The sequence below is a fragment of the Eriocheir sinensis genome, unplaced genomic scaffold (genome assembly GCF_024679095.1).
Source record: "Eriocheir sinensis breed Jianghai 21 unplaced genomic scaffold, ASM2467909v1 Scaffold254, whole genome shotgun sequence".
NCBI lineage: Eukaryota > Metazoa > Arthropoda > Malacostraca > Decapoda > Varunidae > Eriocheir > Eriocheir sinensis.
Genome location: NW_026111559.1, coordinates 10,378 through 82,466, shown reverse-complemented (window position 1 = coordinate 82,466; position 72,089 = coordinate 10,378). Strand labels below are relative to the sequence as shown.

The following is a 72,089-nucleotide window of genomic DNA, read 5'->3' as shown; positions in this document are numbered from 1 at the left end:
AGGCCCGTATGTAGGCGGGGCCTGGCGGGGCGCCGCCCAGCTAAATGTTTGTTTACACCGTGGTGCCGTTGAAGATGCAGACGGAACAAAAATACGTGCACATATTTCTTTTAATGAAGACACTATCGCTGTATTTGAACTAAATATCAATTGTTTATATTTATAATTCCATAATTATACATAAGAAGTGTAATTTAGGTTAATTGAAGACATATTAGAGGTCAAAGCGACGCGGAAGATTGGCAATGCTGGTTTCTCCCAAGACCGCCCCCAATGCTACCTGGAAGTGGCTTGTGGCGCGGTGATGAAACACGCTCAAGGAATTCTCCTTACTGCGCGTGACGTCACCACGCCTGGGAGAGCACTATGATGAAACCCACCCCAGGTCGGCCACGTGGCCCAACAGGGTGTAGAAGAAGTCGCTCAGGAAGTGGCGCTGCACCGTCTGGATGAGGCGGCCCAGCGCGTACACGTCGGCGGCGGAGATGACAGTGCCGCCGCGGGCCGCCTGGGGACACATCCAGTTTTAGCTGTCCAAATCCACGTCCCTGAAGCCGCTGTCCCGCCCGGGCAGCGAGGCGAAGCCGAAGTCGATGACGTGGATCTCCAGACCTCCCTGCGGAGTGTGGCTCACCAGCACCTTGTCGCCCTTCAGGTCCAGGTGCACTAGGCCAGGGTTGTGCACCTGCTGCAGCTTGACGCTCAGGTTCAGCAGGACGTGCAGCAGCAGGTCCAGGGGGGGGGGAACCTAGATAGACGTCCAGAGTGAGGCTGGAGCCACAGAATGAGGTGAACAGGGTGAGGGGCTGTGGGTTCACTCCCAGCAGCGCATGGGCGCCGCCTGCCCCTTGCAGGAGGCACAGAGCGTAAGCCTCAGCATAACTGTCTTGGTAATGAATACTTTCCTCACCACCACCTCACCGCCAGTCAACCAAGTCCACTGTGCCGTAGGCCCCTTCGCCCAGCCTGTTAATCACAGTCATTAGAGGTGGACACCCTTAGGCCATTCGGCGGTGACTGAAAAATCGCAGGTGGTTGCGGCCGATTCGAACTCGCATCACCCAGGACGCGACGAATGCGGGACCGCCACACTAACCAATCAGCCACCGTCTCCCATGTTTTGAGATAGCAGCGCATGCGTACAGTACAAGATAATCCTTTTCCTCCTGAAGGTTCCTTTCATCCTGCTACACCTCCTGTTTACTCAAATTTTGAGTTGCGTTGGTTGGGCAACACTGGTCGAACCAACTTAGACACTAATAACGTCTTCCATTAGACACAAAACCTGGAGCCAGGTTCGGGCTTAAACCCAGACCCAGGTCCGGGTTTTCGCGCCATAAATGGAACGCATTTAGGCGGATATGTAAACAGACATTCTTCTTTTTCTTCATTTGACCTATATCGCTCCAGTACATGCACGATGGCCGAGCGAGTTGTTGCTGGGACGTCCCCTGCTATAAACGCAGCCTTCCTTGCTCTAGAGGAGGACGATGATGATGACAGCTTGGATTTGGTCGAGGACAACGTTTTCCTTGCCTGTATAGCAGATGAGATGAGGTAAACAGCGGGAAATTTCATACAAGAACGTAAAATTAAGCTTAGGTTTCAGCTCGTATTGTCGTGTTGTCATACAATAACTTATATGTTGAGGGTGGGTAGTTGACCTAGATTGGGTTGTTGTTGCTTTTTTAAGGAAATCCAAAGTAGCAGCACGTATCATAGGGAGCAGTTCCAAATTGGGTGTACTTCTAAATATTTGTAGTGTATTATTCGTTGCTTGATTTGGCAATTGTCCACTGGGGTTTTGTTCACTGAGAATTTCTCATGGTACCCGTGGAGTAGCTAGGTGATTGAGTTTAAATATTTGGGGACAGTTCTATGGAAGTATGGAAGGTGAGGTGACAGAAAGAGCAGTGTAGGGCAAACAGATATTAGGTGTGTTGGAGCGAGTTATGAGAGGAAGAAGTGTGAGCATGGAGGTAAGGAAACATGGAAACATGGAAACGCAGGCAACAGAAAGCCTATTGGCTCATTACGAGGTTGCCCGCTTTGGTGATTTAATCTGCTCGACAGCCTGGGGCCTGGGGAGCAGATGAAAGCACCTCGACATTGAGGAGCAGATGAAAGCACCTCGATATTGAGGAGCAGATGAAAGCAACTCAATATTCAGTTTACTCCCGACGCAGCGAAGTGACGGTCGATTCTATATTTGAAGGAGTTGATAGTATTCGCATTTACTACTTCTGAAGGAAGATTGTTCCAGTGACGGATGACTCGGTTTGAAAAGAAACTCCTTCCGATGTCTGTGTTACATCGACTAGACTGAATGGGTAAACCGTTATTTCTAGTTCTTAGGTTGGTTTGCAATTCAAGGAAATTGGAGTAATCGACGTTATTGAATTTTTTCAGATACTTGAAGACTTGAATCATATCTCCTCGTAGGCGTCTTTTCTCTAATGTAAAGAGATTGAGTCGCTCGAGTCGTTCGTCGTACGGTTGAGCCCTTAAGGTTGGTATCATTTTCGTGGCGCGTCGTTGAATCCTTTCCAGTAAATCAATGTCCTTTCTGTAATTAGGAGACCAGAACTGTACTGCATACTCGAGGTGCGGTCTTACCATGGAATTATACAAGGATAGCATCACGTTTGGCGTTTTACACTCGAAGTTCCTCGCTATGAACCCGAGCATAGTGTTGGCTTTATTGTATGCTTTTTTACAGTGATTCGCGTGTTTCAGGTCACTGCTGATAGTGACTCCAAGATCCTTTTCCTCCTGCATCGCTTGCAGAGGTCTCCCATTCATAATGTATGTGTGGTTACTATTTCTGGACCCAATGTGCATGACTTTGCATTTGTCAACAATAAAGGACATTTGCCATTTTTCCGACCATTCGATAATGTGATTGAGGTCTTTCTGAATGATTTCGCAGTCGGTCTTTGTGAGGGCCTTTCCCCCCACCTTAGTGTCATCAGCAAATTTCGATATTGTGGATTTCAGTCCTGATTCGAGGTCGTTGATATATATGATGAAGAGGATGGGTCCCAGCACTGACCCTTGAGGCACTCCACTAGTGACTGGAAGCCAATCGGAAGGCTGTCCGTTGAGTAGTACTCGTTGTTTTCTGTCGGTGAGCCAATCTCTTATCCACGCGATCAGATTGGCTCCAATGCCCGCCGAGTGCAGTTTCTTAAGGAGTCGCTCGTGCGGTACCTTGTCGAAGGCTTTCTGAAAGTCCAGGTATATAACATCACTGGGGATGTGGGCATCCCAGTTCTTATATATACCTTGGAAGAAGTCTAATAAATTCGTTAGGCAGGAGCGGGGAATAAGGAACCGTATTATCCTGCCAACTCTGGCATATGCATCAGAGGCGTGGACATGGAATGCAGCACAACAATCGAGGAAAGGTGCAGTAGGAATGAGTTATTTAAGAGGTGCATGTGGTGTGTCAGGATGGCATGGAGAAAGTAATGAAAGCGTGTGTGGGAGGTTTGGTATGGGTGTGGCAACGAAAGGAGTGGAGTGTGGAGTGGGTGAAGCGTGCTGCGTTGAGAAGGTTTGGACATGTGATGAGAATGGGGGAGAATTAATTCGTGAGGAGTGTATGAGGGAGGGGCGTCAGAGGAAGACCACCTGTGAAGTGGATCAGTAGGGTGAGCAAAAATTTGGAGGAGAGATTTAGAAGTAGCAGGATTGAGTGTGCTGAGAGGGAGTGCCAGAACAGAGAGAGGTGGAGACACTTCTACCACGGCCCCCCCTGGAGGGAAGGTCCTGTGAGTGAACATGGCCTTGGAGATATAGATAGATAGACCCTCATTTATAGATGATCCGGTGTGACATCCAAATTCGTCTGGCTACCCAAATACGGTACATCTGGGTCTGATCTGTGCGTGCACAAAACCCAGTTATTACAAACAAAATTTGTTGGTAAACAGAGAATTGCCAAAAATGTATGTTGAGATGCATCAGCAGAAATTTAGCTGTCATCTCGCTAAACAATTTTTTTGCCAACCCTTTGTTTCTCAACAAGATTAGTTAGCAAACATTGGGTTCTGCACCTGTGCATATCAGACCCGGATGTATCTGAACAGCTAGACAGACTGATTTGGACGGGGTGTCATATGGTACGTCTGAGTATTAGTCTTATTTAATGTTTGTAATACTTTGCTTTTATTAGCTAATTTAAGAGGTGGCTGTAGGGACATTTGTAGGCAACATTGAACAGCAGTTAATAGTAGGTTGTAGTAGCATAGTGTTGTATGAGTGTAGGAGAAAATAATTTTATCGTATCCGTCTTTTGCTGCAGTGAAGCACAGAATACTTTCCTTACCTTTATAAGAAACTATTTTTTCACATATGATTTACAGAAATAAGAATGAAAAATGTGTAATATAACTGGGTGATAATTACTACTGTAACACGTGAGCTGTAGGTCGTTAAGGGAGGTCGCCGTCCTCAGCGACAGGACACATACTGGTCCTTGCCAGTCTGTCACCGGTCGGCGTATGGGGGGCGTCTTGGCCTGACTTCAGGTGTGAGGTCAAGGGGTGAATCTTACCATGGGCGTCGTCCGCCACCCACTGGACGGATACTAAACGGCCACCGGTAGCCGTTCGGTTGCACGTCTACTTTGCCACCAATGTGGTCGGGGAGCGGTGGGTGTGAATCGCAGCATTTTGCGGTCGCGGGTGGTCGTTAGCAGGTCGTAAAGTCAATGTGACTGTAGCTTTAGTCACAAAAAAAATCACGTCAGTGTGATTATCCCAGTCTACTTAATTTAATATGGGAAATCTATCGAGTCCATGAGGAACATGATGCCTCCTTCAGTTCAATGCTTGGGACCCTGGATGACCTTTCCTTCTTCCAGCACCTTAAATTATCCAAAGCTGCATTCAACTACCTCCATCAACTCCTGGAGCATGAGGAAGTTCCCGATCAGACATATGCAAGAGGAAAACAAAATTCCTCTTAGAGAGTGCCTCCACATCACCTTGTGGTACCTAGTAAACAAAACAACCTTTCATGACATTTCCATTCATTTCAATATTTAAATTAGTTCTGCATCAAGGGTTTTTTATGAGACTTTGTTGAAAATATGTGCTATTTCCAGGAACATTATAAAGTGGCCCTCAAATTTGCATCAAACTCAGACTGAATTTTAAAACATTGCTGGTTTCCCAGGTGTAATTGGGGCCATTGATGGAACGCACATTAAAATTCGTCCTCCTGCTAATCACAATGAATATTTAGATAGGACAATGTCACATAGCATCACTCTCCTAGCAGTGTGTGATGCAAATAAAAAGTTTACTTATATTTCAACTGGATTTCCAGGCAGTATTCATGATCAGCGGTGCTTGTCTCTCGGTGCCTTAGGTGGAGATGTGAGATCCTTCCAAATAGATTTTTCCCAGGACAGGATGTCCATCTTATTGGTGATTCAGCTTTTACTCTACAAACAGGAATGATGGTGCCATTCAAAGACCATGGCAGGTTATCAGAATCACAAAAAATATTACAATCATGCACTCTCTCCGACACGTGTTATCATAGAAAATGCTTTTGGTTTCCTAAAAAAACAGATTTAGATGTCTCTTTAATTAAAATTAGAGGTTGATTTGGAACATATGTCAAACATAGTAGTTGGATGCTGTACACTACACAACTTGGCTTTAATGTTTCCTGATGGCTTGCTTGTACCAAGGGAACCAGATGTTAAACCTGTTGTGCCTGCTGAGGATGATGAAGCTTACCTAGCAAACGCTACTGCTGCAGCAAAAAGGCAAGCTATTTGCTACACACTGGCAGGTAACCTGCAGCAATAGTGTTTCTTGAAGTAGTTTGTATTTTGGGAAGTTATAATCACATTGTACATTGTTCCATATGATGTGGCCGTTATCATATGAAGTATTTCATTGTTTATTGTAAACTATCATGGTGCTTCAGTTCTATCATTCAATCAGCACAAACAGGGCTCTGGGAATTAAACTAGTCCTGTCCCAAAGCATGAGGAAACTAAGTTAAAAAAATGTTTGTAACATATACGATAAACTTTGCAAGCAACCCTAAAAACTTAGATATTGATTTTTTTTTTATTGATGACAGAACATTTTTACAATGGGTCGTATTACAAGTCGAATCCATGAAGTTTCGGGTCCCATCATAGTTTAGTCTAAGCGGCGTATTACAAGTCCAATCCGAGAAGTTTGGGTTCCTACAGAATTATTCATCTCGAACTCTGTATGGACACGAAACTTCTCGGATTGAACTTGAAATGCGGCCCCTAAACCAACCTTTGTATGGACCTGAAACTTCTTGAATTTAACTTGTAATACGGCACCTAAACCAACCTTTGTCTGGACCTGAAACTTCTTGGATTTAACTTGTAATACGGCACCTAAACCAACCTTTGTATGGACCTGAAACTTATCGGATTTAACTTGTAATACGGCACCTAAACCAACCTTTGTATGGACCTGAAACATCTTGGATTTAACTTGTAATACGGCACCTAAACCAACCTTTGTATGGACCTGAAACTTCTTGGATTTGACTTGTAACACGCCCCAATGTGTCTTCAGGAACTGCCATGCCATGATGATGGTGAATAATAACAACAGGAAAAAAAGGTATAAAAATCAGTTTTTGTAATTTTAATGCAAAAATATCTAAAGGTGAAAACATCAGTGATATGGAGACCTTAGGAGTCTTAGTGAGCGTCCGAGGCTCAATGCATTCAGGCTAAAAATTGTGCAAACAGGGTACAGGTAACTCGATTTACGTGAGCTTGGTTTACACGTTTTTTTAAATAACGCGGGGTCCAAAATCCAAATAAATGTTTAATTTACACGTTTTTTCACTTATACGCGATATTTTATGGAGTGGCCACCAGATGTCTGACGCAACTGGACTCAAACGGCGCCGCGGCCACACAGCTGAGCTCAGTTCTTCCCGCGCGCCACTTGAACATCAATACAGTACCCACGCTGCCACGCTACTTGACAACAACACCCTCGCTGCTGTGCTACCACGTGGGGAAGGGCAGCCAGAGGAGGAACCACGAGAGGGAGAGGAGTCAGAGTGATACAGTAGGTAATAAAAGTACAAACCTACTTCTTGTGTGTTTTACATTGTTTTTTATTTACGCGACCTCTTCAAGGACACAATACTCGCGTAAATCGAGTTACCTGTACTGGGTTTCATCTCATAAATCAAGGAATTACTCTTTGCTGCTTTACACACATGTGCCTCCTCAATCTGTGACCTATGTAGCAGAGCTGCCCAGACTACAAAAATATATTCTTCCTTATCAAAATACACATGACAAACTTTCAGTGAGCAAATAAATATAATGTATACAGTGGTACCTCGTGATTCTAACGCCTTGTATCTTGATCCCACCCATCTGTGTGTGAGAGAGAGAGAGAGAGGGAGAGAGAGAGAGAGAGAGTCAAATAAGACCGGATCATATCCGACCTACATCATAAAAACAATCGTACAGTATCCGGGAAGAAATAACTCGTATGTTGGAGAGAGCGAGCCAGGGCGCAGTATGCGCGTCCTCTGATATGGTATGGGGCACCCAAGGACGCAGTATATGCGTCCTCATGTTGAAGGAGTTAAACGACAATGATGAACTATGTCTCTCTTAACCCCTTCAACACGAGGACGCGTATACAGCGTCCTTGCGTGCCCCGTAGCATATCAGAGAACGTATATACAGTGTCCTGGCTCGCTTTAGCCAGCACAGGAGTTATTTCATCCAAAATATTGTACGATTGTTTTTAGGATATAGGTTCGATATGATACAGTGGCTTATTTGACTTTCACTGCTGTTATTGTATAATAACGTAAGTGTGTCTTGCGCGCATTTGTACTCGACAGTAACAATTCCAACTGAAAATAACAAAAATAATGAGAATGGAATGATACATGTGTATGTGAGTGGAGTTCCGCTTCCCTCGAGTTCTTCTTCTTCTTCTTCTTAAGTTTTATCCCCCGCAGGGGGAAACAGGCCTTGGTCTCGAGAGACGGCCTGTAGCTGCAAGCGGTGAACATAAGGTTCTCTATCGGGGCGGGGCACACTTCTCCACGAGCCGCAGCAGCTGGGCGTCACTGAGGTACCCGAGAAGGCTAGGGGCCGGCAGCCCCTCCGGGTTGGTAATTAATTGCTGAGTGCCCTCACACTCGAGGAGGTAGTGGAGGAGTGGTTGGAGAACTGCCTCCCCACAGTGCGAGCATTCGACAGGGACTGGATCATCGGGATTCAGCGTAGAAGCACACTTATAGCCAAGACGCAGGCGGCGGAGGCTGGTTTCCGCCCTTCGTGGGAGGGGGAGCGGTATTTCGCGTTGACCGAAGTCAGTGGTTGTGGAATACCAATGCGCTGATGGCGAGCCCGCCGCCACTGCCTCCTCGAGCTCCCTCCTGCTCTCGGCTGAGGCGTGCTTAGCTGCGCCCCGTTTTACTTGTGAGACGCTGGGTGGTAGCCTGTGCTTAACCACAGGGAGCAGTGTGGCCTCCGCAGCAGCCCGGTCCGCAGCCTCGTTCCCTGGAACGCCGGCATGGCTGGGCACCCAGTTGAAATGAATTACCCGCCCCTCCCTCTGCATTCCTTGCATCCGGGCGTGGATGCTGGTAAGGAGGGAGATGTCGGTAGCGGGTTCGGCGAGGAGGGACTGAATGGCCGGCACCGAATCGCAGTGGAGGACGACAGCCCCCACGCCCTCCTCCTCAGCGTGTTTCAGGGCCCAGCTGATGGCAACAAGCTCCGCCTGCGTCGATGATGAGCCATCCGACAGTCAAATGAGCTCTATGTGCCCCGCCGTGACAAACGCTGCACCGACGGCCCCTGCGTGGTGGTCGACAGAGCCGTCGGTGTAGTAAGTAGCTGCCCGAAGGTGCGAGACTTCCTCCACCCTCGCTGCGGCCTCCCTTGCCAGCCTCTCCTCAGACAGAATGGCCTTTTTTGATGGCAGGGGCTTAATGGTGGCGGTGAAGGACCGTAGAGCCCAAGGCGGTGGAGACACATAGGCCGGGTGGGGCGCGTCAGGCGTCACGATGGAGGCACACGCCAGGGCATGTGGCCTTAGCAGCAGCTACTACCGCCGCCCACAACCTTCGTCGGAAAAGGTCTGGGTCTTGTAGGAGGGCCCCACGGAGTCACGGAGTGACTCCGACCCCCTGAGGCGGAGCAGCTTAACTAGGTGGCTGATGGAGAGCTGGTTGACCCTGGTGGAGATGGAGGGCAATCGGGCCTCCGCTCTTAGGCACACGCATTTTGTCCATCTCGGGTCCCCGAGAATGTGGCGGAGTGCCGCGTTCTGGGCCACCTCAAGCGGCTCGAGTGCAGCGGGGCTAACGGTGGGGAGGCATGGCGGCCCATAGTCCACACAGGAGCGCACCGCCTGGACATAAAATCGCCTCGGCACCCTGCCGCTCGCACCGCCCTCCGTCCGTGCCAGGGCGCGCATGATGTTGGTGCGGCTCTTCACCCTCGCACTGAGAGAGGCGATGTATGGCACAAATGAAAGCCGTGAGTCGATGGTCATGCCCAGGTACTTGTACGAGGGCACCCACGGTATCGGCTCGCCGCCAAGCAGGTCCCTCGAGTTGCCAAGTGCCTGGCTATATAGTGCATTGTCTCACCACCACCTCGGCTCAAGGACGCGGGAGCTCCGGTCTCCCCCTCCCTGCCTCTACCTTATATTCATCTCGCTGTCTCTGTTCTCGTTCTTTCTTCCTTCCTTATACATCCTTCCTTAAGTGTGTGTGTGTGTGTGTGTGTGAGAGAGAGAGAGAGAGAGAGAGAGAGAGAGAGAGAGAAAATGCTTCTCTCCCTCTCTCTTCCTTCGTATCACTGAGGTGTCAATCTTTTGACCCCCCCCCCCCCTCTCTCTCTCTCTCTCTCTCTCTCTCTCTCTCTCTCACACACACGGCGTTTCGGCCATTTACTCCGTAATATCTGTGCGTATTGCCGGTGAATCGGTGGGATATTTTCCATGATCTTACTTACGTCTGTGTCTTTCCCTTCTCTCTCCTCCACTTTTCTACACAAATCTATTTCTTTATCACAACTAATATAAGGAAATAAAATTCAGCAGACACGCGTCATGTACGAATAATACAAATTTCTCAGTATATTTATGCGTACATCTCAAAATTATCAAATAATTTGTCTCTTTATGTGCAGCATTTAATTTTGCATGTTTTTATATTTAATACATGATGATTATATTGATATTATGGCTGAAAACTTCTTGTAATCAGAAGCGACATTTGACATTGTAAGGGAGAGGCAGGGAGGGGAGGCCGCGTCCTTGAGCCAAGGGGGTGGTGAGTAATGCACTCACTAGCCAGCCACTTGGCAACTCAAAGGAAGAGGAACTTCACACACATACGCTGTATCATTTCTTTCTCATTATTTTTGTTATTTTCTGTTGGATTTGATTGTTACTGTCAAGTACAAATGCGCACGAGACACTTACATTATTACACTATAATAATATTGAAAGTCAAATAAGACACCATAGCATACACGAAGTCTCTAGGTAGAGCCAGAAAAAAATATGGGATCACTCGGCAACAACTAAAACAAAATATAATTATGACGCCAACGTCGGCGTCTCCGTATATGCCACGGGCGCTTCATGATGCCGACATCGGCGTCAGCTATGGAAAGGGTTAATCACTGTCATCAATACTTGTGTCAAATTTCTTTTTCTTTGATTTTTTTTTCATGATTTTTTAAACTCCGCTCAATCGCACGATGATGGCGAATAAGTTCCTTTAATAAAAGCTCTCTAAATTGTTCCTTTTTCTCTCCATCTACTTTCATTTTCTGTAGTTTTCTCTTGATATCTCAATACTAGCCTTCAGGAGAGACTGCATTTGGGCATGGTGGGATGATGGGGTCAGTCTCCTGGCATCTCTGCGTCCTCTGCGGCTAGTATTACTTGGTTCCCCTATGGCTCCAGGTCCTCTAACAGGGTCATCTGGTCCATCTGATGGCTCATTGAGAGAACTATCATCAGGGTGGCTAGCAGACTCCTGTGGTGGCTGGTCTTGGGAGGTGCTAGCAACACCCGGATGAAATGCCCTGGCGTCTTGAATTTCTTTTTCTTGGGAAATCTGCAAAAGATATGTATCACTGTCTTTAATAATCATTTTATCTAAACTTTTGAAGGTCTGCCAAATTTAACTGCAGAACTTAGGTCAATATTTGTTGGTCATCACCCACCTTATGTTTTAATGGCCTCCTGCAGGAAGATGTCATGAAGGGATTGAACAATGCCTTGGGACCCAAAGGCAAGCACTAATAAATCATGGTTGCACATAGACATCCATTAATTAAGTAAAGTGATGGTTTGTGAGCTTAGGTGGAAATTGAATGTGAAAAAGAATTCAAAATAATTTTGAGTAGCGAAGAAATGGAGGTTAATGAGTTTAAGTACCTTGGATCAGTTATGTGTAAGCATGGTGGTACGAAGGGAGATACAAGAGAAAGGGCATTGCAATGAAGAAGGGTGGTAGGGTCTTTGGGATGAATCATGAATGGCAGAAGTGTGAGCATGGAGGTAAAGAGGGATTTGAGAAATACAATAATAGTACTAACCCTCGCATATGCAAGCGATACATAGGCCTGAAATGAAAGTCAGGGGCTGGTTTCATTAAAGGTCCCAAGTCCTTGGAAGTGTGCTCAAGGAGTTCCAAGCATGCAGTTTCATCAAAGGTCCCAAGTCCTTGGAAGTGTGCTCAAGGAGTCTCAAGCATGCTTAGGACTCCTTGAGCACACTTCCAAGGACTTGGGACCTTTGATGAAACCGGCCCCAGAGGTCTAGAGTGCAGGCAGTGGAAATGAGTTATTTGAGGAGTGCTTGTGGTGTGAGTAGAATGGATGGAATGAGTAATGAAAGTGTGTATGCGCGCTTTGGAATGTGTCACGGTGGTGAAGGGAAGAAGTGTGGAGTGGTGGAAGAAGTGAAGCGACTGACTTTTAAGTAGTTTGGTCACATGGAGCGAATGGAGGAGAGTAAGCTGACCAGGAGGAGTGAGATAGAGGAAGGGAATGTTAGAGGACGACCTCCAGTGAAATGAAGAGATAGAGTACAGGAGTACGTTAGGGAGAAGGGGGGAAAGATCCGCGAGAAACTTTGAACAGGCAAGGAGGGGTGGGAGCTCGTAGGAGCAGGTGTCGATGAGATGATGATGAATAAACATTGGCATGTGGCCATATAATTTGAAGTATTTATTATCGATTACATAACGATAATAACTCACTACTATGTCTTTTGTACTTATATTTAATTAAGAGGACTAAATGATGTACATCTCTTATTAAAAGTTGGTTTAACAGAAAACTTCGTTGTTACTTACGCTAGGACGTCCAGAATCAAAGGGACATCTTATATTCATGGCTAGGTTCCCTTGCACAACTTCTTGAATTTCATCAAAATAGGCTGGTTTCCGGATTGCTGCAGCTCCTGATGTTTTTGCATTGTCTGTGAACTTCTTGTATGAACGCAGGAGATTCTTCCACTTGTTGCAACACTGATCCATGGTGAAGTTTTTTTCTGAAATTGAATTTGGATTTGTAATGGCATGTCTAATAGGTTGCTAAACTATTTTCACTGAGGTTTTTAACATTTATTTTTCTTTAAAGTAGAGTGAACAAAAAAACGTAGGCGTTGCTCCTATAAATGAACCAGAACAATGTAGCCAAAAAAAGAGTCAACTGTGGATGGAGAGGTGTGATACTCCCCTCTTGAAAGAGTTTGTGGTAGGTAGGAGGAAATACAGAGGAAGGGAAGGCTGTTCCAGAATTTACCAGTCATGGTACTACTACTACTACTACTACTACTACTACTACTACTAAGCAGTTAAAACCAGGTTCATTTCCCTGTTTCTCGATCATTTGCTTCACTTTTTTTTACAGCAGAGGAGTCAGTTCAAGGGCATTAAAAAAAAAGTTAACATGTTAAAAAAAGCCTGATACTCACTGCTCCTAAAGAGTTAGAGGAGTGGCCGAAAGATAGGTCAATTTCGGGAGGAGAGATGTCCTGATACTCTCGTCTTGAAAGAGTTCAAGTCGTAGGCAGGAGGAAATACAGATGAAGGAAGATTGTCCCAGAGTTTACCAGCGTGAGGGATGAAAGAGTGAAGATGCTGGTTAACTCTTGCGTAAGGGATTTGGACAGTAAAGGGATGTGCTTGAGTAGAAAGTCGTGTGTGGCGAGGCTGCGGGAGGGGGGGGAGGGGGGGAGGCATGCAGTTAGCAAGTTCGGAAGAGCAGTCAGCATGAAAATATCGATAGAAGATAGAAAGAGAGGCAACATGGTGGTGAAATTTAAGATGTAGAAGACTATTAGTAAGAGGAGGAGAGCTGATGAGACGAAGAGCCTTAGACTTCACTCTGTCCAAGAGAGCTGTGTGAGATGCATACTCCATACGAGGGCAGACAAAGCCGCTTTAAATGAATAGCAACTGTGCGGGGGAGAAGAACTGGCGGAGACGGTACAGAACGCCCAGCCTCGAGGAAGCTGATTTAGTAAGAGAAGATATATGAAGTTTCCAGTTGAGATTTTGAGATAAGCATAGACCGAGGATGTTTAGTGTTGAAGAAGCTGCCAGCTGAGTGTTGTCAAAGAATAGGGGATAGTTGTTTGGAAGATTGTGTCGAGTGGATAGGTGGAGAAAATGTGTTTTTGAGGCATTGAAAGACACCAAGTTCTTTTTGCCCCAATCGGAAATAATAGTAAGGTCTGAGGCTAAGCGTTCTGCCGCCTCCAGCTTGGAATCATTTAGTTCCTGTTGGGTGGGTCTTCTATTAAAAGAAGTTGAATAATGCAGAGTAGAGTCATCGGTGTAAGAATGGATAGGACAGTTGGTTTTGGAGAGAAGATCATCAATGAACAACAGAAAGAGTGGGAGATAGGACAGAACCCTGCGGAACACCACTATTAATAGGATTAGGGGAAGAACAGTGACCGTCTACCACAGCGGAAATAGACCGGTCAGAGAGGGAACTGGAGATAAAGGTACAGAGAGAAGGATAGAAACCCTAGGAGGGTAGTTTGTAAAGCAAAGATTTGTGCCAGACCCTATCAAAGGCTTTTGATATGTCCAGCGCAATAGCAAAGGTTTCACCGAAACGGCTAAGAAAGGATGACCAAGAATCAGTTAGGAAGGCAAGGATGCCCCTTGCGGAACCCATACTGGCGATCAGATAGAAAGTCAGAAGTGGAAAGGTGCTTTTGAAACTTCCGGTTAAGGATAGATTCAAAAGCTTTAGAGACAAGAAAGCAAAGCTATAGGATGATAGTTTGAGGGATTGGAACGGTCACCCTTCTTAGGCACAGGCTGTATGAAGGCATACTTCCAGCAGGAAGGAAAGGTAAATGTTGACAGGCAGAGGCGAAAGATAGGGAAAGATAGGGGGATGCAATCCCCGTATCCTCTTTCTCTTTCTCTTTCGCATCTTTCACTTTCATTTTCTCTGGGTTCTTGAGTGTTTTTAGGCTGCAGAAAAGGCAGTGTATAGTGCTGCCACACCTCCCTCTCTACCGGTTTTGTCTCATAATAATAACGGAGGACAAATACTTCAGGCATGCATACTAATCATCCTTTCAAGAAAAAAATATGACAAATATATTTCCGTTTCAAATTACGTACATTAACAGGTACCATACCTTCATATTTAATTTACTGGCAATAAAGCTCCAAACCTTTTTCTTCTTCACCATCTTATCTTGTAGTTTGGAATAATTCCCCTTAACTAATTTTATTAATTCGTCAACTATAATAGGTTGCCAGTGCTCTTCACCTTCAGCAGAGTTGAACTCTGGGCTCAGTAATTCTGAATAAAGAAATGTGGGCAAAATAAGAAAATTTTCAATATATATATATATATATATATATATATATATATATATATATATATATATATATATATATATATATATATATATATATATATATACACACGCACACACACACACACACCGTAGCACAGGGCTATTCAGGACGATTTTGCAAGTTTTTTGCTAATAACTTCTTACCATCGTGCATTTTGGGATCATGTTTAGGCAACTTTTACCAACTCTCCCGTGTTACCCTGGGGTGTTGTCCTGAATTACCCCAGGTTGCGGATATGGCCGCCATTTTGTTTTCCGTGGAGCAATTTTTTTTTATTCTTACAATGGGACGTTGTCAGATAAATTCTACATTCAATACTGTATAATACGTAATGATCGTCTTTATAGTTTCTCCTCCACAGACCCTACCAGGACCAACTTCTAAAACGTAAAAAAAAGAACCTTTTTATTTTAATTTTAGGAGGGTTGACGTATATAGCAAAAAAGTTGAACTTTACTTCCTATATTTTAGATTTGGAAATCGAAGAACCTTAGCCGCTAAGGACGATTACAGCGCTGTCAGAAATTTGTCCCGTATTACCCCAGCTGTCCTGAATAGCCCCATATATATGGTATATATATATATATATATATATATATATATATATATATATATATATATATATATATATATATATATATATATATATCACTTGCAATTTGTGATTTCATTAGAGAAAAAGTCAACCAATATGATAAAAATGTAATGTATTTTAGAAATGTTGCCAATTGGTTCCTACATTAATATTAAATACACCTAAAACTACATTAATCTTGATTTGCCAAACTGAGATTTAAATTATAAACAATGAAAAATCTTTACCACAACTTTGTTCAAGTTCTCCCACTGCTGCTGCAGAATGGCCTTCAGCTCCTCTTCCTTGGTGCAGCTTCAAGTGATCAAAGATGCCTTGTATTGTGTTGAATTGAACATCACACAGCCAACAGACATACCTGTTAAAGATGTGATACATGAATCCATGTGTATAATGTAATAATAAATAGAATAATCAATTATGGTGCCAAATGAAACATTTGGTACTTTGGAATAAAGGTAGAGGGTAAAGTTGGGGGCATATGCTATAGCAGCATGTGGCAACTGTATTCATTTCTATCTTGTCTGGGTAAGAACCTATTACCCCAGGTCACGGTGTGACACCCAGGTTACCACAGTTCCCTCATGTACCCATTCATTAACCACCTCAATAAGGAGAATGAACACTTAAGTGGGATGTGCATTGACTGCCTGGGCCAAGATTTGAACCTTGGCCACCAAATTCCTGCAAACGCTGCCAGATGAGCCTCCTGTTCCAGGCTACACGGCTTACTGTAGGGCAGCCTCAAACTCTGTGCCGGACCAGATGGCTCTCCTGAAGGAAGACTCTCGGGCCGGCTGCAGCGGTGGACCACCACAGCTGTGAGAAAGACCCTCTAGATTAGACCAAGTAAAGCAAGTAAATACGTGCTCTTTCTCGCCATGAACTTTGTGGGCGTTCCCTTGACCTTTTCCACTAAGGGTTGTCTCTTACAGAAACAATCAAGTGAGAAAGGTTGGCTTCTGGGTAGCGTACCATGTGCCCATATAGGCTAGCTGGAGTTGGCATTGACGGAGTATGCGGGCATGTTGACTAAGTCAGCTTCATGGAGTAATCGCTGGTTTGACAGTCATTCTAGCGATTTTCCATGATTCTGTGTAAACACTTATTACAATAAGCAAATAGAGGCACCAGAAATAATAGTTTCATCCTCTCAACATGCATCAATGCAGTCTAACAACAACGATAAAATTTAACAAAACTAATTTGACCTGTTGCTCTCAATTTATCGTTACCGTTACCGTTGATGAGGTTACAGGCCCCATAAATTGTCTGTCGGTTTTCATAATAAACGGATAGTAAACTAACAATGATTATAATAATGATGAAACATGTCGATCACTATTGATTAATTGAGAGAATTCATAACTATGGCTATTAATTAGTGTCTGTACTCAAAGGTAAATTGAGTATGATGAATGTTCAGTGTGTGGGATATAATAGTTGGATATTTGTGATACTATAATGAAAATATTAGACATGAACACTGAACTAATGGGTATATGTGCTATTATTCGTGAAAGCAATTAAAACACTCACTACGATGTTTGAGAATAAGTGCATCGAGGACTATTATTGAGGCTAACGTTGTAAATGTTGACGGCCCTCGTAGAGCGCTGCATCAGCTGCGGAGCAGGAACTGAAATCTCATCAACGGTAAACGGTAAATGTTAAACTATAATTTGGTGTAAGTCTGGATAAAAATATTGTACCAATCAAGAGCCTTGACTACAATTAGTTTGCTTCTAGCAATGCATACCAAATCGTTCTCACAACTCCTGTGGGAGGGTGCTGCAGGCAAATGGACCATAGCTCCTTATTTAATCTTATAAATTTTATTACAAGTTGACTTCATATGATGCACTATCAAGCTTTCACTAGTACTTGTTTTTGTGTGTGTAATTATATACTGAGAGCTGGCGCATCTGCAGAGTGCTGGCTTCCTGGTATCCCTTCCTCACCATGGGGACTGTGGGGACGGGTTCTTTATCGTGATGATATGACAAGCATCTGTTTGGCACAAAATGCGGTAAAAATGTAGTAGGAGTAGGCGTATTATTTTCAAGACAGATGTTTTCATGGGCAATATATGACTACTTTTTTTGTGTGGAGATAGCTTTAGCTTTTTTATGCGCAAACCAGTAATAAAACAACTTTTATGGGGGTACATATATCAGGAATACTACAGTTCTCCGTAGCACACTCCGCACGCTCTGCCGTTCACACCCATTGGTAAAGATTCGTTTTAATACCGTCGTGCCAGTATTTCATTAACTACCTTATGAAACATCACTAGCTCTTCATATATCTTTTCTACAAACGTTCAACAATCATGGAAACGCCATTTATTGTTGAAAATAGGGGATAATATTCACGAAAGAGTAGCCTTATTTGGCGGCGGCCGCGGCGACGGTGTCGCCCCTGCAAAATAGCTTGCAGAGGGTTTAAGGTCGGGGAGCATATTCAAACTACTCCAACCGAGCTTTGCGACCTGCTAAAGAGGGGTCTTCGTCCCCCTCGACCCCCCTTCTAACCAGGGGGGCTGCCCCACCCCCACCCCCACCCTTTGAACATATTTTCTAGATCATTTCCAATGCTCAATAGATTAATTTGAATATACTGAGGTATAAACAAAATAGGATATAATTGTATGTCCCTTGTGCTTCACAGACCACGCCTACTCCTACATATTACCCAAAAATGCGGCCTATCTCCATATCATGGTCCTTATTGAACCTATTCATCAATGAAGGAATAGTGCCGAGGGTAATGACCATATATGTTAGCAATTACGCCGAATTGTTTCAGACAATGGATAATAATTTGTCCGTCTCTCCCTTCCAACCCCGTCCCTCCCCTGCATCGCCAAACCACAAAACCCTTATTCTGCGAAACAGAATACTCTCCACACGTTTATTCATCTAAACTGCCTTCGTTATCAGATAATGTGAGCTCGCCACAGGTAAAGCTGCCTAAGGCTGGGCCAGACGGGAAAGTCAATCCCTCTTCGTCCACCACTACACCACTTTTAGCCCTTTCTCATGATTTTCTGGCAATATCTATGACTAAATATAAAATAACAAATTAGTACTTATTTATTTGGATTTCCAGACATGCAGCAATTCTGAACAGTTTCGCTAAATGGAACACGCCAGATCACGGCCCAGAAACGGGTCACGCTAAATGGAAGACGCTATAATATGTTTTGGCATTGATGACCACACTCGACGAGGATCTCTCTCTCTCTCTCTCGTGACCGGGTGATTGCACCATAGCTACGTCACTGCTAGCCTCGCACCGGGTCCTCTATAAAACATGGCAAAGTTTACCCTTCAGCCACTTATGTCTTACGTTTTTAATTACCTATATCATGTTATAAAACATATTGTATCACTTATGGAATAGTCTGAAACATGATGTGCCAGATTATCATCCTTCCCTGACGCTTTGCTAGAAGGTTATTCCTGAAAATTTGTATCACACGGTCTCGAAAGAAAGAGTAAAGCCCCGTTCACACTGTGCCGACTCTGGGCCACGTCAACCCAGCGACTTTTCCTAAGTAAAGCTACGGCTACACTAGTCACTGTTACCCCTGGGCTGGACGATTTTGCCTTGCAAAGTTTTCTTGGGATAGTCCTTGTGTTGTTATGTTCCACAAGTCACAAGACCTCACGATCCCTGACTTTCTCCAAGAGGCTATATATGGCCTCTTGTGGCCTCTTTATTGATTTTCTAGAGATACCATGGTAACTTAGTTGGCTCGACGAAGGCTTGTTTGTTTACATCTGGTTTCCAAGTCAAGCGAGTGTGGAAGTGGTGTGTTTTATTAATTTGTGTCCCGTTAGTGATCATTAATTATATAGGAAAACTAATAATTTCATATAATAATATAATATTTATATAATTTATTATATAGGATAATTTGGTTTTAGTTGTATGCTTAAATACTACAGTATCTCAATACCCTCTGCTGCGCCCAGCAATACCGCCCAGAGAACAACGATCCAGCGCATCCACCAAATTTGCCCTGGGCTGGAGGATTTTGGCTGGGCTGGGTGTCCAACCCTGCCAAAATAGCCCAACGCATGTGACTATAGTCCGGTAAATCTTAGTGGCGGCTCTGACGTAGACATCCCGCTAGACCCTGGTGCTGTCTCCAAGTGACCTCGCGTACCGTGCCTCTCACACCCTTCTCTCTCTCTCCCCGTGTCTCTCTCTTTCTCTCTCACTCTAGTATAAAAAACAAATATGGTTTTTATGATTGATTCTCTATCTGTGAGTGAATACAAAGAAATTTGTACAACACTTGGCAGCGTTGCCACCGCGGCGTTGTCAGCTCAAGTCTGAGTCATGCTCCTCTCAACCCAACACACCGCAGTTGCTGTGCTTGTTTTAATTATCGCATTTCTGCCATTTTTTAGTGTGTGTCAGCCATCTGCCATACAATGTCAGCTATATGGCATAATTATGATAAAATATGGAGACTACCTATATATGGAATGCCAGGACCGTCAAACAAATTCTGATGCGAGTCATATGCAGGTGAATGGTGAGGTTCCACTCGGGATGGCCAGGGAGTGGGGTAGGAGTGGTCGCTAAGAACAGTAAAATATTACACTTTGACCTTATTTCCACACCACCCAAGGGGCAAGGAGTCTTGGTGCGATTTTTTTAAAGAGGTTTATTATTATTATTATTATTATTATTATTATTATTATTATTATTATTATTATTATGCATTGTCGTGCACCTTACTCCCCGAATGAGAGTACACCCCCACTTTTCTCTCTCTCGCACACACACACACACAGAGAGAGAGAGAGAGAGAGAGAGAGAGAGAGAGAGAGAGAGAGAGAGAGAGAGAGAGAGAGAGAGAGAGAGAAGGATGTGAGAGGCACGGTGTGCGAGGTCAGTTGGAGTCGTGGCAACAGGGTCTAGCGGGCTGTCTACGTCAGAGCCGCCACTTAAGATTTGCCGGACTATAGTGTAACCACGGCTTAAGGGGGGCGACTAAGGGTATTTTTTTACGAATACATTTAAAATCGGACAAATACGTTTTTTTCGCTCAGCATGGCCGGGGTAGCCAAAATTGTCATGTGGTGAGGTTTGTTTTCGTAAAATTAAAACCCCTCACCCTTGAAAGCCATATTTAAATGGCTCGCGCTATTGCGTCATAGCCTGACTCGCGAGCCAACACACGCTGTACCATTCAATGCCTGTATGTACGTAAAATTTGCATTGGATTTTTTTTCTCCGTAAATTTTGTCATCTGTCATACCTCTCGTGCCGGATCGCAGGGAGGGTGTGAGTTGAGGAGAGGAGTGTGGTGGAGCCAGTACCTACCCAGACAACAACGGGGAAGCGCACGCAACCTGTTCGTTTGTACTCCAGCCAAATTAAGGTCTTTAGAAATGACGTACAAACGCAAGTTTAGTAGTAAGAGAGCCATCAACATGAAGAAGGCTTATTGAACAAGAATGGAACGGCCAAGACCAGGAAGAGGGCAGTTTCGGAGCTTATGAAGCGAGTCGTGATCTTGCCACGCTCACCCGCCGCTCATCACCAGCTGATTCGCCACTCCCTACACCGAGTACCTCTTCACGCCCTTCTCCACCACCACCTGCTTCATCACCACCTACTCCACCACCACCTACATCACCACCAGCTGCAAAATCATTGCCACACGAAACATCACTGCAGCTCCAACAACAAATTCTGCACAGAGGTGCTCAGTTGAACCCTCCTCCTCCTGATACAAGCGAAATTTTTATCACCGTGTCGCTTTCCCAGCTACAGACACACACAGCGAGACAGAAGTGCCCAGTTTTTTTGCTCGAAGACAAAACAACATATCACAATTTTATAAATACAAAATGTAGATATGTAAATTTTTTTTTTTTCACAGCGATTAACTGAAAAATAAAGTCTGAAACAAACAAACAAAAAAAAAATACTGAGTCTCCCCTATACTTCACCCAAATTTCATGAAATTCACAGAATGTCATATATTTACAGAAACAAATAACATACTAAGATTTCAAAGCTATTGGACGTACCATATGGGCAGGAGGACCCCCCTAGTTGCCCCCCTTAAGCAGTGAAACCTGTGGTATTTGGCGTGAGGTGAGACGCGTTCCCACGCTCGCCGCAACAGTTAGTGGGGGTGGGGGAAGGCCCGTACATGAGTGGTGATGACACGCATTAGTCTCTTTCCATCGTGGACAGATTTTAGGTTCGTAGGTGTATGATCCTAACAACTGTCCACAAAGGAAACACAAAGAAAACACAAAGGAAGAACAAACAACAGCAGACCTGCTTTTTTTTTTTTTTTTTTTATCAAGGGTATAGTACGAAGAGGAAGTGGGTTAGTGGTGAGGTACAGGTGGGGAATAGGAAAGACAGTAGGAGTGTACAGTTGTATGGTGTAGGTTCGTTAGTTGTTCTGGTGTAGTTATTGTTTATCGGGCACCTTATTTGTATACCCCCGGCGTGCTGGGGGTGTGTGTGTTTGGATTGTTTGTGTGTAGAGAGCTAAGCTAAGCTATGGCGTCACTTGTGTGAAGTGATGTGTGGGCGGTTGTTCTCGTAGTGACTTCAAGCTGCGCGGAAACCAGGGGTGGACCAAGTTCGTGCTGCCGTCAAGCTCCTTGACGTGGGTGTAGTTCACGTCGTCTTGCTGGTTTAGCTTCTCCCATATCTTTCCGGCCGCCTCCCGTAGCCTTGTGCTGACTAGTTGTACTCCGAGTCTGCGGTGTTGTGCTGCTGTGTTTTCCGTGTACGGGTATTTCTGTCCGGTGGCAAATCTCAGCGCTTTGTTCTGCAGCCTCTGAAGCTGTAACATCTTGGTGTGGGAAGCCATGTGTGTCGGGGTGGGTGAGTAGTCTAGTATAGGAAGTATCTTAGTCTTTACTTGATACAGTTTGAGCCGCTCTGTGAAGTGCCAGAATCTGTTTAGTGATGTGAGGGCTGTTTTAACTTTCATGGTTTTGTCGTTGACATGTTTAACGATCAGGCCGGTGGATGTCACTGTGTGGCCTAATATCTGGCATTGTTTTTGGTGGGAGATGGTGTTGCCCTGTATTTGTATGTCATTTAATTTTTTCCTGCCGAGTGCGACCACAGCGAACTTGTCTATGTTTGTTTTGATCTTCCATTTTTTTTCAAATGTGTTGAGTCTGTTCGCCTCCCGCACGACCAGGGCGTCATGGTGGTCTAGGGTACCGTTGGAGGTCACTATTTGTGTCGCGTCGTCAGCATAATATATATTCATACAGCTTCTGTTATCAGACCGGGGCATGTCAGAGGTGCTGGTCCTTACGAGGCTGTTTGTGACAAGCTACACTAACTATCTAATCAAAGGTGGAAGATGAAAGGACAGCAAAGGCGAAGGCTCCTCCCCGTCCCCCATCCTTCCAGCCAAAGCTGGCAGGAAAGGAAAAAGAATCATGCAGCATGGAAAAACTGCATGGAAATTATGTAGGAAAGAGGAAAGAACTACCATTACTGCTACCACTAACCGGGCGATAAAAAGCGGACAAGGGCACCAGTATTCGAAAGAACTTAACGTTATTGCGACAATGAGTAATATCTTAGTTGCTGATTGGATTCAAAATACTTGTCTAATCTGTTCTTGAAGGCCGTAACTGTTGTACTATCAGCGACATCACAAGGAAGAGAGTTCCAAACATTAACAACTCGATTGAAGAAGAAGTGTTTAGCTTCGTGCGACGATAATCTTTTACCACTTATCTTCACATTGTGATTTTTTCTTGTTCTATTTGATCGATCAATTGTAAAGTAATCTTCCGCATTAATATCACTGAATCCTTTAAACATTTTAAACACTTCTATCAGATCGCCTCGCATTCTTCGTTTTGATAGGCTGAATAAATTTGCTTCTTTAAGCCTTTGTTCATATGAGAAATTTCTCAACCTAGAATCATCTTTGTTACTCTTCGTTGGACCCGTTCCAACTTTTCTATGTCTTTTCTGTAATAGGGAGACCAAAACTGTACACATTACTCTAGACGGGGTCGAACCAATGAATTATACAGTTTTAATAATACTTTTTCCGATTTATTATTGAAGACTCGTCCGATGAAGCGAACCAATTTGTTTGCAGTTTTAACTACCTCTGAACAATGCTGACCGGGCTTTAAATCGCTTGATATAGTGATTCCAAGATCCTTTTACTTACTGCAGAAAGTTGTTGGCCATTCATTATGTACCGAACGCGATTGTTATTTTTTCCGATGTGCAACACTTTACATTTGTCAATGTTAAATTTCATTTGCCATTGATTGGCCCAACGTGCAAGTCGATCTAGATCTGATTGTAAAGCTTCTTCGTCGAGTGTCGCAGTTACTTTACTTGGAATTTTTGGGTCATCAGCAAATTTTGATACTTTGCAAGTGAGCCCATCATCTATATCATTAACATAAATTAAGAAGACCATGGGGCCAAGCACTGAGCATTGAGGTACGCCGCTTCTGACATCGGGCCAGTTAGATGTAACACCATTTAGAACTACTCTCTTTCCGCTCAGAGAGCCAGTCCACAAGGCAATTAGGAATGTTACCCAATATACCGTGCGCCAATAGTTTGCTGAGCAATCGTTGGTGGGGGACCTTATCAAATGCCTTTTGAAAATTCAGATATATGATATCTACTGATCTGCTTTCATCGAACACCTCAAAAATATAATGAAAAAAAACAAGTAAGTTAGTTAAACACGAACGTTTACTACGGAAGCCATATTGCGAATTATTTATTATATTATTTTTTTCGAAGAATTTCACCATATTGTCGCGAATGATAGTCTCCATTAACTTACAAACAATCGACGTCAGGCTACTTGGTAGATACTTTCCTGGATGAGACTTGTCCCCCTTTTTGAAAATTGGTGTGACATTTGCAAGTTTCCAATCCGACGGAATTTTTCCAGCTGTTAAAGATTTATTGAATATGATGGAGAGCGGTTTACAAATTTGTTGTTTGATTTCTTTTAAGACCCTAGGGGTAATTTTGTCTGGACCAAGAGCTTTGCTTACTTTAATCTTTTCAGTTGTGCGTAAAATGTCACTTTCTACGATGAGCACGCCACTTAACATCTTTTCAGTCCTTCTAACCTCCGGCGGTTGAGGTGATAAACAATCTTCGTCGGTAAATACGGATGCGAAAAAGTTGTTTAGGATTGTAGCCATTTCATTTTCATCGTTCGTGTGGTTACCATTATCATTAACAAGCGGTCCGATACCACAAGTGAGTGACTTTTTATTATTTACATAGTTAAAAAATTCTTTAGGATTAGATTTACTCGTTTTCGCTATATATTCTTCAAGATTTTTCTTGCTTCGTTTTACTAATTTCTTGGTTTCGCGGCGAATTCTCTCCAACTCTAGTTTGCCAGGCACACTCTAGAGTTGATATGTTTCTACTGTATACACGTTTTTTAGGAGATAGGCTATTTTGAATTTCGTTATTCCACCGTTTGGGTTTCAATATAAATAAAGAATTCATCAAAGAAACAAGATCGTGACACAAAGCAAAATGGGACAGGCCGGTCCAGAGAAATGCCTTTGCCCTTGTATTTGGGAGTCAAGATCCACACACAGATTATAAATAAGATTCTCATTGAGCATCTTCACACCCTGGGACTGAGCATAAGCTACAAGCGCATGCTCCAGATAGAGAAAAAATTGGCCTATTCTGTGACAGAAAATATCAAGCTGATGGGATAGTCTGTCCTATGAATCTATGAATACAGTGGGAACCATTGACAACCTCGACCATGATCCATCAACCCAGACAGCCAAAGGATCCTTTCACGGTACAGGAATCAGCATCTTCCAGGCAGTAACAGAAGCGGACCAAGGAAAATCGGAGTCAGAATCCCGGGGTAAAATCAACTTCATCGAAGTTGTAGGCCCAATACAGTTGCCAGAACACTGTTCCATTGTTCCTGCCATACCATGCTCTGTGAAAGATTTGAAGGTTCCGAAGAAACAGGCTGTACCGGACAATCCGATACCAGCTGCTATTGACGTATTATTTGATGAGAAAGCATGGCTTGAAAATACATTACAGCTCTTGGTAAATGACCAAGATTAAGATGACAATACATGTCTGACATGGGCCGCATATCACTCTGCCCAGAAGCGAAATAATACAAAAGCACTCCACTGTATTGGTGCCCTACTTCCACTTTTTCAAGAGAGGCCTGCATCCATCTCAATGGTCAAGCATACTCTTGATGTCACCAAGAAGATCACTGAATACTTGAACCCAGAAAATGAACCTGTAATTGCATGTGATCAACCGCTTTTTCTCTTGCCAAGTATGTTCAGTGGGCATGGCCACATTCTTATGGTGAAAATCAACCCGTTCCCATGTTAGGTGGACTGCATACCGAAATGAATTTCTGTAAAATGGTGGGCGATCTCTTGGATGATTCTGGATGAACTACTTTGTTGACTGACAGTGGGATCGCAACCCCTGGGCGAGCAGATTCTTACATCCATGCAAGTCATTTGAAGCGTACACGTCGTGCTCACCAAGTTACTGCTCTTGCGCTTGCCCAGCTGAAATCAGAAGCATATGATCAGTTGAAAGAAGATGGTAAAGATATGGGTACATGGAAAACAAGGATGGAAAAGAGTAGCCCCACCTTCCACTTCTGGCAAATGATTCAGGAACTGAAATTATTAGGGTTGGCTTTTGTTCGCTCCCATAGAGAGAGAAACAATGAACACTATGTACAATGCCTGCAAGAAATGGCTCCATGGTGGTTTGCATTAGATCATCCAAACCACTCAAGATGGATAGCTGTGCACATCAGAGATATGGAGAGTCTGTCGAACAACCTGAAGGAAGGGCTACAGCAAGGATGGACTTTTTCCAAAACTTCTAGACAATTATCTGATGCCACCGCAGCAAGCCCATGAGCAATGTCATACATGATGTATCACTTGCTAAAATGTTTGCATCGTAGAATATGGCTGCTATATTTGTAAAATTTTCAACTGTAAATGTGACTCCTAATCAACAAATGAAACAATTCTAAAAATGTTCGGTAGAGCCAAAGAAACAGGATGGTAGCTTTTTGGTAGTAATATAAGGTTTGTTTGCAACATGAAACTATCCCAGCTATAGATATTCATATATTTTGCACTTTCCTGTGTGCCTCATATCTGAAAATTATGTAAATGTAATTTTATGGTACTAAATATTTCTATAAAACCATTTTTTGTCCATTATATGACACAATATTTAAAATATCATAAAAAAACTATTGCTCTAAGAAACATCCAAACATCCAATTCAGATTCCTTGACCTCAATAACATACTATTAGACATCAACATCCAATAAATAGCTCAGGTGGAATTCATAATATGGGAAATAGCAGAACCGGTCAGCTCCAGTGGTAGCAATTTTGACAAAATCCCAGATGGCCGCCACCGGAAGTTGATAGCTCTGGGCTCCCCTTCTAAAACTGATCACTGTGACCAAATAAAGTCACACGGGAAGTTTGGCGCTTTTGTCCACCGTGTAAATATTTTGACCCTAAGGCCCCTAGCTACTAAAGATTGGTGAAGCAGTGATATCACAACTAAACTCACTAGCTAATGGGTGACTTCAAACTTAAACGCCAGTTCTTCTCCCCTGCACAGTTGCTGTCCATATACAGGGGCCTTGTCCGCCCTCGTATGGAGTATGCATCTCATGTGTGGGGGGGCTCCACTCACACAGCTCTTCTGGACAGAGTGGAGGCTAAGGCTCTTCGTCTCATCAGCTCTCCTCCTCATACTGATAGTCTTCTACCTCTTAAATTCCGCCGCAATGTTGCCTCTCTTTCTATCTTCTATCGATATTTCCACGCTGACTGCTCTTCTGAACTTGCTAACTGCATGCCTCCCCCCCTCCCGCGGCCCCTCTGCACTCGACTTTCTACTCATGCTCATCCCTATACTGTACAAACCCCTTATGCAAGAGTTAACCAGCATCTTCACTCTTTCATCCCTCACGCTGGTAAACTCTGGAACACTCTTCCTTCATCTGTATTTCCTCCTGCCTACGACTTAAACTCTTTCAAGAGGAGGGTATCAGGACACCTCTCCTCCCGAAACTGACCTGTCTTTCGGCCACATCTTTGGATTCTTTTTAGGAGCAGTGAGTAGCGGTTTTTTTTTTATTAATGCTTGCTTTTTGTGTGCCCTTGAACTGTCTCCTTTGCTGTAAAAAAAAAAAAAAAAAATACTTGCCAAAACTAATTGAAATAAGCTTGGTGCGCCCGGGAGGTTACTTGAGGGCATTTGAATGGCATCAAAATAAAGATGGCGGCATTACGAGCAGTAAGTAGCGGGCTTTTTTTTTTTTACGGGGGGTGCCGGCCATTTGTGGTATTTTGCCAAGGAGGGGGTTAGGTGAGGGAAGGCTTTCCAGGGGCTTAGCAGTAAACAGCAGGCTGGCAGCTCACTGTAAGCGTAATGGTTGGCTCTTCATTGATAATTGCGACCTCTTTTACGAGAGGGGCACCTTTTATGCCAAGGATGGGGTGCACCTGTCACTCCAGGGGGTAGAGGTTCTCGCTGACTCCCTCGAGCGATCACTTAGCACCCTACTGGATTTTTTAGAGTAGGCAAGGGGGGAGGGCCTAACATCAGTGGCTGTGCACCGTAGACTGGGACTAGGGGGCGCAGGAGTAATCGAAAGGATGTAAGAAAAGATGGGCTAACGGTTATTACACCAACAGGAGGAGTCTCAGGAACAAGATAGATCTACTGAGGGGGAAAGCATGTGTCGAGAAATTCGACATTATAGCTATCACGGAAACATGGGTGGATACTGCAAACAAAAACTTCATGTCTGAGTATGAAATAGATGGTTATCAGATGTTTCACAAAGATAGAAAGGGAAGAAGGGGAGGGTGTGGCACTTTATGTTAAAGATACACTTAACTGTTCCGCTAACAATTCTGTTCAAACAAATGGCAACTCAGAATCAGTTTGGGTGGACGTCCACAAAGGGAAAGACAAACTAATTCTAGGGGTTCTTTACAGGCCACCCAACCTTAACAGGCAGGACACTGATATATTACTACAAGAGGTAGGCAGGGCGAGCAGGAACAAAAATGCCTGCATTATGGGGGATTTTAACTATAGGAATATAGACTGGGAAGGCGTGGTGGTTGATTTAGAATCTGAGGATTTTCTGAAACTAATACAAGATAATTTTCTCAAGCAGACAGTGGCGGAGCCCACCAGAGGAAATAACATTTTAGACTTAGTCCTGACTAACAACGAGAATATGATCATTGAGCTAGATGTTGGGGGAGAATAATTAGGTGGCAGTGATCACAAGGAAATTAGGTTTAAATTAGACTGGGCGGTGACCTATGAACTCAACTCTGTTGGTGCCCGACTTTAGAAGAGCTGATTATGATGGGCTCAGAAGATACCTTGAGGAGGTAAATTGGGGAACCTTAGGGCTAGATGAGGGCTAGATCTCAGGGCTGGAACCGGAAAGACAGGGGAATCATGTAGAAATGACCTACAATAATTTAGTGAGTAATTACAGAGGGTCAGAGACAGCATATCCCGTACCAAGCACGTAGGAAGGAAAATAACGACCCCAAATGGATGACCCGCAGACTCAAGCATGAGATAGGCTTGAAGAGAGGAATTTATAGGAAAATAAAGAACGGAGAAACCCACCTCAAGGGTAGGTATGTTGAGCTAACAAGGTCGGTGAAGAGGAACACCCGCCTTGCAAAAAGAAATTATGAGATTCGGGTAGCCAACGAGGCCAAGAGCGATCCCAAGGGCTTCTTCAAATTGTACAGAACGAAAACAAGGGACAGAATTGGACCGTTGAAAACAAACGTAGGTGAGCTCGTTGAGAATGGAAAAGATAGGAGTCAAATGATGAATGACTATTTCCTCTCAGTTTTCACGCAGGGAAATCTAACAACCATTCCGGAGAGACTTCAGGTATATGAGGGCGAAGAGAACGACAAGTTGAGGGATGTGATCATCACTAGGCAAGTAGTCCAGGATGAGATTGATAGGTTGAAGAAAAACAAATCGCCGGGCCCGGACGAAGTATTCCCATGGATTCTGAAAGAGTGCAAGGAGGTCCTCAGTGGCCCAATTACCGATATCTTTAAGATGTCGGTTAATTCTGGGTATGTGCCCAATCAATGGACAGTAGCTAATGTGACGCCGATTTTCAAAAAGGGAGACAAGTCAGCCACCTCAAATTATCGCCCAATTAGCTTAACATCAGTTGTAGGAAAGGTGTTGGAGTCAGTTATAGCCGGGAGCATTAGGGACCATCTAGAGAAGCATAGTTTAATTCATGATTAACAGCATGGGTTCACAAAGGGCAGGTCTTGCCTTACTAATCTGTTGTCTTTCTACACTAAAGTGATCGAAGCGGTTGACAGAGATGAAAACTATGACATATTATATTTAGATTTCAGTAAAGCGTTCGACAAAGTTCCTCATCACCGGCTTTTACTAAAATTACAGGCTCACGGCGTAGATGGGAAAGTTTTGAACTGGATCAGGGCGTGGCTTAGTGGTAGGAAGCAGAGAGTGCAAATCAATGGTAAAAAATCTGAATGGGGCAGTGTTACGAGTGGAGTCCCACAAGGGTCGGTGCTGGGTCCTCTGCTTTTTATTATTTACATCAATGACTTGGACACAGGAATTAGTAGTGATGTCAGTAAGTTCGCAGATGATACCAAGATCGGTAGAGTGATCCAATCAGACAGGAACGCTAGCGTTCTCCAGGATGAGCTTGACAGACTATATGACTGGGCGGGGAAGTGGCAGGTGGAATTCAATGTCGGGAAGTGTAGCATTCTGAGTGTAGGTAGGAATAATCCCTCAAACAATTACTCCTTAAATCAGTGTTGTCCAAACTGGGGTCCGCGTACCCCTGGGGGTACGCAGCATAGATCAAAGAGGTACGTGAAAAGACGATGAACACACACACACACACACACACACACACACACACACACACACAGCAGAAACTTCCCATGATCTATGAAGGAAAGGAGAGAGGGAGGGACGAGTACCTAGGAAGGACGCCTAATATACATGTACCTAAATATAATATAATATAATATAAATATAATATAACATAATTGAGTTTAATCAGTCATGGAGGGTACGTAACAGTAGGAGAAGGTAATACAGGGTACAACAGGCGAAAAAGTTTGGACACCACTGCCTTAAATGACACTCCTCTAAGCAGGTCTGGGCGTGAGAGAGACTTACGAGCACTAGTGAGCGCTGACCTCCGTCATAGGGCTCAAAGCATTCAGGCTAAAAATCGGGCAAACAGAGTACTTGGTTTCATCTCAAGGAGCGTAAGCAATAGGAGCGCTGAAGTCATCCTCAAACTTTACTTAGCACTAGTTAGACCTCATCTCGATTATGCAGTTCAGTTCTGGTCCCCCTACTATAGAATGGATATCAAGATGTTAGAATCTGTACAGAGGAGGATGACAAAGATGATTCAGGGGGTGAGAAACTTGCTTTATAAAGACAGGCTGAAGCAGTTAAATCTACACTCTCTAGAAAGGCGAAGGTTGCGAGGAGACTTAATCGAAGTCTATAAATGGATGAAGGGCTTCAATAAAGGGGATGTCAACAAGATTTTGATGGTAAAAGAGCCAGGTAGGACGCGTAGCAATGGTTTTAAGTTAGACAAATTCAGAATCAACAAAGACACAGGCAAGAATTGGTTCACCAATAGAGTGGTAGATGAATGGAACAGGCTTGGGAGCCATGTTGTGGGTGCCAATGACACAGATACATTCAAGAAGAGGTTAGATAAAGCCATTGATGGTGAGGTAAGGTGGGGTTGAGAATACAGGAGCAGCCTTGTATAAGCCAACCGGCCTCTTGCAGACTCCTTACGTTCTTATATGATCGATTGGGTTATCCTAGTATAAGAACATAATGATATAATTTAATAAATGGTGTTTTGTGTATAAAACGAGATGGGATCTTTTTACCGCTTTAACCATCTGCTTTTAAATGTTTCTGTGAGTCTATTTAGTCATTATGCGGGTCTGAATACCTGCCTCATGGAAACCTAAAGGCCTTGACAAAGGACATGTCAACACACTCCTGGCCAGTGCATTGCAGCTGTGCTAACACTACTCTTAATGATTAGTGTCTAGAATCATATAAGGAGCTCTAGGTATGGTTTTATTGCTAGACATATTAAGGGATAATGAGAGGATGCAATTAATAACCTAACACAACCAAATCGTCAACAAAAGAATTCAAATTCATGCCAAACAGTTTACGTAGTTCCCACCATATGATTGACGGTATCCACAGTGGTATAGTAAACTAACCTCTCAGTAGTGAGGCGAGTGTGTGTTGGTCTGCGCCAGCGTGCATGTATTTACCTTGCCCTTTAATACACCAGCCAGGTAGATACAAATATGTACTTGCGTTTGTGTTCATAATTAACTTGATGACGTCTCAGCAAATTAGGTAGTCATGTAGTTATTTATGGAGTTGTTCGGTATGTAAAGGATTGTAGTTATCTAAAGAGCGACTCGTTAAGTAACATCAATCTCTTCATACGGTAACCAGTTCAATCCCTTGACTGCGGATTTCCTACAAGAAGACATCACCAAGCTACAGGAATGGAACAAAAAGTGGCTGATACAATTCAATGAAGAAAAGTAAAGCCATGCAAATTAGGAGGGGAAATCCAGCACATCAATACCACATGTGAAACACTCCACTATCCACTACAGAGGCAGAGAAAGACCTGGGAGTATGTGTTAACAGGCTACCAGTGAAGGCAAAATCCGTGCTAATCGCAGCGGACGGGTTAACATCACGTTCATATATAATAAGGCCAAATTCAGGACTGTAGTGAAGGACGCACCGTAACTGGAGATCAATTATTTAATTTTGTTGCGTAATAGATGATAACATGTGTAAGAATTTGCGGGCAATGGAAATCAGTTTGTTGTGTACTTGTTGACTAAAATGATTACCAGATTCATTTAGTAATAGATAATAAAATATGTATATAAAATCCATGTGACGTTTGATGGCAAACTTCCTCAAATAAAACCTCAATAATGACTTATGTTTTTCCTTAGGGACACACTTCATACTCTCGCCATTAACTTATCGGACACCTGTGGGGGTTTCGTGGTGCAGTGGTTAGCACACTCGGCTCACAATCGAGAGAGCCCGGGTTCGATTCCCGGGCGGAGTTGAAAAACTTGGGCGGCTTTCCGATAACCTACGCCCCTGTCCACCCAGCAGTGAATGGGTACAAGGTATTAATCGGGGGTTGTGTCCCGTCTCCTGGGGTCTGTTCCCTTCTCCTATACTTCCTTCCCCCTTCTGTCTCTCCGGCATATGGCATATGACCGCCGACTAAACCAAACTCTCTCTCTCTCTTTGACACCTGGGCACGATGGATGTGAAAATGAGTCTAGTGTGGCTAGTCGCCTCAGAATGGTTGGTATTCCTGATCGTGATGACGCACATGTATCCATTACTGAGTATGATGCGTTTCGAGCCTGTGTTCAACTTGGCGCCAGGGATTTGATGGTCGCAGTAAGTCATGCTTGCCTTAGTCGCAAGACCGACGCAAAGCCATCATTATCCTTCACACTAAAGGCCTTGGTGATCCTCAAACAGCACGGCGATTTATATATATATATATACATATATATATATATATATATATATATATATATATATATATATATATATATATATATATATATATATATATATATACAGTAAGGGAAACCGCTCAAGGGCAAAAACATATAATAAAAACTACCCGCTATCATCCTCCTATATAAGAGAGCAGTGAAGAGTGGCCAAAACTGTAGATAAGTGGTGTGAGACATGTTCCCTATTTATTTGTAATCATTTTCCCTCACTAATATTCATATTATATGTATATTTCTTCACTTCCTTTTGTACCACGTCACTATGTATACAGTTTAGACTAATGACGTGGCAACCTGGAGAGATGTGGCAACGTTCTGCCCGCTCGGCACTCGGCGGCCTCGCCCGCCTCTCGTTTAGTCGGCTCCCAGGTCTCACGGCTTGCGCACGCTCGCTCGGAACGTCACTTACTTGTCTCTAGCAATAAGAACCTACTAGTGTTGAGCTACGCTTTCTTTAACACCTTTGGGGAAGCTTGCTGCAGGATACCACAGATCCTCGGACAGCAACAGCAGCTGCAACACACAGCAAAAAGAGATATTAATTTCAAGTGGAGAGGCGCCTTGATACTCCCCTATTGAAGGAGGTCAAGTCGTAAGCACGAGGAAACACATAGATAGGCAGGCAGCCTGTTCCAGAATAGTACCAGTGAGAAGGATGAAAGAATGAAGATGTTGGTTAACCCTTGCCCTTAGAATTTGTACAGTAGAGGGATGAACTAGAGTTGCAACTGTATTGCAGCGTGGCCACGCGAGGGGGAGAAGCGTGTAGTTAGCAAGTTCGGAAGAGCAGTCAGCATGGAAATAACGATATAAGAGGCAACATTGCGGCGGAATTTAAGAGGTAGAAGACTGCTAGTGAGAGGAGTTGATTTGACGTAGAGCCTTTGACTACTATGTATGGAGGGCCCCCCCCCCCCCCACACACACACACACACGAGATGCATACCCTGGACGAGGGCGGACAAGGCCCCTATTTATGGACATGATCTGTGAGGATGAAAATATAATGGAGACGATACAAAACTCCCAATCTCGAGGAAGCTGATTTATTAGGAGAGGAGATTAGATTGGTGTACCAATCTCTATCGTATCACTATGGGTCCAGAGATAATGTGGAAACGCTCCACCCGTGACAAACCTGGAAACGGCCTCTCCCATCGCACAACGGCGGAAGAGTATCAGGTTAATTGTTTCATCGCCACAATTCGCACAATTATACGAGTCTATAAAATTTGCTACAGGATAAGAAATATTTTCTTAAAAAATGTTATGTAATGATTCCGTCAGTCAATACCCATTCTGATTGTCACAAGGAATTGTCGCAGAACTTGCTGAGCTCCTGGCTGAAGCTTGTTTCATGGATAGTGCAGTACTGTATGAATATATTTCTGAACTAATAATTTGTTGACTGTTTAACCCGGCTAATGTTGCGATAATAATTGAATCTTATTTACCTTACCGGAAATAATTATTTCTTATATATTTATTAGATAATGGTGGCTGAGTGGTTAGTGTGTGGGCCCCGCATTCACCGCGCCATGGACGACGTCGGTCCGAATACGCCCGCTACTACCTGGGATTTTTCAGTCACCTTCGAGTGGCCTAAGACTACCCACATGCTGTCCTGATGACCACCCGGACTCAAGAAGAAACCGTCCAAGTGAATCAAGAATGAGTTCTGGGGGGCAGCATGAGCCTAGCATAAATGGCGCCACTATAAAAATTATCTGCGCCATGACGGGCTTGGGCCGACCACCATGCCCCTGAAGAAAGCCTACTGGCGCTACAGGCGAAGACTTAAAAAAAGTTATTAACCAGGCGATAACCTCTGCCTGTCGCCGATCCATTCATCTGCACAAGCGGCGGCAGGCACGGGCAAGGGCTTCAGTGTTCACCCAAGCCATGAGAATCAGGATGCATGACGGTGATATCCACAGCTACACGCCAGCCAAGAGGCCCATTTTGACGGAAGAGGCAATGATTAAGAGAATGGCGAATGCTCTGCGTTAAGCCCCGTCAACACGATCGAGCAGTGCCCTCGAGCAGGGTTGCCAGATTACTGAAGCAGAAAAAGGCCAAAGGCAACAAGAAAAAAAGAGCCCAAAAGGCCAGATGCACTACAGAAAGGAGCCAAAAATGTGCAGTAAAAAAAGCCATACGCCATCATTCCCCTTCTAAATTTACCTAATACTACACGATATGTCCTGAACACTGAGCTAGAGTGGTACTGAGTAAAAGATCATACGCACACAATAACTTAATGTAAAAAGTTAGTCAAATGTATAGTAAAATCTTCTCATTGGTGGTAGTGCCGAGGAACAAAATCAATAAAAAAAAAAATATATATATATATATATATTTCATCAGTGGAAGCGCGAAACGAACATAAGAACACAAAAGATAAAAATAAGGAATAATGCAAAAAAAAAAAAAAAATACCGGAAGGGTCACCAAGGAACATATACATATGAGAAATGAAAAATAAAATGGTGAAGGAAGGACGGAAGGAAGATAGAGAACAAAAAAAAATTGTTGGGGAAGGAAGGAAGAAGGGAAAGAAGGAAGGAAAATAGAAGGGAAGGGAGGAAGATAAGAAGGAATGAAAATAGAGAGGAAGGAACAAAGGAAAGGCAGAGGATAAGGACAAAAAAGATATGAGGTAGCGGAAGGAAAGTTGTTCCATAATCCTTTTAATGAAAAACGAAAATTAAATCAAAATTATAGTTCACTGTAGCATGTAAATTTCATGGTTCATATTTTTTCCCACAAACAATGTAAAAAATTTTTTATCCTTTTCATGAGCAACAAAAAATGCCAATTATATTTTTCCTGCATTATAGCACCAGACTTTGGTAACCAAGGAAATACAACTATTGTTCAAACATAGTCAATCACATCATCACCTACATCATGTTCACCTCCATACATATTCGCAGATCAAAATAAGCGGTACATATCAGGTGTGACCACAAAATTCCCGCAACACAAACCTCTGAAGTGCGGATGGGTTAAGCCCCGTCCACACTATGCATCATGTAGCAGCCATGTGATGAAGTAGTGGTGTTGAAAACAATACACTAGCGTCCAGACTGAAGTGCATCACAACGCAACTCATCCTCGCGAGTCAGTCACCGATTGATTAGCTTTGACGGTGGGAATATTGCAGATGGAGTGGTAACACCGGGGGCATGGCGTGATAATAGGCAGCTTCTTCCCGTGGAGAGATTAAAGAGACATCCCACAAATGAGGCAAAAGCCATCAGGAAGGAATTCATGGAATATTTCAGTGAGGAAGGAGCTGTTCCACGGCAGCAACGTATGTGGGGAAATATAGCCTAGTCTGGCAGCAACGTAAGTGCGACATATAGTCTACGAGAGAGAGAGAGAGAGAGAGAGAGAGAGAGAGAGAGAGAGAGAGAGAGAGAGAGAGAGATTAAAATCTTTCTTTGGCATATCTTTATCTTTATATGTATGAAAATTTTATTATTGCTGGTGTACACATAATAAAATTATGAACTTGTTAAGTAGTGTCTCCTTCCTCCAAGTTGGAAGTGGATGCACGTATGAGTTCTCCCTCAGCCAGGAAAAGCAGCTCATCAAAGCACCACAACTCCGGAGTGTAGATGTCTTCCGTGCCAGCTCCAGACTTTTTTGATGCTTTCATGGCAGACATTTCCCTGTGGAACTGTGTCTTCAGTGTGTGCAGTTTTTTTATTGATATCCTCATTCCGTACTATACAGTTCATAAAACTCGACAAGTCTGTTTTTTTAGTTTCCAAGTTTGCACTCCTGATGTTCCTCATCTTGTACTCCTTGCATTTAATGTTCCAAATGGATGGATGTTGCTTCAGTAACAATAAAATATAATGTATTGCTCCTTGTCCACTCGAAGGGTTTGGCGGAAGCAAGCGCGGATGATGATTGAACCATCACAGGAAAAGTGTCACGCCATACTCCCGCTACGATGGTTGGTGCAACACTGCGCGTCGCATTGAAATGGCAACGGTCCATCAGTGCGTTCATTACGCTGCATCGTGTTGAAAACCTCGTTTTTCAACGCGTCCATTCAACACTGCGCGCATCATGATGCATAGTGTAGACGGGCCTCAGTGAGGTTCCTCTCTTTTCTTCAGTTGGGTCCATTATCTTAAACAGTTGTTTGTAAGGTGCTCTCCCTACTGTTCTCTTAGAAAACCATTTTGGTATCTGAAATTAAAACTCTCTAGCATGAAGGCAGCCTCTCAAATGCATGCTGCGCACACAGTACCAGAGAGTAACAAATACATTTTACTTGCACACACTCTGGAGGCTCCTCCTGTATTCGGGTCCAAACTAGTTATTAATTCCAGTCATAACTGAGGCACCATCACTTGCAAAGCCAATGCAGTTAACAAGTTCTAAAACTAGATTTGTAACAGCAGCTTTAATAATGATTTCCCTGTTGCGTCATTGACAGGAATGAGACCAACAAACTGTAACTATTCTCTCTTCCTTTTTGCTGCAGTAACGTATTGCAGTGCATAAATAGTTCACTGTCCCAAATTCGGTTGACTCATCTACTAAAAGGGCAAATTTTTCTCCTTCCAGATCCTTCTTCAGTTCTTGTTTAACCCGTTAGCAGCGAGGGTCTTGATTCTGAATGTTCCCTCTAAGCGAATTAATTTTGAAAAATATCACCTACGCAAATCATTATATAACATATCAACAGTCATCAGTTTTTGCAGCCTCCAAAAATATTTACTCCTACTGAAGTACTTTAAGAATCTCAAAAGGCTGCTTAAGGATTGGACACACACGCCACAACGCCCACCTGCACAGACTGAACATAGTCCAGGACTCACACTGCCCGTGGTGCCCCACACAACCTGACACACCAGAACACCACCTACTCCACTGCTCAAGATTCCACTCCCTCCGCACCAACCTTAGAGCATCCCTAACAAAACTCCGCATTCACAGGCCAGCCCTAGAGGTCCTGCTGGGCAGCGACACCCTCAGCCCCAACACAGCCGTCCAATCCCTCAAGTGTACGCAAACCTTCCTGTAGAAGTCTGGGCAACTCGACAGGATCTAATCCCCATTCTGGTTGTTCTGTTGCGTGTTCATGTTCTCCACTTGGGGAGTGTCTGCCGTGAACATGTTCCACAAGCACGTGGTCCTGGCTGTATAGGGGCGCTGGTGCTGTCTGGAGTGTGATCGAGGCACCTCCTCAAGCTGGTCACTGGAGAGTGCATTCCGGGTGAACCTTTGAGCAGCGCGTGGAGGAAGCCTCAATGTGCTGAGGTGGGGAACCCCCTGCACCTGGGCTTTGTGGCACACCACCAGTGCTGAGACGTCTCGGCGGTGTTCCAGCAATGTCACGGTGGCAGACGACTCCTCCAGGTGCTCGCTGGCCTCCACCAGACGCAGTGCACGTCGCTGCACTGCGTCGAGCCTCTGCATGTGGGTGGCAGCACTCGATATCCAGCACAGGGCACCGTACTCTTAAGATACGATCGTATCTGGGCCTTGTAGAGTGAGGATGCCCCGTGTGTCGAGGGATCCTGCTACTCTTCGCAGGGCAGAGACTCGCAGGGAGGCTTTGCTCTTCACCCGTCACTGACGGTGGGCTTGCCCAATGTGAAGGCATCGGGAAAGTCCACCGCACAGTTGGGTCTTTGGCTAGTCGGGGGATAAATCTCCTGGCTACCCAGAGAACGACAATTGCAGAGACCAAGTCTCTGCAGGCGGCCGCTGCAGATAAACAGGCACATTACTGTGCTAGTTTACCTGCAGTAAACCGTATGGCAGCTGTAATTTCAGCACCGGCACGAGCAATCCCCCGCTCCAACGTGTTGTTCAGTCTTTCAACTGAATTGTTGATCGGCTGACGCACTTCGAACATCTGCTGAAGTAGGTCTGCGCATGTGTGTGGTGTGGTGTACCTCTCCGGTACCCGTCTTGGCGGGTGGGAGTGTGGCTGGCTGGGCGGACTTAGGGGTGGTGGCTCGTTGAGTGCCTTGAGGGCTGGCTTGGGGTGCCCATAGACGACTCATATGCGTGGTCATCAAGGGCCTCAGCCAGACCCATCGCTGCAGCCTCGATGGCGGGCTGCACCTGCCTCCACTCCACTTCCCCCTCCTCCTCCTCCACAGCCATTGCAGCACCCTGGTATTCTGTAAGGAAATCACAACATATAAATGCTGTACAGCGGTATTATTAAACCACTGTTAAGTTTCTACATCCTCCCGGGAGCCTTGAGGAATTTGTCTCCTAGCTCCTAGATACTAAATATCATAAATTAAATTAATATTTACTGTTGATATAAGACTAAAAATATATAACAAATATTAGGTCTTTTTCAAATGTGAAACTTGGACCTAACTTATTGTTTTATAGGTGGTAAATGTATAATGCAACAATATAAATGTGTATACATTTTGACTTTCTGGTGTACACTGTTGTTAGCTGAAGATATTGTATGTGTAGTTAGTATTACACAACAATATTTAATGGATAACAGTTATCATTCAGTAAGAATCATATTTCTGATCATAACGTAAATATATTTTCATGTGTTAGTGCCACTTGGTCTGGGTGAGGAATGCCCGTGATGGCCGCTGCAGGAATCAAGCTCAGCACTGCTTCCTCCGCCGCTGAACACGTCACCTTTTGTGATGGGGCGCCACCTAAGAATAAGGGATAATGATGAATAGTAACATTTAGCAGGCAGTTTATATGACGTTAACATCATCCCACTGACTACCTTACACTGTTAATAGAGAGGGAGAGATTTGCCGGAAAAATTTGTCTTGGTTAGTATCGGCACATATCAAAGAATAAAAAACATTTTGTATATCATAACGCTCTCCAGTGATAATATATCAACATACCTGTTCCTTTTTGATACTGAAGCTCCTTCGCCCTTTTTTTTCACATCAGTTTTAAGGTGTTTGAACTTGGTGCGAATTTCCACGATGTCACGGTGAACCCGCCCCACAGCATTGACAGCGTCTAGGACTCCGCCCATGCATCCATTTTTGTATAATGCGTTGTCCCGGAGGACAACTTTCCAAATAATACGTCATAGTTGGCACGGATGGCCGTGCCCATTGCCAACACTTCAGCTTCAGAGAAGTTTCCCTTCCTTGGTTTCTTCCCTTCCATATTCCTGAAAGTGGTGTGACATGTAGTTAGTTTGCAGGACCCAAACTTTTCCCACAAACATGTTACCCCTTCTGTCATCTTTCTGACTCCTTCCCAGCTGGGATGGAATTTTTTTGGGCTGAGCTCTGACTACAGTAACCACTAGACCACGGAGGCTATAATCACATGTTCTTGCCACAGCGCTTCCAAACCTAACATTGAGTTTATAATCTGTTTTCGGCTTTCTTTCTAAAACAGTTTGTTCATATTGTTATTAAATTCATGCATAGCACCGTACAGCCTTGTTTGATAAATACATTCTTTTACACAATTTCAAATATTAATTAGCTGACATACCTTTGTTATTATACCAAAAATAATATCAACACTATGACCTTATTGGATTATCCAACTATTTAATTAAATTAATTTAAAGGTAGTAAATAGCTGACATATGAGAGGAGGCGAGAGGTGTTGAGTGTGTGGCAAAGTGTGGGGCTGGGCTCACCCCGCACCTGAGAGGTGTTGAGTGTGTGGCAAAGTGTGGGGCTGGGCTCACCCTGCACCCGCCAGTTTCTCGTGGAAATACTCTGCCATACCCTGCTCTATTTACAGTATACATAGAACACTAAAGTGGCATGTACTCTGAAGTTCCAGCAATCCCCCTTTAGTAGTGCGGCGATTTACCTGATGGGAGAGCCTCCCATAACTCCCTCTGCTACATCGCATACTATGTACACCTGTTTAACCTCCAATCTAGAGATCTCAAAACCCTCAGTAGCGCCTGACTCTTCTCATTCAACATAAACGCATTGCCTCCATACTATGTCAGTTTCCAGCAAAGTAGTCGGCTCTTCATCAAATATATATTGTACTAGTATACCACATTTTGGCTAGGCTGTACCAACTAGGGGAAATACTTACTATTTGTGTCTTCTTGAGGAAAGGGCAGGTGAGGCGCAGATGGTCAGGTTGAACGCGGTCACGTCCAGGGAGAGGAGTTGGTGGCGGAGCAACAGTTGGAGCTGGGAAGAGCAGGGCAGGGCTGGATGAGTTGGGGCTGGGAAGAGCAGGGTGTGCTGAGGCTGGGAAGGGCAGGGCGGGGCAGGCTAGGAAGGGCAGAGACTGGCAGGCTGGATAGGGCAGGGCAGGGCAGGGCAGGATGGAAAGGGGGTATTTTTAGATTGTCACCAGTCTCGGTAACGAAAACCTTGGTGCTCTATGAATGATTTAGTGTCCATAGAACACATTGCCGTATTGCTTTCCCGTCGCAAACCACATTTTCAAGATATATATTTTTTTTGTAAATATTTACTTCAGTTGCGATCGCCATGGTATTGAGAGAAAAGGGACACAGCCGCCCCTGGTCGGAAGTGGGGTCGAGGGGGGTGAAGCCCCACCGTTAGAGGTTAGGTAATGTAAAGTTCGGTTAGAGTAATTTTCCTCAAATATGCTCCCCCACCCCCGGGACATGGCGAGTGCGGCGGCCAATTGTCGACACAGAGTACACGTAACTTGGATGTAAATACGTGTAAGAAAAAGGACCTCGAGAGTATTGCCGCTATGCGAGAAATACCTCTCGGTGAAATAAGCCGCTCTGCTGTCCACCACACATGCGCACTGGGGGAATACACAGCAGGTAAATAATTTGCCTAGTTTTGTTCTAGTTTGTCCACTTCTGATCTTTGAGAGCGTTGCGGTGCGTGAAATATGAAAACAGTAAGCAAGTTGAACCTCAGCGAGATATTTTGAGGCTGCGGTGACGGGCGTTCAACAGGATTTGATAAGTAATGTTATTAGTGATAGAATGATTTGCGACAGAAGCATTTACCAGATTATTTCATAGCACACCAAAAACTACCAGAATAAAATAGTTTTGTCCAACAGCGTCCCACGGGTGACAATCTAGAAATTTACCGAGAAGGGCAGGGCGGCAGAGGCTGGGAAGGGCAGAGAGTTTTGGAGCTGGGAAGGGCAGGTTGGGAAAGACGGCGAGGCAGGCTGGGAAGGGCAGTATGTTGGGGCTGGGAAGGGCAGGGTGTGGCAGTGTTGGGGCTGGGAAGGGCAGGGTGTTAACCTTTTATATTATCAGTTTTTATAGTAACTGCCAGTAAGTGTTATGTTTTGTGGTAAGGGCACGAACTGCAATCTCTCGTCAGGTCCGGTGTACCGTTGCCCGCTTTCTCCACTTGATTGAAATTGACGAGATAACACAATAGCCCTTTAAGTTATGAATACAGTTAACTGATGTCTAGGGGTTGATTTGTTTTGAACATATAGCTAACTGTGACATAACATAATTGTAAGGTTAAGTGAAAGTAAATTGTAGTTTTACTTATTAAAACTTATTAGGTAACCTAATAAGACAATTAATTACTTGGCATCAGAAGAGAACATATGACAAAATAGGCAATGCTATAATGACAAGAGTAAGTGGTTTGGTTCACTGAGGTGTTTAGTTAGTTACAATTATAAATGAGGAATCAAGTATGAGAATTACGTTTGAGGAACCAAAAATTCATTACAATTGTGGAACGAAATATTGGTTCACTGAGGTGTTTAGTTGAGAGTTAGAATTACACATAAGGAACACAAATTATACACGTGAGAATGGGTATGTGGATATATGTGTGTATGTGTGTGTGTCAGACCCCTTGGTGAATCCTGGTTGCTCGGACAAGTGAAGAGCGCTTGCGTCCTCGGAGAGTGAACTGCCTTTGATTGAGACTGCCGGGGTTAGCAGTTGGAGGTATATTTATAACCTCGGCGGGCTGGGAAGGGTAGGGTGTTGAGGCTGGGAAGGGCAGGTGTTGGAGCTGGAAAGGGCAGGGTGTGTTGGGGCTGGGAAGGGGAGGATGTGTTGGGGTCGGTGCGAGGGTGATTCGTCCCCGGGTGAAATATCCCGGTTGAATCACCCCCGGGTTATTCATTCCTGGAGAATTGGTTCCCTAGGGTGATTCGTTCCCTTGGCTGTATTTTCGTCGCGTTAGTTACGTTAGTTAGGTGGGGTTAGATACACGGGAGCTTAGTGTCAAAGGAGCTGCCTCGTACAGGCCTACCGGCCTCTTGTAGACTCCTGCGTTATGTTCTTATGTTCTTATGAAACTCCATTACTACTCAGAAGAGGACTACTAAAATATATAAAATAACTTTAAATTATGAGCCATGGCACGAAGGAAGCGAATCTTTTCATTCGGATCATATTTTTCAATGAGAATTTTGATGTTCTTACTAACAGTTGTTGGTTTACATACTGATCCAGACTGTTCAAACTTAATCCTTTTCCCATTTGCAAGAACTTCTTCCTTTGTCAGTGTTTTGATAAGAGACCAAAGGTTAGGTTGGGTTGTCAGTGTTTTGATAAGAGACCAAAGGTTAGGTTGGGTTTGCGTTACAGAACTTTGAACGGCATTGTGGACTGTCACGCACATTCCAATCAGCAGTTTTAACCCTGGGAACCATTCTGCCGTTCTGACCACGACCTCTCTCTGACCCAATGTAATTTACATCAAAGTAATCAATAAGTTCTTGAGGCAAATCATCATCATCAACAAGCTCTTCAAAACCAGCCACTACATCTTGTATTGGCAAGAAAGCTAAGGCAGGGAAACAACGTTTTCAAAGCATACTCATCCTCACGATGGTACCTTTGCCTCTCATTGCAGTCCACTACTTTTCTGTATATGTTTTGGCTGAAGTGGAAAAGACAAGAGTTACAGAAGCATAACCAAAAGAGGCAACAAAGGCGTTGTAAGAAGCCATTTCAAAATCCATCATCACATCTTGAGGATTCAGTTCGTTGCAAATCCTTAAGAATGGAGAAAACCCGAGTGTATGTTTCTTCAGTCTTGCTAGGAAGCAGTGCAAAGACTCGAGGAACTCTAAATGTTCCGTCTTGACCATGAATGGGAAAGATTTTGGGACAACATTTGAAGGTTCCATCAAAACCCCAACTCTTATAGCGGAGAAGATCCCTCAACCCCTGAGAAGAGGCAAAAACAAGAATACGATTCTCATCCTCAATGCCAGAATCATGCTGCAAAAACATCTCACCCGGCTCTAACTTGGTGTACTCTTCAGGAATAACAGCCAGTGCGAGTCTGGGGAATTGGAGGAGCTTGTTGAGCGTCCTATCGCCACTGCCGCACGTAGCGGCTCAGAGTAGACGTGGACGGCACATGAGCCATAGAATGTTCATCCAATTTTGACAAAACTTAGCCACCAAAGCACGAGAGGATTCTTGAGTGGAAGTAGCAACAGCTTTCAAATCGTCCATGGCCTCCCTCGCCTTCACAGCCGCATTTTTTTTTTTTTTTTACAACAAAGGAGGCAGCTCAAGGGCACACAAAAAAGAAAACAATAATAAAAAAAAGCCCGCTTCTCGCTGCTCCTAAAAAAGAAACAAAAGAGGTGGCCGAAAGCAAGATCAAATACGGGAGGAGAGATGTCCTGATACCCTCCCCTTGAAAGAGTTCAAGTCGTAGGCAGGAGGAAATACAGATGAAGGAAGATTGTTCCAGAGTTTATCAGCGTAAGGGACCTCATCTTGACTATGCGGCTCAGTTCTGGTCACCTTACTAGAGAATGGATATCAAAATGTTAGAATCGGTGCAGAGGAGGATGACTAAGATGATTCAGGGGTTGAGAAACTTGCCATACGAGGAAAGACTCAAACAGTTAAACTTGCATTCTCTAGAAATGCGAAGGGTGCGTGGAGACATGATCGAGGTTTATAAATGGATGAAGGGCTTTAATAAGGGAGACATTCATAAGGTTTTGTTGGTAAGAGAACCGGGTAGGACACGAAGTAATGGGTTTAAACTGGATAAATTCAGATTCAACAGGGACATAGGCAAAAAGTGGTTTACTAACAGAGTGGTGGATGAGTGGAATGGGCTTAGCAGTCAAGTGGTGAGTGCCAATACAATTGTCACATTCAAAAATAGACTAGATAAATTCATGGACAGCGATATTAGAGTAGAAAGTCGAGTGCAGCGGGGCCGCGGGAATGGTTATGGTTGTTTACACTTTTCATGATAGTGAAGGTTTCATCCCCTACAGTTGTGTGAACACGAGCCTTGCATGCATTGACCTCACATCGCCAGTATTGCTTGGTTCCATCGGCGTTTTTCTTCTGTGCAGCGTAAATGAAGTTAAGATCACTAACAAGCTTTTCCCTGCCAAGGCTTGATAGGATTGTATGCGGCATGTTGCTCTCGGCCGGATTGTCAAAACTTACCTTCGGACGACGGGACCCTACGCGCCGAAATCCCTACCGTCAAACTGTTTTGGGTCGCGACGGGACCCGTTGCGGCGCGGGGGAAGAGGCGATACGAAGGGACAGCACAGGGCACCTCTTGCCCCGCGCCACACGTTGCCTCTGATGTCCCCTCCGTTCTTTTCATCCATTTGTCTGACCAGGTAAGCATATTTCCTTTACGCAGTGTTACTTTTTAGGTGTTTTATGATTACGTTGATCTGTATGAGCAAGTAGAAAACCATGAATAGCCTGCAATGGTTAATACTGGCTATGCCAATATGTGCTCCTTCGGCCCATGCCTCCCGTCACCAAACTAACCAAATATTAGACCACACAAGGGCATGTTCCAAACTTAGTGATAGGTTTTAGGTGTTTTATGGTTGCATTGACCTATAAGAGCAAGTAGAAAACCATGAGTAGCCTGCAATGGTTAATACTGGCTATGCCAATATGTGCTCAGTCGGCCCAGCCTCCCGTCACCATACTAACCAAATATTAGACCACACAAGGGTATTTTCCAAACTTAGTGATAGGTTTTAGGTGTTTTATGGTTGCAATGGCCAATAAGAGGAAGTAGAAAACCATGAGTAGTCTGCAATGGTGTGGGGTGTCCAGGGGGGCAGCCCCCATGGTCAGCTATGTAGACCAGTTTATTTCTTTAATATACTTATAATAAAAATTTATGAACATTAAGAGAGAAAGGGGGACAGAAACCTATCTCACTTGGTCAGAAGCCAGGAACTGTTGGTGGTCATCCAGAATCGGTAATTGTGTCGATTAGTTATTTGTTTATTTCTTTTATCACTTGTAAACGCAGTATATGATTGATTCGCAGGTAAAACTAGAGTAACACAACAGTGTGTGATAGGTTGGAATGGCTAATTATGCAGTGGTAAGTGACAGAGCTGTGGAGTTAATCGACACAATTACCCCTGAATTTACTATAATTGTCTGAGTGTAGCCAACCTGGTGTTGACTTTTTCTAACCTATCACAGCATGGAGCAGTATTCCAGCGTTGGTCTCACAAGTGTATCATAAGCTAAGTGTACTAAGTCAGGGGTGCAGTTGTATACATTCCTCCTGAGGAACCCCAGTGTTTGGTTTGCTGTGGCACTGATGTGGTTAGCTATATATACCTGTTTATTTATTTCATGTTGGTGGTAATCCAGAATCTACTATAAGAACATGGTGACATATGTGTTATAATTTATATGTTTGCTTTTAAAGGTTTGTGTGATCATGGCTGCTTACGATGATGTTTGGGATGAATTCGACCTCTGGGATCAATGGGAGGAGCTGGAGGAGATGGATGCCCCAAGAGTTGTCGTCCGTAGACCTCGAAGGATTGTCACAGGTATAAGTGAGGGGTGAAGGTATCTATTTTACTGGTTCCTCAATCCAGTTATTGAAAAATATACGAAAATTGGTTGAGTGTATATAATATTACGTATGTAGTGTCCTACAAATTATTACTGAATTTGCAAGGCACTCGAGCCTTGTGCATGCCTTCTTGATTGGTTCCATGGTCGCTAACCTATACTGGAGTCCTGAGTTCGAGGCTTGGAGTACACTTACTGAGAATATATTTTTTACCAAATCAATTTCCATGTTTGTACAAGGTGCCAAAAAGCATTGTGACATATTATGTACAAGTAAGAAATCAGGGGAAGTATTATGCTGGTATCAATTACGTACCAGTCCTTACATTACATACCTACACTATTACACCTGTGAATGTGACAGTGTTATATCCCTGGTCAGCTACCAAACTCATTCACACCCTTCTATCCCAAAGCCTTAAAAACCGACTTTCGCAGCAACAGTGACATAGAAATGAGTATATCATATCCAATGCAAACTCACTGTGTTTATTCCACTTACAGATCGGATGAATCCCTTCACGGCAATGAGCGACAACGAGTTTGTTGATCGTTTCAGATTAAGAAAAAATTCAATGTATGATCTCATTGAAGAAATACGAGAACATCTTCCTGCCCCAACTGACTCCAGAGGTAATTTCTTATCATTATATAAGTAAAGTGGGGTAAGAAAAAATATAGGGGTGTATGGGGTAAGAACGAATCATCTCGTATCTATTAATGCCATTAATCTAATGATGTCTTTTTATCATCGAAAAATAGGTCATTTTTTTGCAATCAATACTTTGCCTGTTTGAGGAAATACCAGTTACTTGTATGCGCTTAAGATCGTTTTTTCCGTGATCAGGCGAAAAAAGTTTGTCAAAACTTTGAAGTATCTTTCATGAACTTAGATTTTCTCTTTCCCTGTTAATTGTGACAAGACTCTTTTGTTGTAGCTTTTCCAGAAGTCGAGCATAGTAACCGTTGTAGATGAGTCGATGGCTTTGATGGCGCGGTCATACGCAATATGGGTATACGAGCGAGGAATGTCACATGCGCAGTTAATGGAAAAATACCAAATAAAGAAAACATCCTTGCACGATCTCCTGAAGGCGAAGGACAAGACCAAGGACATCAATTACGTGAATGATTATGCATTACTCGTCATCATCATAGTAAGAGGAAGGAGGGGGCACCGGAGAATGGTGATCAGCTGATTCGGGAGACGAACCTCATGGCCCCATGCATTCATTTGTGTTAAACTTGAGAAATATTAAAATAATGGTACTTACAAAATTTTTGGAGGGAAACTAAGGTATTTCCTTAACAGATTGATATTTTTTCAAGATAAAAATGCATATATTTAAATTTAAAGGATACATTTTTTCTCCAAAATATACTATATTTTTTCTTACCCGAACATATTTTTTCACCCCTTTTTGGGTTAAGAAAAAATCAGAGGAAAATATTCATATTAAATACTGTTACGTATGCTAGGCTCAATTTGACCTTATATTATGATACGGATAGAAGTTTATATGTATCAGAGAAGTCATGATGGATATACAGGAAAAACTTCTCCTGTGAAAAAAAGTTTCAGGTTTTGCACTTTTCTTACCCCATTTTACTATAATCATGAAATGGTGACCCTAGCAGTGGTGGCTCAAAGCATAAATTGGTGGGGGTGCTGCTCCAAAAAATGTTTAGGCCAGTGGTTCTCAAAGTGGGGGCCATGGCGGGTTGTTGCAAAGAGTACATTTCTACATAGTTTCAGGATTATGAATGTTATTTCTTTTCTTACCTTTGATTGGCGGGATGAGATTATGCAGAAAAATAAAGGGGGGGCGCAGGAATGTTGAAAATTCATGAAGGGAAGAATGGAGAGGAAAAGTATGAGAACCACTGGTTTAGCCCTTGCTGTAATCCACATTACAGTGCAACCAACTCAGGTGTTCATCCTTCCCTTTTGGGGATTGATTACTTAAAAATAAACTATAACTTTAATTTTCTTTTTTCTCACAGGATGTCCTGTCCCAGCACATTTACAGACACTGATAGCACTACGCTGCATGATGTCTGGGGATCACCAGATGACATTAGGTGACTGCCATGATGTCTCCCAGACAACAGTTAGCCAGTGCTTGAAGGTGGTGTCACGAGCAGTGGCTAGTTTGAGCAGGCATCACATAATGGCGCCTTCTGGGAATGATCGGCAGAGGACTGTTCAAGAGTTCTATGCTATCCATGGCATGCCTGGGGTTATTGGTGCAATAGACTGTACACACATAGCTATAGTGAGACCGTCTGTTGCAAATCCTGAAGTGTTCCGATGCAGGAAGGGTCACTTTTCAATGAATGTGCAAGCTGTGTGGTCCCGATCTGCTCTTTCACAACGTTGTTGCTCGTTGGCCTGGGAGTGTACATGACAGTAGAATTCTGGACAACAGCAGACTTTGTGCACAGTTAGAAGAAACTTTGGAACCACAATACCACCTGCTTGGAGATGCTGGTTATGCCCTAAAGAGGTATCTCCTAACACCGGTAGCAGTTCCCACCAACGATCATGAGCGAGCCTACAACAGCAGTCACACCCATACCAGGAATACAGTGGAACGTGCATTTGGTGTCTTAAAAAAAAGATTTGCATATTTAGGAAAGAAAATGAGGACTAGTTTAGATACAACTAAAGCAATCATTGTTGCAGCAGTAGTCTTACATAATATAGCTGTGAAAACTAGACTGGTCATGCCACAAGATGGAGCGGAACATGCAATAATCAATGTCAATGCCCTTCATAATGGAGTTCCAGTAGACAGGCAGGGAAATGCACAAGGCGGATTGAAGCGTCAACAAATCATCAGGGATTTTTTCTGAACATCATCCTCATCATTGACGACTACTCCCATCTCTTTCACAGCTTCCCCCCTCTTTCAATATCTTTCCTTTCTCATTCATTATCTCATTTATTTTACTTGGGGAGATGTGTTCTGAATTTATTCATATATTACTACTTTCCAATATGATTTTTTATCCCCTTTATAGTTTTCAGTTAGTCTTTCACCAAACTCTTTATCAAATCGCTTTTTCCTTTCTTTTAATGTTATGGTTACTTCCATATTGCATTCTCTTTATTTTTTTGTTCTTTCCCTTTTTACTTGCGCCTCCATATTATTTTCTTGAGATTTCTAATAAAGTTCCCTTTCCTCTTTTTCTATCACCTTTATCTCCTCTGTCCACCATGAATTTCCTATTTTTTTTATCTCGCACCAGTTTCAGCCCTGAAACCTTTTTTGATATAATAATACTCTTCAATATTAAGTTGATTATGCTTCCGTTCTGTGCACTGTATTTTTTGCATGTATGAAAATGCTTTATTTATATTGTTTATTATAAAATAAAATTCTTGTTACCCTGAAGTTGTAACCTTTCATTTCTAAGAACTTACCAAAGTGACCTATTATTATGTATTCTTTGCACACACTAGGACAGCAGATAATTACAGAAAAGTGAGATGTTTTAGGAACAAAAAGTTACTAAAACAATGGTTACTAGTTCATCCATTTTTATATATATTATATATGCTCTTACATATATCTCATGTGCAGTTTGCGTGCTCTTTTTCTGCAATGAGTCGATACATTTTTGCTTCTAAAGCTTTTTCTTTTGCCTCCTCTTTTCTGGCTTCAGCCTCCTCAAGCTTCAACTCCATGTATCGTAATTGCATGTCCATCAATTTTGCCCTCTTGTTCTGAAACTCGTCGTCCCTGCTTGTGCTGGCCTTCACTATCTCCCGGACTTCTACGTCTTCGCCCGCTTTCCACCTCCCGGCTCGACGTTGCCTGCTCGTCATCCTTACGGGGCTGGCAGGCACAATTGTTTCCCCAACTTTGTTGCCGCCCTGTTCTTCATCTGATGTTGGTGCCAGTGGTTCGGAACTCACCAACTCACACCAGATGTCGGAGCGTGCTGGCAGTAGAGTAAAAGAAATTATTAGTTGATGAAAACATCTGTTAATGAAATGCAGTGGTGTACGTGTCATCTGGCATATTTGTCTGAAAACAGATGCGTTATCAATCAATTAAAATTTTTAATTTTCTAGAACTGCCCCCATGATTGCTGACTCAGCACCACAAATTGGCATATTAAATAATATGCTTGCTATACAGATGCTATGTTCATCAAACAAAGATTGGATCGGATTATGATTATTGGAAATGTACACCACTGTACTTGTTCAATAACCTCCATTTACGCTTACACATTTAAGTGGCAATGTTCTCAAACGATTATGGTTCTCGCCAACAGTTTTAGGAAGAAGAAATTCCCACCAAATACAGAGGAAGCACCTCAGACCCATTACTGCCACGTTCAATGGCACTGTTATTATGTTCATTTATAATAAAAACTTGTGATGCATTTAAGTGTGTGTTGAGCTTCGCGGGATATATAAACAGGCAGAACACCTGCTTACGAGGTATTTACTTATAAGCTATTCTCCTTATGAGTGTAACATCTTACCTCTCACAAGAGACCTTGAAAATCGGATGAGTCGACCATGGTGGTTCGACTTTGCTGGGAATAAATACATCTGAGTAAACACAAGTATAGTACAGCATTATTTAACTTAATTTACTCAAAACCTGTATAATCGGTCGAAGACTCATTGGAACACAGAGTTTTGATGAGATGTCTGGGAGGACACAGCTTAGGCTGAGTGGAAATGAGTAATGAAACAAGTGTAACAACGGCAGCATCAAATAATGTGGATTCAGGATGATACCCATGTGATGAAGTTCCATTATTTCATGACAAAATAATTGTAATGTCAAGATATCCATATCTACTATTCATACGTATTTAACATTCATATTTCCTATGTATACATCATTTACCTGTTATAATGCAAATTGATTATATTGTATACTTACGCTGAGATGGCAAGGCATCATCATCATAGGGGTTGCCGATGTCATTAATGTCATCCCGAGGAGTGTGAGCACTTGCTCACAATCTGAGGTCATGTCTGGTGGAGGCGCGCCACCACCAGTTTTGAACACCTCCCGTTTCAAGTCAGCCTTGCTTTTCTTCGCCCTAAAATAAAATAAATAGATATAGATAGATAGATAGATATAGATAGATAGATATAGATAGATATTTGTTGTACTGGTGGTGCAGTTCTTGAATAAATGATGAATATATTAAATTTAATAAAATTTTAGAACTTGGGGCCATTAATGAAAGTGTTGTTCAGAAGGGCATTGTTCACAGTGTACAGAGATATTTTTCTTCACTTACTTGACTTTCAGTCGCTCCCAAACTTTCTTGAGCTGCACCTCTGACCGTTGGGGCCCCATGTTGTGGGCATTGAATTTTTCGGTAATTTTCGCCCAGGCCTCCCTCTTCTGTAGGAGTGTATCCTCCCGTCAGTCTTTAGGCTGAGTAGGATTGGTTCCTCAGCTATTAGGCCCAATAGCAACTCTCTTGCCGGGGGCGAAATGGGACCTGTCCTCAGGCACTGCTCCAGGGATGCCATCGTCACTAGTTAGTGCTGTAAGGAAAGCCAATGTAGAAGGTAATATTATATAAGTGTCGTATTGTCGATGAAACGTATTTGATTTTATGCCATAGCATAAATAGGCAGGTGTCCTTGCTTACATTAATTTAACCTTATACCAGTTTAAGTATGATTTATGAACCCAGATAATACATGTGTGGTTACATTAGTTTACATTACATTATCGTGCACAGAGGTTATATAGCTCACTACACCGCTTGAAAACTATAACAGATTCAAGTTGTGTTTGCACCTGGTCAGTAACTTAGGTAGGCCAGGGGAGTTATGGGGTTGACCATGTGCACACTGCTGGTAGCTCTTGGGAACGTATTTACCCTGCACAGAGGTTATATAGCTCACTACACCGCTTGAAAACTAAAACAGATTCATGTATGTGTTTGCACCTGGTCAGTAAATAAAGTGGTAAGGGGAGTTATGGGGTAGACCCTGTGCACACTGCTGGTAGCCAATGGTAGCTCTTGGGAACGTATTTATCCTGCACAGAGGTTATATAGCTCACCACACAGCTAAAAATCATAATTAGCTTATGCATCTGTTTGTACCTGGTCAGTAAATGATTGTTATTGCTGAGGTGGTGTTGTGGAGACTGCCTGCTGTTGACGTCAGCTCAAAACAAATGGAATGAAGGTGCTTTAATCCTTCCCTGCAAGCCACATAAGCTACTTAAGTATCCACACAGGCTAGCTACGTCAATAAACAAACAAAAATACCCTAAAAACTGGCACATGCCCATAAAGTGGCCAGTCAAGGCAGTGATAATTATAATTGGTCATGGCCAGGGCAACGTGGTCTCGTCAGTGCTCCCTCCCTACGGCTAGCCAGACTCAAAGAAATATATTTGGCTACCCACAAGGGGTAACCCTGTCAGGAAATGCACAAAAACATCATACAATGGGTCATATGATGAGTAAATCCAGTCATACGGGTGGGGCTGACGAGAGCCCAACAGGCTGTAGTCAGCTCGCCCTCAATTAGGCTAACTAGACCCAAAGCAAGCTGTTTGCCTTCCCACAAAGGTTAACCCCATCAATAAACACACAAAACATCATACAATGGGTCATATGATGAGTAAATCCAGTCATACGGGTGGGGCTGACGAGAGCCCAACAGGCTGTAGTCAGCTCGCCCTCAATTAGGCTAACTAGACCCAAAGCAAGCTGTTTGCCTTCCCACAAAGGTTAACCCCATCAATAAACACACAAAACATCATACAATGGGTCATATGATGAGTAAATCCAGTCATACGGGTGGGGCTGACGAGAGCCCAACAAGCTGTAGTCAGCTCGCCCTCAATTAGGCTAACTAGACCCAAAGCAAGCTGTTTGCCTTCCCACAAAGGTTAACCCCATCAATAAACACACAAAACATCATACAATGGGTCATATGATGAGTAAATCCAGTCATACGGGTGGGGCTGACGAGAGCCCAACAGGCTGTAGTCAGCTCGCCCTCAATTAGGCTAACTAGACCCAAAGCAAGCTGTTTGCCTTCCCACAAAGGTTAACCCCATCAATAAACACACAAAAAACATCATACAATGGGCGAAAATGTCCTACCTTGTAAGTAAATGCAGGGAAACTTGGAGAGGTGGTGATGACTCCTTCCCGCCAGCAGACGAAAAACAGAATGAAGATAGCGATGCGCATGTAAACAAACCTACCGACGTACCAACCCCTCCGTGATCCAGGTACTCGAAGGGGGAAGAGGCGGGAGGATTTGACGGTTCCGATCGCCATTACAGTGCTGAGTTCTCCCGTCGTGTGGAGCCGTCGGTGAAGGGGGAAGGGAGGTTTTGACAATCTAAGCGTCTGACTCTTATACCTTGAGTGTCCTTCCTCCCAGCCTCCGCGTTCGTGGGATGGTTATGGACGTTCACACTTTTAATGATAGTGCAGGTTTCATCCCCTTTTTCTGTGTGGACACGAGCCGAGCATCTATTGACATCAACACAACGCCAGTATCCTTTGTTCCCTCCCGGTCTTCCTTTTGACGATAGTAAATATAACCATAATCATCGACGAGCTTAAATTTACCACGGTTTGTGTGTGTGACGTACGGCATGATTGATACTGCTAACTGCTTCCGTCGCTGCTCGACAAATGTTACCCGTGTCTGTTAAGGGGTAAATCTTCAAGACAAGAAGACAACCAGAACTGTAATGCTCGTTGGCGTCTCGAACCGTGCTTCATTGTTTTAACCAGAATCATTCTACGAGCACCAGCCGCTTGAGTTGCCCGAGGCCCCTTTTGTCCCCCCATAATATGAGAGTAATGGAGGCCAGTCGAAGGATCCCCAACCGAGAGAAGACACTTAGACGAAACAGTTGAAACAGTTTATTATACTTGCAATTTGTATATACATTGTTAGATAAAACATACATTGTTAGATAAAACATACATTGTTAGATAAAACATAGATTAGATGTGCAAGTAGCCCATAGGAAGCCAGAGCTTTGGGGGCAACAATTGGTATGTATTTTTTTTTCTGGACATGTATGGTGTACTAAATTTCTGACCCAGGTAACATTAGACGAATTATTCAATGTAATAATCTAACAGTACTAGTACTACTAGTAAAAAGACAATGATGAAAATAATAGTAATGAAATAATAATGATAATGATGATAATAATAACAGTAATAATAATATATCACCTCTGTTTATAATCTTCTCTAATATCATGATATTAATACCATATATATATATATATATATATATATATATATATATATATATATATATATATATATATATATATATATATATATATATATATATATATATATATATATAATATAATAATAATAATAATATTAATAATGTATGATGTACATGGGAATTTTCCCTCTCCCTAATGCTGGGAGAAAAGGCGCTCACCCCTGGACATGACGTCACGGGGTATCTGCAGGAGATGGGCATCCTCCATCTCTTGTAGGGTCTCTTCATAGAAAGTTATTTGTATTTCACTAATGCATTTTTAATAAACATTTTATTATATTTTCAACTAGTGCTATATCTGAATGGACTATTTCAAAACTATCTTCCTAATAACTTTTATCACCCTTAGATTATTTTAATTATTTGCCTTCCATTTTACCACTCCGGTGCCAAATGACCAAGATGTTGCGGCGCCATGAAGGAAATTCTAAATCAATCAATCATCTTTAATCCTAGAACCCCGGTCCGGGTTGATAGGTGGTCATGTGGGTAGTTTTAAGCCACTCGGCGGCGGCTGAAAAATCCCAGCTTGGTGGCACCGGTCGGGGATTGAACTCGCGTCCTCCTGAACGCGGGGCCGTCTTGCTATCCATTCAGCCACCGCCTACCCATTACAACCATAGCTGGCAAACGAGGACCGCCGTGCTGCTTTTAGTGTCCGGCGTGCTTGTGCTCGTGCTTTCTTGTAGGCGATGTGGTTGAATTCAGTCCTCTGTTTTGATTTTTTGTACCGGTTTTATATAGCTTTAAAATACAAGTCATTTTGCACTAGTTCCGGCGCCATGACACAACGCCCCAATAATCATCATCATCCCAAAGGTAAGACAGACCATTTGTCACCAGAAATGCTGAGAGTTGAAGGAGAAATCAAGGTTGGTGTTGAAAAGTGTGCCGATTCACTTGAAGAAATATCAATTTCAAAGAATTCCATAGCTCAAAGTTTCAATGACTTAGTAGAGTGCTACAGGGCACGCAATTCCATGTGAATTTTTTTTATTTTTTTTTATGGTAATGGTCTTTGTTTTGCTTTTAAGGAGAACAATTCAATTATGTTGTATTCCCTTTAGTAGTGCCTTAATCCATCGCTCCTAGCTCAGTAAGAACGCTGCTGATTTGCTCTTGGCAGACGTGGTGTCTGCTGCCTTCGTCACCCAACACAACACAATTTCATAGATTCAAAAAATATTCATAATCATTTACTTGGCTTGACTCTTACACAAGATAGGTAATTTTTTTTTCATCATTGGATGAATCTGTGTTTTTACAATAGGCGCACCTAACATCACTGTAGCCGACCCAGGATTCAGTACGTTTCCTAACTAGTAGAAGGTAATGTTATAATTGTATTTCGTAAAGAATCCTTATAACCAAAAACTACCAAAAATTATGTGTATTCTTTTTCTTGAATACAACATTGAATAAACAACAGAACAATAATATGAAAATACGTATAGCCACCGTTGCCAGGTCATCGTACTCAGAGCACAGTATTTACCGGTTTCTGACGCCTAACTATTGCCAAGAAACTCAGGATCTCTTTTAACGATAACTATAAATTTGTTTCGTTATTGGAGCCCAGAAGACAGTTTGGGGGTAGGAATTCGGGAAATATAATCGGCTGAGTACGACAGTCTGGCAACGTTGAGGCTGTAGCTCCGTAGCCCGAGCCAGCCTATACGCCATTTTGTGGGTGTCAGATACCATAAATAGCATATTTTTACAGCGCAAAGCAGGTGATGTCACTTATTGCGACTAAGTGAGCTTTCACATTTGTCTATTTGTGCATATTTCATGGTGGCAAAACTTTCATTAGTGTTTGATTTTTACCAGTGACACGAATGTGACTTTTTCACAATAGAATTTCAATTAAATAAGTGAATCAGACACCACAGAAATGTTACCAGTGTGTGTATGAATGAATACAAAGATAAGCACATACTTTGATTTAACTCTAGGATGTCTCGTGGATCATTAATAAATAAAAACAAAGTAGCTGGACAGGCTTCTCTTTAGCCCGTTACCGGCTATGGCTGCCAAAAAAGTCCCTCCGCCAAGTTTGTACCCCCCCATTTGGTTATTGTCAGGTGCGCCTATTATACAGTGATTTGCAAAACTTGTCAGGGTAAAAATAAAGTAATTATGATGAGTATTTGCCACTCTTCAAAGGTATGCGACTCCTTGCACAAGACGCCACTTACTTGCGTCAGAAAAGACTGATCTTGAGGGAGAAAGATTTTAGACAGACTTATGTGATGGCTACATACCATAACTGCATTCGTTATGTGTCAGCAGCAGCAGCCTCATGGCTGGGCACCAGTCAGTTACGTGTTATAATAATTATTGGTGATGTGCCACGTCTTGCTCCACAACCGTGCCAGATCACCGATTACTATTATAAAACAGAGGCGACTGGTGCCCGGCTATGAGGCTGCTGCTGACAGGTAACCAATGCAGCTATGTCATGTAGCCACCATTTAAGTGTAAAATCTTGCACCCCCAACCGTTTTTTTTCTCTTTTCTTTTCTCTTAAGTATGCAGCTCCGAGTGTGTTGGGCAACGGAGATATCAGACAGCCAATCAGCAACGTCGTTACTGACTCATCTAGGAGCTATGAACCCAGTTTCAGTTAAATATTAAATAAGGTTACAATAGTCAAGTGCCTCTTTATGTAAAAAAAAAAAAAATAATGTTACTTATTTATGGAGTTCCTGTGTGTTCATGTTTAAAATAGGTTATTTAGTTCTTATTGATGGAGTCACTGTGTTGATGTTAAAAACTTAGTTCTTATTGATGGAGTCACTGTGTTGATGTTAAAAACTTATGTTGCCATTATTGTAGTCAGTGTTTATGTAAAAAAATAGAATATTCTTATCAATGGAGTCAGTGTGTTATTAATTATATTAATAACTTATTACCCTGGTTAATGGAGAACAAAAAAAATCAAGAATTTTTTATATGAAATATATTACAAAAAATATATCTTTTCTAGTCTTGATGGTGCAGTATAAGTAAAAGAGTAAGCAGATGTATTTTTACTGACAAAATATAAAAAAAATATTTGACAACCTGAAAACAGAACAGCTACCTCAGTCTAGCACAGTAGCTTGAGACTGTGTAGTATTTGAACATTACTGTATTATATGGCTATTGAAAGTCAGCACTACTGTACAAATGCTGGATGAGCTTCCTCATGAACTTCAGCAGCATCTTGCATGAGTATTCCTCTCCTCACACCAAAGTTATGCAGGAGCATACAAGCTACTGCAATTTTTCCACAGTGGGTAGGATCATACTGGAGTGCCCCTCCAGATCTATGAAGACATCGGCAGCGTGTTTTGAGAGTTCCAAATGTCTGTTCTACAACAACGTGTCCTCATAAAAAAAAAAATTATGGCTTATGTTGTACCGCTGCTCCGCAGGGTTGGCAGGATTTTCTAAGCGTCATAAGAAGGATTCCAAGGGATATCCACTGTCACCTAGAGAGAGAGAGAGAGAGAGAGAGAGAGAGAGAGAGAGAGAGAGAGAGAGAGAGAGGAGGCCAATTTTAGATGTATTTTTGAAGCAGAGCTTGGAAAATTAAAAGGTTTGGCGTGAAGAAATATTTACTTATCAATGCTTTCAAGAAACTGGTAGTACTAATATAATTGTGAAGGAAATGACAGCTAAAACACATGAAAATCACAGTGGATGAGTTATTATGAACTAATACAATAATATACCACCCTTATCCCTAACATTAGAGTACCTAACAACCATAACCTAACATTGACTCCACAGAACAATCATAGGATTACATTGAGAAATAATAATGAAATATTAACCCAACAAAGGCCAGTGTCAATAACTAGTGTCAGAGGCCTATTCCGGTTGACTGTATGCAAGTTTTTAAAAGCTGGCAGCATGTTTTGTTGCCTCTTTTATAGTGTGAATGGTATGTATAGTGTGTGACCCAGCACTTTCGATAGTTTCCTCCCGCCTGAATGCAAAACTGACCCAACCTCCCCTTCTCATCTCTTCTCCCACTCCCTCACAGCGCCATATGTCTGGGTGATACCTTCGAGTACCCTTAGCCTTCAGGTGTGCTACCCAGAAAAACAATAGACCTAGGCCTAGCTTTATCATTCTTATCGTTGTCTGATTCCAGAGTTTTTTTCTGTTTGAGCTTATTTCATCACTAATTTGCTGAGATTCATCTGCCTGGATTTTTAGTTTGTTTTGCAAATAATTTTCCTATGCTAGAATTTGCCTCAGCTTCCCACTCTCTATCATCATATTTTTTTTATTTGAGCAAACTTCACACTTCGCAGTCCAATTTTGTGTGAATTTGCAAAGCATTTTAGTGTATAAGCGGGCAGTTTTGTGCAATAGTAGTGTATCCACTTTCTGCAGGTATCACACATTATAGAATGGTGCAATTGCTCTTTACTATGGCAGATTCCACAAGCCTGGTCTCTGTATATCTGTGCCACCAGGTGCCATTTTATTTTTAATGTGACAACAATTAAGGGCGTTGAGAGGGGCCATGCACACACGAAAACTTATCTCCTTAAGGACGGGGCGATGTTGCGGTGACTGGGTCACATAAGCAAGATAACTTATGTTGCGGGGATGAGGTCCTCCACAAGTGGTTCCCCTGTGGGTGCGGCGATGATGCGTACGATGGGTTACCCACACGTGTTTCTCTGAACTAGAACTAGAACGTGCTTCCTCCTGAAGGGCGCGGCGATGCTATATGGGTGGTGGGTAATAGGGCCACACCCTTGTTGCCGCCCGACCTGACTCGCCAAGGGTCAGGTGTTGACCGTACGTTCGCCTTCAACGAAAGCTCACAGATCCTAAGATCCATGTTCCTCTTTTCACTGTGTATTAATATTTTAATGATTGTTATCATTGTGGGTGTCTGTTTTTCCTTTCTGCATCTTTCACCAACCCACCCAGGTAGAATTTCTCCTCTATGGGCATGTATTTCCTCATCGTGCACCTTCCTGGTTGCTCCTTTACCAGTTTTTTATATTTGTCTGTATCCACCTTTTCGTTATCCTTCAACATTTCATTAACTAAGAATATAGGTAGACTGCAAGATGCCGAATGGCTACACAATGCAGCTCCAAACTATCCAGACACGTGGAATGATACGAACAAGTCATTACACTTATGACAGGATACACGAACATAATGGGAGATAACAAGAGGCCAAATGGCCTACACACAAGACAGCTCCAGGGCCTACACAACTTAGTTAGACGTACATGTGCAAGTATGTGTCTGTGATTATTTGTCCACTGTGTAAAGTTATTTATAACACTCAACTGACTGTGATGGTGTGCTGGGCGGAGTCTGTGCCTGGCACGAGGTAAACAAACTGTTGAGATGGAGAACACTGCCTCTTCTGGCGCTTCTGCAGTCGTAGCACATGCTTCATTATGTGCAATGCAGCAGCACAATCTTCTAAAACCTCAATATCCTTCCGATTCATGGTAAAGTGGCTGGAGAGATGCTGGCGTGGTGTTTGTTGTTGTTGGAGCGCGGCGTCAACACAACAGTTCCGGGTCAATACAGTGTGATGCACAACATTGTTGGTTGGCGATATCACCAACGAAAACGAGCAACATGTTGGGAGATATTTGCCCAGTGTGACGCCGCCTTTAGTCATACTGTCATAATACTGCACTGTACCTGGGGTCACGTGATTAACAATTAAATTACTCATATAAATCCAGTGGTTATTATTAATATTCAAAAGCTGGACAAATGACATGCTTTAGAGGCATAGCCGCCACTGGAGGACCCCTGCAAAATACAACAACTCTGAAATCCAGTTATGGATGGAACTGCCGGGCTAATATTGCCTGAGCAGCATCCATAACTGTATCACTTATCCAGGCAGAGGAGATGGAGAGTATTCTTGAAATTTTATTTGTTTCTGAAGTGTTGATATGGTGTTCTTCAAGGGTCTTCACAGGATGGCTCAAGGGATTATTTTCCAAATTTTGAACCTCCTGTCTCTCCGGCATACGACCACAGATGTTGCGCCGACTGAACGAAACCTTCCAACCTTAACTAATTTTGAAAGATGCTGAGTTGACTGAAAAGCAACAGGACATGTAAATATTACAATATCAAAGATGGAGTTGCTTCACCAGCCAGCAGACCAACAGACTCAGTGATATCTGTATATGATAAATTAAGGCATATTAGCAAAGTGTAGCACACACTCAACCGTAAAATAAATGTGACACTACTATAGTTACTGCGGTGAACCCAGGCAGAAGCAGCCCCACCCACCATAGACAAAACAATATCGATTGAAAGTTGCAATGCAATGTTTTGGAGTGTCCAGCGTTGCCTGTGTTCAGTGGGAAGTGACAAGATTGGTGGACGGTTTCCGTAATGTCATCAAGTATGCCTTGAGTTCACTGCAGCAACTAGAGAGATATATCACCAAAGAGTATTCACAATAGATGCTACAATTACAAGACTACCAACAAACAAAAAATGTCCCTTACCAGGCAAAGTGACAGACTCCTCAGTGAAGTGCCTTTGCCTTCTGCAAGGCGACACTTCTTGTGGAGTTCTGGAGAACCAGATAAGGAACTCGTTCTAGCCTCTTCACCAGCCAGCAGACCAGCAGACTCGGTGATGTCTGAAAATTATGTATCACTGAACACCTCAGCTTGGATATAGGTATATATAGGCAAAATAGTGTATGTATAATATAATAATGTGTAACAGGTTTACAGAACTCTAAAATATCTATTTCAAATGTACCTCACCAATCTCACAGGTAGGCTTGATATAAGTGTGAGGCTGCTCCATACAACTGTCAGTGTCTGATAAAGGACTCCAACACATTGGGATACATTATCAGTCACTGGTCCATGCCTCTGAGATGATGGGGGTGCACATGCTGGACTAGGAAGCTGCACAGGTACACTTACAATACAATGTTCTTTATATATTTTAATGAGTTACTGAAATTTTATTCTTAAGGACCTTGCCATTATGTAAAAGTTCAACAAAATTGCTTGAAAAACTGTGAATCTCATAAGGTCCAAGCCAATCCTCCTCTAGTCGTGAACCTTTCCTTCCTCGTTTCCGACAGTTTTTCATTAATACTTTCATTCCAACTTCAAAACTGAATGATTTGTAGCCTTTACTGTTTTTGAGGTCATAGTACTACTTCTGTTTTGCTTGTGCTTTTGCAATGTTGTCGTCAATTGTTTTCTTTACGTTATAAATAGCCTTAAGTCTGGTGTCAATATCTTCATCTGATAAATTTACATTTGGAAATTCGTGAACTCCACAAGCTTCCTCATCACCATCACTGTGACGAAGCTCAGAAAACAGTCGAGCTTCCCTGCCAACCATTAAGAAGAAAGGGGTGTACTTTGTGGAACTCTGTACAGCTGTTCTAATACTAAACAATGCAGTATATAAATGCTGGTCCCAATCATCTCTTTTATCATTGACCAGTTTACTCAATATTCCTTTCAATGTCTGGTTGGTCCGTTCATCCTGACCGTTGGTCTGCGGGTGGTGGGCTAAGGTTACCAAGTACTTTACATGAAAAAGAGAGAACAGTTGTATTTTGTTCATTGCAAAATTCCCTTCCCTGGTCAGGTGAAATCTTTTCTGGAGGACCAAAACTGAAAAAACAAATCCTGAAGGTGTTTTCAAACATGACTTGCAAAGGGAATGCATGAAAATATTTTGACCATAAATCAGTTATTGTAAGAATATATTTGTTGCCTTCCTGTGTTTCATCTAGAGGTCCTATTAAGTCCATCCCTAACATCTGCCAAGGAACATGTGTTTTAATTGGCTTTAGGACTGGTGCAACTGTTTTTTATTTCTCTGACCTCTGGCAGCGGTCACATTCTGATATCCATTTCATAATGTCCTCTTTTATACCTAGCCAGTAAAAACGTTGTGATACTTTTTTTATTGTGTTATTGATACCCAAATGGCCCCCCTGCTTGATGCATGAACATCAAACACACGCCGTTTCTCCTCATTAGTGGAAATCACTTCTCTCAGTTGTGTGGGGGTGTCTGCATCCTTGGTCTTCTGGATGTACTGCATCCGACGTAGATTTTTCTCTGAAAAACTCGAGTGAACATTACTTTATGAATTCATCAGTGTGCATATACATTTACTAATGACAATGGTGATACAGTGACACCTCAATATAACAAGACTTATATTTAAATTTATTTAACAAGGTTATCTTAATAATGTAAATGGAATGAATGGTAAGGAAAAGAGAAAGGAGATTGTAGATGATTCCTAAAGAGCTAGACTTGATGTTATGGAGATTCAAGACACCCACATAAAAGGGAGTGAAGTGACAGACTATAAAAGGAAATGAATGTGAGATGTGAGAAGGGATGGAGGTAGAAGTTACGTGGAGTGGTATGGCTGTGGATAGTAAAGTGAAAGCTCTCCACTCTCACTTAACACTCCATTGCAGGCTACTGCCTCTCAAATCCACATAACACGTACCTACACTATATGCCCCCTGTATCTTCCACCCAGTACACCACTCAATCAACAATACCTCCTGACACTGGTACGCCAACTACCCTCACTCTTCTTACTAGTTGGTGACTTCAACAGTCGCCATACACTATGGGAGGATACCACCAGCAACCCAAGAGGAGTCACTGTTGCATCTGTAATTGAAGACCTAGCTAGACCTCTGCATTCTGAACACCTGTGACCCAAAATACTACCATATGCAAACTGATACACGGTCTATTATTGACCTCACACAGTTCCCCCGATGCGTACCTAGACTTCACGTGGGAAATATCAGAGGATCTACATGGCAGCGACCACTACCCCATCTTCATCTCCCATTCCACTTTCCAACCGTCACCTCGACTACCACGTTGGATACTAGACCGAGCAGACTGGGAGCTTTTTCGGACCATGACTCACACGGAGACATAAATAGATGACTTCGAGACAACGGAGGAAGCAGGGTTTTTTTTTTTTTTTTTTTTACGGCGCACATTCATCGGGCGAGAGAACTCACAATCCCACAGACAACTGGAAATGCATCACGTCGGCCTGTGCCATGGTGGTCTGACGAATGCAAGCAGGCAGTGGCTTGCCGACGCCGGGCCTTCAACCGCTTTTTATGTGCTATCAATTACTTACGTACATATTGTATATTTGTCTGCTTTTATCAGCTAGTTGTAAATTCTTATATATTTGCTTCAGTTCCTCTCCCCAGCAACTACTCTACCTAACCTACTAGTCATGTAGTATACCTCTACTTATAACCTACTGAAAAGGAACATGCACCAAAAATAAACAAGCTTCAGGCAACAATCTTTATTTTTCATCTCTATATTTTCATGGGTTCATGTGGGGCAAGAAATTCCCCTGTTCAGGCGCTGGAGAGCTGGTCAAAACGTTCTCCAGGAGTGTAGAGCTGACTGATGAGTTCAAGTCGTGGTTCGGAGTACCCGGAGCGGCAACGGGGAAGACCTGGTTGGGAGGGTCCATGCGAGCCTGTTGCGGCATATAATGGGTGAGGCTCCTGCCACCCCTGCCACCTCGGCCGGGCCAGACTGCGGCCAAGACAGGCTTAGGCCGACCACCAGCCCCCTGAAGATAGCCTATCAGCGCTACAGGTGAAGATGTAAAAAAAAAAAAAATAATAATAATAATAATAATAATAATAATAATAATAATAATAATAATCATCATCATAAAATAGGTGAGTAAATCTAAGGGGGACTGGATACTAACCTTAATCAATTCCTGGAGCTCCATGAACAGCTCAACTCCATCTACTACAAATTTGATCGGTTCCCCGGCATGGGTGGTAAACAGCAGCATGTTTTGGGGGCGCTTGAAGACGAACGTTGGATCATATTCCAAACTCATGGCGAGGCTGCCACAGGATTCAACCGGAAAAAAGACGGAAAACTTGTCGGTAAAAGGACATATCGGACCCCTAGAAAAATAGTCCACGTTATAATGTATACCTGAACACATGTACAGAGGAAGAAGAGAAACAAACGGAGGTACAACAAAAGGATGAAAAAAGAAAAAGTCAGAAATAAGTAAAAAAAAAATGGAGAAGAGAAAGAAAAGGAGGAACAAGAAAAGGATGAAGAAGAATGAAAAGGGATAAAAAAAGAAAAAAAAAGAAATAAGGTAAAAAAAATATTAAAAAATGAGGAGAAAGAAACGGAAGGAGAAGAAAAGGATGGAGAAGAATTAAAAGAAAAAAAGAAAACCAGAAATAAGGTAAAAAAAAAAAGAAAAAATTTGATGAAGAAATGTTATAATTGCATACGGAGGTCGAGGGGATCACACGCACACCCATTTCCTCCTACCCACTGGTTTGATCTGCGTATTCCTTCATGGGTAACTTCCTCATACCCGTCCTTATCCAACCACATACCCTGATACCTATGCACCCCATGCCCTGATACCTTGCACTCTCAGCTACCCATGAACAAGCTACTCAGTGTAGGGATGAAAATATCTCAGTCGCTTGTTGTTTCTTTTTATATGTTAATACTTCAAAATTGCTTTATAAAGTTTACTATTTAGAATCCGTGCTCTCTCTGGCTTCAGTTTTCTCAAGAGCTGAGGACCTCCATCTGTTTTTCTTCCTGCCTAGGACTTGAACTCTTTCAAGAGAAGAGTATTACGTTATCTCTCCCGAAATTGACCTCTTTTCTGTCCTCTCATTCTTTTATTATTTTGTTAGAGCAGCACATAGCCGAATTTTTTTCCCTTGAGCTGCCACCCTTTCTGTAGATAAAACTTATTGATACAATACATAAATTTGTGGCCTCTCAAACTTCTATCGATATTTTCATGCTGACTGCTCTTCTGAACTTGCTAACTGCATGCCTCCCCCCCTCCTGCGGCCTCGCCACACACGACTTTCTACTCAAGCTCATCCCTATACTGTCCAAATCCCTTACGCAAGAGTTAACCAGTATCTTCACTCTTTCATCCCTCACGCTGGTAAACTCTGGAACAATCTTCCTTCATCTGTATTTCCTCCTGCCTACGACTTGAACTCTTATCAAGAGGAGGGTATCTGGACATCTCTCCTCCCAAAATTGACCTATCTTTCGGCCACTCCTCTAAACTCTTTTTAGGAGCAGTAAGTAGCGGGCTTCTTTTTTTAACATGTTACCTTTGTTATGCCCTTGAACTGACTCCTCTGCTGTAATAAAAAAAATAATAAGATTGAATCGATGTCGAGTTTGACAACTGCGATGAAAGACTCTACTTATATTAGATGAACTAAGACATTCATGGCAGGAGTGTTCCTTCCAGTCCACGTGCTCGTCAAATTCTGCATTTTGTCGACTGGGCAGTGTGAATAATTTCATTGCCTATTTCCACATGTGCCGCGGTGTGCTGAAAAATTATTCTGGAAAAAAAAAATATGCGTTCTCTCTACATTGAATTTTAACATATTTGCCTTTATCCAATTATTTTTTTTTCATTTATTTTTTACAGCAAAGGGAAACAGTTCTAGGGCAAAAAAAATAATGAAAAAAAGCCCGCAAGTCACTGATCCCATAAAAAAAAGTTGAGAAGTTGCCAAAAGAGAGGTCACTTATTTCCGAACATAGGTTATTTCCTGAGAGAGTTTGGTATGAAAGGTTTCACGATTTTTGTCAGTGACTGAACTTTGTGTTATTAGCATACATGGTAAAGTTAACATTATTACTTACATTCATATTCATAGTAAGTTTAACCCCTTTACTGCGGACTTCCAACAAGACATCACCAAGCTACAAGAATGGAACAAAAAGTTGCTGCTACAATTCAATGAAGAAAAATAGTCATGCACCTTGGGAGGGGATATCCAGCACACCAATACCACATGGGAAACACTCCACTATCCACCACAGAGGCAGAGAAAGACCTGGGAGTGTGTGTTATCAGGCTACCAGTGAAGGGATACCAGTGAAGGGATATCCAGCACACCAATACCACATGGGAAACACTTCACTATCCACCACAGAGGCGACACTGACTATTGTTAACTTAATATATATTGACCTGTTTATACGCCCCTGTCCACCCAGCAGTGAATGGGCAACAGGTATTATTCGGGGGTTGTGTCCCATCGCCTGGAATCTGTTCCCTTCTTCTATAATTCCTTCCCCTTTTGTCTCTCTCCGGCCTATGACCACAGATGTTGCGCCGACTAAACGAAACTCCTTTTTTGACCTTATATTACTTTATGCAAACTGCGTTGCTGGGCTGTTTGGACGTGTTGGTTTACTCCTCCTGAGTTGTTTACATCGGTGTGTCTCCACCACCTCTTTGGATTCTTTTTAGGAGCAGCGAGTAGCGGGCTTTTTTTTATTAATGTTTACTTTTTTGTGCCCTTGAGCTGTCTCCTTTGCTGTAAAAAAAAAAAAAAATGCGAGGCCAGGCAAATGGTGAATGGATTCTAATGAGTGGTAAACATGTCCCCAACGTCCCACGCAGCTAATGTTTACAGTGTGTGTGTGTGTGTGTGTGTGTGTGTGTGTGTGTGTGTGTGTGTGTATGTGGTGAATCCAGTGTGCACTCAGATATGATTTTAAGGGTCAGGTGGTTCAATTTGTACATTTTTTTCTTCTCTTCTTAGATATTATGTATGCTTTTTATATGTGTACTTTCCTCGCGGCCTGATCACTTGCCGAACTAGTGATCGCCAGCCAGTACCCTCCTGGAAAGGGCTTTTGACCTCTTTCGTCGATTAATGGTCTAAGTCTGGATCTCACACACTTCAGAAACTTTTCCACCTTGCTCGAAGAGGAAAGGGGGCTTTACGGCTGGTCAGAATATTTTGCCAGAATCGATTCCTGTCATTCTGAGAAAGCTACCACCTCAGAATCGGGTCCCAATTTAGGAACCGATTGCTGTGATGTAATTCCACGGACGATTGACACTGGCATGGTCAGTAAGTCAGTTGTCATACCGCCGCTTAGCGGAGCTGTTGGGCGCCGTGCTAGACATCTCAAGTGCTAGCGTACCAAGTGACTGACGACTGACACTGCCGTTGCAACATAGGTGGGTTGTAATTATGGCCAGCGGTCTCTCTTAGGCCTGCCTGCTCTTAACAGAGATCAGACATCATAAACATAAAAAAGCTGATTACAGTGCACTCTCAGAAAACAGAAAACAGCAGGATGGCCAAAAGAGAGGGGTACATTCGATTGCAGAGGTGCCTTGATACTCCCGTCTTGAAAACATATAGGCGTAGGTAGGTAAAGCTTGGACCATACACTATAGCTGCACGTGGCATCGGTGCTCATCTCCGTCGCACTGGCCTTTGAACAGGTGGCAAGAACCCATCACCTCGGGACACAGGGCCAGTGTGACATCCGGGTTACCACAGTTTACCGTCCCCAGGTTTCCCATGTACTCACTTATCGACCACCCCGAAAGAAGGATGAACAGATGAGTGAGGTGCACGCCGATTACCCGGGCCGGGATTATAACTCCGGTCCGCTAATGTGTATCTAGACACGCTAACCACTGCACCACGGACGAGCTTAAGTCCTAGGGCGGAGGATATCACGAGAAAGGTAGGCTGCTTCATAGTTTACCAGTGAAAAGGATGCATACACTGGTTAACTCTTGCTTTAATAATTTGGACAGAATAGTGGTTTGCGTAGAAAGTTTTGTGCAGCACGGTCGCGGAATAGATGGATCATGCAGTTGGTAAGTTCAGAATAGTAAGCCTTAAGATATCGCTAAAAGATTGAAGGTACAGCAATACGGTAGAATATAATAATAAGTATGAGTCAATATGCTGATGGGGCAATGGGATTTAGACTCTCCGTAAAATGTGTGGATCCCCTCCCCAGGGTAATGACATGCATACTCAACACAGGTGCGAACAAGGCCCTACTATATGACTACAATCTGGAAGGGAAAGCAATTGGTGAAGAACTGGTAGCATTCAAGTGAGACATGTGGTGAGTGCCAATACAATTGTCACATTCAAAAATAGACTAGATAAACTCATGGACAGCGATATTAGATGGGGTTAGATACACGGGAGCTTAGGGTCAAAGGAGCTGCCTCGCACAGGCCTACCGGCCTCTTGCAGACTCCTGCGTTCTTATGTTCTTATGAAATTTTTTTTTTAGTTGCAGTACCGATTTAAATGTCCGTGCATTATTTGCTTACCTAAGGAATCACTAATTTTCAATGAAGTTCATTGATTTATTGATTACTGTATCAACATATGTCCCCGCAACACAGTGGGCATTTGGCACCACATATGTGATTTTGTTTTAAGTTATGGTGCATAATAAAAATTATAAAATAATATAAAAGTAACACCCGTGAGCAACGGGCCCTCAAGAGATGCAAGACACCAACCTCCTGCAAGTTGCCGATGACATAATCTCCCGGGGAGGCCAACTTCTCCCCGGCATCAGGGAGGGAGAGAACCTCCCAACGCCACACCGGCACCGGGAGAGGCACAGAACCACCCCCACAGGTACCCCAGTCTGCAGCACTCGACCAGCAAGTGCCGAACAGCAGGAGAGACCAAACAGTTATTATCACAGAAATTTCTGGAATGGAGTGAATACAAAAGTCAAGTATTCGAATACAATTACCTCAGATATCTCCGAATCCGAATACCAATACAATGAAAACCTATGAATTCGAATGGAAATTCAGGTGTCGTGTATTGCGCCGATAGGCTCTGTTGAAGGTCCTCTTGGCGACCCCAGCTCGCTAGTGGCGCAGGCGAATTTTATTTATAATGGCTGTCATGTTATATGATTCTTGCTTGGTCATGCTGCCCCCCGGTGCTCCACTTGAACGAACGAAGTCGCTAAAATTAGGGTTGACTAAAGATCTGGAGCGCATGTGGGCAATCTTCCGCAAATCGGCGATTGTTCAATATTGTCAACGTCCTTCGGTGGGACTCGAACCTAGATCTTCAGGCTTACCACTCCCTCTTGCTGACCATGCAGCCATCGCCTCTTCATCAAAGTAATTGTGAATGCGTTAATGATTACTTTTCTTAACAAAAAAACTTCAAGATGATAACTCCATAGCAGTGCTGAAGTTGTCATACCATAATGACTTTATGATCAATAAGTATGACTGGAGCCAGTATTCATTTTGGAAACGTAATACTTTAGTTGTCAATAATACATGCTAAGTTTATCAGTCTTACGTAAACATTAGCTTAATTTATTACTTGAAGCTAAGATCACAAATTCACGCTCGGAATTCTAGCCTGGTTATTTTATGAACTTATTCACTAACAAGCTCAAGGCAAAGCTGACACAACATATATATCCTGTAAGCCTAAAGCTTCTATGGTGAGGCGGTGGCTGAGTATATTTTGGATTTGTTGTTAACTAATAAAGAGGACATAATAAGCAACATTGAGGTTTGGGGTTCATTAGGCAACAGTGATCATAAAGAAATTAAATTTAATATTAAATGGGACGATAGAGTCAGCAGAAACAACACTTAATACCTGACTTCAGGAAGGCGGGCCTCGAAGGTTTAAGAAAGCAGCTGCAAAGGCGTTAGAGAGTAAGATCAGAAGTAGCTGAGAGCTTAAATCATAGGGTTCGTTATGTTGGGAGTATAGAACGTGTAAGAGTTCCTTTTTCCTGGTGTTCACCATTGGAATACGCGTTCACCTGGGAGGCTCTCCAACAATGTTTGAGCGAAACTGTAGGGATTCAGGAGTATTTATACCCAAATCAACAAGAAGATATCCATAAGGACGTGAATATACAGCATATATATATATACATAGAGAGAGAGAGAGAGAGAGAGAGAGAGAGAGAGAGAGAGAGAGAAACTGGTTTGCCTTCTCTTTTCCGAATATTTGTCTGCCCAGACAGTGAATTTGAGATAAATCTGACGCATTTAATAACACGAGGGAAGGAAAGGGAAGGGGAGGGAGGGGGGAGGAGAGAGAGAAGAGGGAGGGAGAAAGGTATGATGGAAGGGAGAGTTGAGCGAAACTGTAGGGATTCAGGAGTATTTATACCCAAATCAACAAGAAGATATCCATAAAGACGTGAATATACAGCATATTTATATATATCTACAAACTGGTTTGCCTTCTCTTTTCCGAATATTTGTCTGCCCAGACAGTGAATTTGAGATAAATCTGACTTATTTAACCCTCTCGCGCACGATGACGCATTTCATGTCATCAAGGGTAAAAGGTTCTGGCGGACGATGACGCGAAAAGCGCCATAAAAGTAAATAAAAAATGATTAAAAATTAAGTTTTCGATGAAAGTGCGTCAAATTTGCAGTTGTTGGGATAAGTTTCTTAATAGAAACATATGGCAATCTTTCTAAGGAACGTAGATGAGGAGCTTTGAGTGATTTTTATTTGTTAGGCTACTCTGACGAGAGAAAAAAAAATCAGTTTTATCGGTGCAACTCGGGAACTAATAGACGTATGAGGAATTTGAAGATACCATAAGAATCCTCACTAAATTCCGCTTCGGAGCATATATTCGGCTAAAAAAGTTGGCCCACAAAATTTCGAGCTAGCCGCAGATTTCTCAAGAATCAGAGGGGAATGGAACACACACACACACACACACATGATCCCTTTTTTACGGAAAAAGGTAAACTCGATGCGGTAACGTCTAAGGTCATATGACACTGAAGAGAAGGCAGAAAATATAAAGAAATGCAAGTTGAGAAAAGAAATAAGAAGAAAGAAGTTAAGAAATGAGATATAAGACATTAATTAATGCAAAATCAGAAAAAAAAAGACTTGGTGCTGCAGTGTTTAGGGTTAGATGGCACCAAATAACCGGAGTA

The 72,089-nt window shown here is 42.9% G+C and overlaps 1 pseudogene; it reads left to right on the top strand.

Moving 5' to 3' along the window:
- Positions 1–45,646: 45,646 nt before the first annotated feature.
- On the top strand, positions 45,647–49,862 carry LOC126991269 (putative nuclease HARBI1; annotated as a pseudogene).
- Positions 49,863–72,089: the final 22,227 nt, after the last annotated feature.